General features: G+C 37.6%; 1 protein-coding gene across 3 annotated transcripts; it reads right to left on the minus strand.

Moving 5' to 3' along the window:
* Positions 1-8,195: 8,195 nt before the first annotated feature.
* Positions 8,196-52,782, minus strand: Eda2r (ectodysplasin A2 receptor). Of its 3 annotated transcripts, none has more exon segments than NM_001401114.1 (8): positions 8,196-13,298; positions 14,650-15,042; positions 18,049-18,213; positions 19,732-19,817; positions 20,267-20,445; positions 38,246-38,350; positions 46,815-46,910; positions 52,650-52,729. In NM_001401114.1, coding segments are annotated over 5 exon segments (903 nt in total). In that variant the 5' UTR covers positions 38,336-38,350; positions 46,815-46,910; positions 52,650-52,729; the 3' UTR covers positions 8,196-13,298; positions 14,650-14,659.
* Positions 52,783-72,089: the final 19,307 nt, after the last annotated feature.

The raw sequence follows: 72,089 nt of genomic DNA on the forward strand, positions 1-72,089 counted from the left end.
TTTTAAAATATGCCACACATTTGTATTGGTTACTTTTCTATTACTGTTGTAGAACACCTTGACCAAAAGTAACTTAGAGGACTTAGGGAAGACATTATTTTAGTTTATGGTTTCAGATGGATAAGAGTTAAGCATGGTGCAGACAATGGCAGCTGGTGGAAAGTTTGCACAGGAAGCTGAGAACTAATATCTTCAATTTCAAGCAGAAATTATGGATATATGAAGATTCAAAGGCTGCCTCCAGTGATAGACTTCCTGCATCACAGTCACACCTCCTAAACACCCCCAAACAGAGCTATCAGGGAGCCAAGTATTCAAATCACCAAGCCTATAGTGGGCATTTCTTATTCAAGCCATTACAGCATAATTCTAAAGTTTTCACATAGCCTGTTTTACTTCACCATTACCATAACCTGATAAAAGTGATATCATTATTGGTATTTTATGATTATAGATACTGATTCAAAACAAAAAAAATTGTAAAGGATCACAAACCAGTGAGAAAAAAAGGGTGTAATTAGATTCCAGCCACTCTTTTCAATATTAGATATTATAAAAAATAGAATTTATTTTTGAGGACTTTATATACAAGTACTATATTCACATCATTTCCATCTCATCCTTTCTCTCTCTAGTTCAACTCCTCCTATACTCCCCACACTCTCTCATGCTCATGACCTTTTCTTCTATAATTATTATAAAAACCTACTCCCTTTTTACCTTTGTAATTGTATTATTTTAAAATATTAAGTCATGGGGTATTATTATAGTAACAATAGAAGACCAATACTATGGTGTGTGTGTGTGTGTGTGTGTGTGTGTGTGTGTGTAACCTACAAGTCACTTTAGTGTTGATTGTATGTACTACTGACCTTTTGTCAACTAGACACACAAATGCATAACTATTAAGCCTCAACCCTGACTTCCTTGTTCATCCTCAAGATCTAAATAACTTTAAAAGTCCCACAGTCTTTACAAATTCTTACATATTACAATTTCAGTCTCTTTAAAATATCCAATCTATTTTAGAATTCAAAGACTTTTTTACAATTTAAAGTTTCTTAACTGTGGGCTCCACTAAAATATTTTCTTACTTCAAGAGAAAAAAGTATCAGGGCACAGTCACAATCAAAAGCAAAATCAAACTAACTGTCTAATGCCTGGAATCCACTCACAATCCTCTGGGCTGCTCCAAGGGCTTGGGTCACTTCTCCAGCTCTGCCCTTTGTAGCACACACCTTGTCTTCTAGGCTCCTCCAGCTGCCTGTCCTCCACTGCTACTGCTGTTCTTGGTGGCCGTCTCATGGTACTGGCATCTCCAAAACACTGCTGTTTTCTGTTGAAACTGGACTGCACTTTCACAAATAGCCTCTCATAGGTTCTTTTCAGGGTGCTAAGTTTCAACTTCTCTGCATGACACCTTCAGTCCTGGGCCTTCAATTGTCACTGAGGCTGCACCTTCAACAATGGCCTCTCCTGGCCTCTCACAGTGTCAAGCATCAGCAGCCACCCCTTCATGTTTTAAAACCGGAACCACTTGGGTGACTCTTACATGCTACTAAGTCTGGCTGCCAACATGAGGTACAACTGTAGCTGCCTCTGGAACATAGCCTCTCTGTGCTCTCAGGAAACACTTCACAAAAGATTTCACCTTAGTGATGCTGGTCTCTTCTTCATCACTGTTAATTTCTTAGCTCCAGCTAACCAGCATCAATCATCCCTGTAATGCAAAGGTTTTGCTTTAGTAGTTCTAGTATCTTGTTAATCACAGCCGATTTTTCAGCCTCAGCTAACTAACCAAAACCACAGAATCTTCACAATTAAAACAGCAACAGCCATTATCAGTTTTTAATCTTCCCTCTGAAATTTCACAAACTAGGCCTCCATTGTTTGCACTCTTCTCAGCATTATCTTCAAGCTCCTACAGAACATCCAGCAGAGTTCTTAACACTGAATGGTTCTTCTATCCCAAAGTTCCAAAGTCCTTCCACAGCCCTCCCTCAAACATGGTCAGGTTGTCACAAGAACACCCCATTATGTTGGTATCAATTTTTCTTAGTCAGGGTTTCTATTTTTGGACAAAACAATTTAATCAAGAAGCAAGTTGGGAGGAAAGGATTTAGTCAACTTACACTTCCACATTGCTGTTCATCACTAAAGGAAGTCAGGAATAGAACTCAAACAGGTCAGGAAGCAGGAGCTGATGCAGAGGCCATGGACGGATGTTTCTTACTGGCTTGCTTGGTTCCCCTTGATTGCTCAGCCTGCTTTCTTATAGAACCCATGACTACCAGCCCAGGGATGGCACTACCTACCATGAGCCCTCCCACCCTTGATCACTAAATGAGAAAATGCCGTACAGCTGCTTTTCATGGAGGCATTTCCTCAAGGAAGGCTCCTTTCTTTGTGATAACTCCAGCTTGTATCAAGTTGACACACAAGCCAGCCAGTATAATCATTATGAATGAAAAATTATATTTTTATCTCCATGATTTTAATCTTGAATATGTTGGATATCTACATTTCAAATATGCAGTATCTAGGTCTGGTTATTGGGGTTCTGAGTCCTCTTGGCCACAGGGCTCAGGCCCCTCGGGGAGGTAAGATGCGGGAAGATGACTGCACTTACCCTGTCACCTGGCTGGTGTCAGGCCATAGGGCAGCCATGGGACACCGCTCTGGTGGTGGGAAAGTGCAATCTGGGAGCAGGTCACAGCTGGAGCTGGCTCGGAGGTTCTCAGGCTGGCAAAGAGGCTGGGGTGTCAGTTTCTCAGTCTCTTGGGCATCCAGGCACTGCTGGGATGGCGCAGAATAACTGAGAATGGAGTGGGGGGGGCATGGGGCTGGATCTAGCCCAGGGCTGAGGGGGAAAAGGGGGGATTCTGGTTTGTCCCATGGGGAATAGATTTTTGGCTGCATGGTGGCAGTCTTGAGATTGGTGGTCCCTGCTGGGAGTGCAGGGAGGCCTTCTTAGGGAGATTAGATAGTGGCTCTGTAGGCAAAGGCTTTCTCTGTGGCTCCCCATAGCTGATCCTGATAAAAAGAGACAATCCATGGTTTTAAGGCATTTATTGTCATGGCAGAAAGTGGATGAATAAAACCGAACTCCACTTCTCAGGGTGGGGCTGAGATTGAACACCTTTTGCAGGGAGGAATGTCTGGGAAGAAAAGGTGATTGGCTAAGCCTCCAGGCCTTTAGTTACCTCATTATAATGGAGATCTGTCTTGTCACATCCTCTACCCGTGGAGGGGCAATGGATGTCGGTGGGTTAGTGACCTGCCTGGTTTCCTGGGAGTCAGGCGAAATGTCTATCGTCCCCTTTCAGGATTTCCAGGGTTCCATCATCCTCAACCGGGAACCAGGGTGCCTTTCACTGTCCCACATCTAGGAAATGTGAGACTTACATAAAACAGAAAGATGAGTCCAATAATATAAGTTAAGAACTCAATTTTGTTGGGCATCGTGGAACATGTTTATAATCCTAGTACTTTGTAAACTAGGACAAGAGGCTCAACAGTTCAAGACGATCCTTGTTTACATAGTGAGACCCTGTTGAGTTATGTGGGAGGCAACAATTAGATATTATAGTCCTAGAGGCACATCAGACCTGGGGCCACCACTGCAAGCTGACCTCAGCTTAGTCATTCGTTGTCATTATGGCAAATATTGATAGAGCATGTACAATATGCCTCTGTTATAATAAGTGCAAGGATGTGAGTCATCTTATGAACAGTTTTTATTTTTGTTTTACTAAGGTACAAACAGGAAAACTGATGTGAGTTTTAAACACAGGTTTATATATAGCAGCCAGAGACAGGACTGAAAATGAGTCCATTGATTTCTCATGTCTGTGTTCTATCTCCTGAATAACAGACAGTTGCCGTATTGGTAGATTCTGGAAGGGAACGCGGCAAAGACTGAAGAGTAGTCAGCAGTCTTTAAATATTGCTTTATGAACATGTTATATCATTATGTTCCTAACACTTCCATGCTGCGTAACATAAGGATAGCTGTTTAACTATTCTCCTTTATGACTAACCACTTAAAAATGAATGCAGTTCTCTCTGTCTTCTCATTTACTTCAATTAGAAATCAAACATGAAAGGTTATCTATGGAAAAATGAGATGATGCTAAAGGAAAGATACTAGACAAATGAGGTTAGTGTTAGGGTATTTAGGGTTTGTCTTGGAGTTTATTTGTGTCTAGAATGGCATCTGTCAAACTTGTTTGACATTAAGAAACATTTTGTTGCCAATGCAGAGACTCGGGGCTGGTAAAATTGCTGTGGATTATTGTCTATGAATGTTCATTCTTAAATGGTCCATCTATATCAAGGTTCCACAATGTTCAGAAAACATCCTAGAAGAAAAAGTAGAAAGAATTGAAGAGCTATATAGGATGGGAAGAGAGGGCGATGGCATGAAATGTTATCTTCTGGTTATGACATGGCTCTTTCACTCATGAGCTCACAGCAGCTGCAGTTATCTGCCCAAGAGTCAGATTAAGCCGATTAAGATTCCAGCATGGGTGGGAGAGAAGCTCACAAGACTCATTCCTAACTACAAAGCTCTCAGCAGTTGGTACTTGCTGGAAGAGTGGGCCCAGGTAAAGTAAATTGCCAATGTCTTAGGAGATGGCTCCATACCTATGCATAGATGGGCAACACTATGTGGATTTAGTAGGTTAAAAAACTTAAAAAATTAAAAGTAACAGAAAGAAAAGAGTGCAATGCTGGGAGGGAGATGTGTTTGATCCTAGGGAGTGTGTAATAGATGAGAACAAGATATATCTCTATATCTATCTATCTATCTATCTATCTATCTATCTATCTATCTATCTGTCTGTCTATCTATCTCTCTATCTCTCTATCTATCTATCTATCTATCTATCTATCTATCTATCTATCTATCTATCTGTAGGAGAAACACTATTTGAGATGCAAGAAAATCAGGAAAGCCTTTTTTAAATTGGTAACATTTAAGAAGAAACTTGGAACATAATAATAACAGCAGACTTCATTGTACATAGAGGGAATGGTAATTCTAAAGGCCCCAAGGTGAGAAGCATGCTTGAGATGATTCATAGATAGGCGAAAGTGGCCAGGATGGTTGTCACAGTAACTTAAGGTAGAAGAATTGCAAGTAAAAAAGGTTACAAGGAACCTGACACCACAGCAATTGAAGGACATGACTCACCCTGTTATTACTGCCAGCTGCTGCTGGTAGTGTCAAAATGTTTCCCTCAGTCTCTCATTATTCCCCTGAGGTGAGAGACCCCTCTGTGGTCTTTAGTAACCTGAAAATTTTAGTTCATTTTGAGATAACTATAGATACTAACCTTGTCAGAGAAAGGGTACTATATTAATGTTTCCCAGATAACTACCACTGATATCTTTGAATAGGGAAGATACTTTGTTACTTCAGCATGGTAGTAAATGTTCTGTTTTTTTTTTCCCACATAACTTTCACTGAATCTGACAGGGCAAGAAGTGAGAAGAATGCGCTTTAGCTACCCACCAAGATGAAATCCCAGCCTCCACTGATACCTTAGTGATATTCTTAATGCAATGTAATTAGTGACAAGTTTCCAGATTACATTTGGCCTTGTCTGGCAGCAGCCTGGTAGGAAGGAAAAGTGTATGTCATTTTAGGAGTAAGGATATAAGGTTAGACTCTCACATCACACTCTTACTGGCAAGGGTAGGTTACAATAAGAGCATTCTCAATTTGGCTTATGTCATAGAAAAATAGCTTATGATGATGCTATTTGCCCCTTTCTTTACATTTTCCCATGAACAAACAAACAAACAAACAAAAAAACAAACAAACAAACACCAGGCTTTCCTTGATAGCTTTTAGAGTCTGTCCTCATTGAAATTTGTATTGTTAACTTTTTTCCTACCCAATCTTTACCTTATAATCAGCATGGATGGATTAACTGGATAAAAACTATCTTTCCTAATGGCTGACATTGGAATATTTCTGTGGAATATGTTTAACCCTCGGGGGCATACAGGCTTGAGTTAGAGTCTCAGAACATCTCTTAAAGTATAATCATCAGAAATTCATCCCGTTGAAGGAATCAGAGAAAGAACTGGAAGAGCTTGAAGGGGCTCGAGACCCCAAAAGTACAACAATGTCAAGCAACCAGAGCTTCCAGGGACTAAGCCACTACCTAAAGACTATACATGGACTGACCCTGGACTCTGACCCCATAGCTAGCAATGAATATCCTAGTAAGAGCACCAGTGGAAGGGGAAGCCCTGGGTCCTGCTAAGACTGAACCCCCAGTGAACTAGACTATGGGGGGAGGGCGGCAATGGGGGGAGGGTTGGGAGGGGAACACCCATAAGGAAGGGGAGGGGGAGAGGGATGTTTGCCCGGAAACCGGGAAAGGGAATAACACTTGAAATGTATATAAGAAATACTCAAGTTAATAAAAAAAATAAATAAATAAAAGAAATTCATTCAGTATGTAAGAATTTAAGGTTCTTTTCTTTGTAAGATGAAGATTATCAAGGGCAAGTACTAGCTAGAACTCTCATGAGGTTTTTGTGTAATAAAATACATGGTATGGATGAATAAGACGGTGTCAACTCAGGTAAGAGAGCCTTACTGGTTGTTTGGATTTTTTTTTCCTTCTCTTTTTTTAAATCTCTGTGGAAAGCACCATGACTAAAAGGATCTTTTTAAGGAAAGGGTTTGTTTGACTCAATGTTCAGATCTATCATTGAGGAAAATCAAGGCAGGAGTAAGTAGAAACCTGGAGGTAGAAATTGAAGCAGAGAACATGGAGGATAGCTTTTTATTGATGAGTTCTCCATGCCTTACTCAGTTTGCCTTCTTCTACACCCTGGACCTCTTGCCCAGGAGCAGCACCACCCATGGTGAGCTAGGCCCTTTTACCTCAACCATTAATCAAGAAAATGTCCCACAGTGTTCTCAAAGTCCAATCTGAGGGAGAGGCTTTTTCTCAATTGTGGTTCCTCATAAACTGTCTAGACTGGGTCAAGTTGACAAAAAATCAATCAGTATGCCAATCGGCACATAGTAATGTTCCATCCTCCTCCACTGTCACTGTACTACTACTTACAAAGGAATGGAATCGGCTACCACTAGAAACCACAGGACAAAAGTCATGCAGTTGAACAAGTTCCCTAAATAGGAAGCCATTTTGTTCAGACAAACAGCATCTGAAATCCCAATACTCACATACACATGATTTCTCAGTCCCTAAAAGGCTAACTTTTAGGTATACAGAAACTTACCAGTCACACTGTGGACATAACTAAGGAGTGTTACTAGTCCAGAAAAATGCAAGTGTCCCTAGCCACTAATAAAATGATTAAGAACCTTCTAAAAACTCCGTTTGATGCCGTGATGACTTTATCGCTGATCCATCTGTTCAGAGATCTAGTTTCATCCGTGTCCTTCTAACGTAGTGTGGGAGTTCGTTGCCCTGTGAGTAGCACAAGCACACAGTGACCTCAACTCCAGAGCAGACAAGGCTACTGTTTACATATTAACCATTTCTGTGCCTCCATCACTATGCATAAACTTATTGATTTACTCTTCCTCACTATAACAGTATTCCTAACTTTAACCAAGTGAGAACTTAAGACCTGGTAAGTCTTGTCACACCCTGAAACAGAAGAATCTCATCACAGTACCATTTAACTACTTGTAATTGCCAACCAATCAATAGTTTGTCCATTGATCATGCTAATATGCCTTACTGTAGTCTATACTGGGAGTTCCTTTGCCTAACATCTCTTTTCATTGTTCAATCCTGAGATTGTAGTGACTTCCCCTGCTATTCCTCCTTTGCTCTGAGTGATCTGCTTAACTCATCTTCCTCTAAGTTCTTTCAACATACTCCCCCTTTGTCCTTCTCTCTGGCTATGTTGATAGTTCAAAAAGAATAGAACTGAACAAGTCCCTTTTTACCCTGAAGTCAGTAACTAATGTAGAAAAGATAGAAGATGAAGGGAGGTAAGGAAAGAGAGAGACAGGAAGAGGAGGAGGAGGAAGAGAGAGAGACGGGGGGGGGGGGGAGAGAGAGAGAGAGAGAGAGAGAGAGAGAGAGAGAGAGAGAGAATAGTTATACACTCATGCCAAGCAATGAAGGAATATGGAAAGTGTTTAATTTGACCAATCACAAAGTGAGCTCAGAGATCAGTGATCAAGAAATATATTTTAAAAACAGCTTTATTGAATATTTTTATATAATAAAATTCATTCATTTCCAGTATGCCTGTCAGCAGTTTTTAATAAATTTACTGAGAATTGCAACTATCATCATAACAGTTTTTCTTCTAAACAAGATCACATATGACTGCTAACATTAGTTGTTTCTCTTGTACTCAGTACCAAGAGACCACTAATTTACATTCTGTCACTATTTGCTTACATTCTGTAAACATTTACTATGACTGCAACTATACAAGATGTGCTTTCAGGTACCTGGATTCGACAACTTAGTATGATTTGAGCTTGAACTCTGACATATCAAGTATCATAACTTCAATTATTTTAATTGTTTAATATCTTATGTTTTATTACAACTGGTTTATTCATCAATCAGTTGATGACAATGGGTTGCAACTGTAAACAACTGATTATTATAAACACTGTTTTAAAGAGTATAAATGTTCATGTTTTTAATTATCTTCATCATATATTGATGAGTAGAATTATTGAACCATATGTCAACTGAAGCTTTAAATTTTATAAGAACTGCCAGACTGTTTCAAAAAGGTCATGCCATTTTACAATCCCACCGACACTGTATGAATTTTCTTTTTTTTTCACATCCTCGTCAGTATGTATGTCTATTACGATTAGCCAACATTTGAGATAGGAAGAAATTTAATTTGCCTGGTTTTAAATAAAATTATAGTAGTGAAGAACATTTCAAATCAAATGTTGTCCCTTGAATCTAATAACACCATAAACAAAAATACAGATCAAACAATGGCAAAGCAATGTTCTTAAGAGGCAATCCTACAGATTCTCTAGTTTGTATATGTATGTGTGTATGTGTGCAGGCATTCATGCATGTGTGCATCTATTCTTAAAATAGTATGGTCAAATGGAAATGTGCACATATAAATTACAAGAGATTGGTTCATACCTTTAAACATATGCACACAGTCTGAAGACTTTACAACCCTCCTTAAGAATTGTAAATTTAGGCCTGGGAGTGGAAGCACAACACCTTTAATCCCAGCACTTGGGAGTCAGAGTCAGACAGATCTCTGTGAGTTTGCAGCCAGCATGGTCTACAAATCGAGACCAGGACACCTAAGGCTATATCACACAGAGAAACCTTGTCTCAAAACAAAACAAAACAACAGAAAAAGAAAAGGATTATACATTCAGAATACAAAAATGTCTGGTGGGTCTGTAACCAGACAAGATACTAAATGTCATAAACAATTGAAAGCAGGAGAATGTAGACTATAACTCAGATCTCCTGGGTGACTAGTCGGAATTGCCATAGCCCTGGTGCTACACCCAATGATTAGAAACACATTTCTTTCTGTACTGACTAAGCAGACATACAAAACAACTGAATGAGTCACACCAGTTCTCTGAAAGCAGAGGAATAAACAAAGCATCTGGATGTACTTCTGTTTATTGATTAATATGAATTGTTTGCAGATTATCATAAACCAAACACAACTTGTCAGGATCCACTCATGCATATGGCTCAAAATTTAACAAAATCTCTATAAATAGCTCATTTTAAGGAAAACAATAATTAAAACCTGCCTCCATTAAACAAAAAACATCAAAGACCTTGGCAATAAATTGAATGAGGGGAATGAGGGTGACATCTCAGTGTGCCAGGACTATGTGTTGGTAAAAGTGGTGTAGTGTTGACATTTTTACTTAATCTAATATTAACGACCTTAGGGAAGAAAGTTGATCTCTCATACTACATACCACCTTTCAAAATTCCAGTGACATTTTTAAGTGGAGGAAAAAGTGAACCCTGAAGCCTGACTCACCTCCACTAAACACCTACCTCTCCCTTGTAAACAAAATATTTTCTGTTGCTAGTTCAAATATGTAAAACACAACTACTGTCCAGGCTCAGAGTTATGTTATATATATTTCTCAAGATATCTTCAAATAGAAGACACATAAAAGCATAGTACCCAAAGTGATTCCACTTTAAAAGGACACTACTTGAGCAAATATGCAAATGTAAAGTAAGCCAAGGCCACATACCAATTACAAAGAAAAAAGAAAACCAGTCTTCACTTTGATTATTCCCAAGATGCCATAGAAAGCAAAGCAAAGCAAAAGTTCACCTTCCTTGAATTACCAACTCAAACTGGTCAATTCAAGAAAACTGGAAGCAAAGCCATTCTCAGTATGAATGTAGAATGACCTTGCTATGTATAGGCACAGTGAAGCAGGGTGCCTAGGTCATTTAATCACTTTGTTTTTGCTGTCGTATCATCACAGTCCTTTTCACTGAGAAGCGGTGGTGTACTGGAGTTTGAAGCAGTGCCAGGCACACGGTGACCTTTCTGCAGCTGGAACCTACTTAAGCTGAATCCACCTCAGATTGGGTGCTAGTTCTTCTCCACCCAAGTATAGATATGACTAATTAAAGTTGGTGAGATAAGCATAAACTGTCCCAGAAAAAAGTACAGAGAGCCCAAAGACCAAGGTCTAAACCTTGGCTCACACATATTTGCTAATGCTTGCATGAGACCAGGTTGCCTGGTACAGACTTGTGATTCAATTGCTTCTAATCCCCTGCCAAGTACAATGGGACCTTTTAGCATTTTGTAATTTTGTGCTTTTAATACTTATCAGTGGTTTGACCTTAAGGCCCTTAATCAGTGTTTGTGGATGAGCCGTTATTAAAGATACACTTAACAGAATCTTGTGGAGAATACTCTCTGTTAAGGATAAGTCCCCGTGATGAAGTCCACATTTTACATAACCCACCAATCACTTATAGGATAGAAACTGGCTGAGAAGCTTCATAAAGACTTGGAGATAAAAAAGAATAATAGAATCTCTAAGGAGATTCCTGTTTTCTTTGCTCTTGAGATGTACAGGTAAGAGCTAAAGGCAAAATGAATTTTCAAAAAGAACCAAATGGACAATAAAGTATGCATCGAACCGACATGTCAAAGAAATACCCATACCTTGGGGGACCCTTCACATCCTCACTTAGCTAACTTGAAAAATGCTGTGGGTAACTTTGAAGGCGTGGTGCACGGTTGCTTGGGGAGCCCAGACATAGGAAAGGAAAAATTGGCTCAAAAATGTACTGTAGGGTCCTGAAAGATCAAACTTTTGTCTGGCTTTCTGCTGGGGGTAGAGAAAAAGAACGTCAAATATTAGATAAGGCCCGGGAGACCCATATTAAAATTGTTTATGTGTTACACTACAACTCAGAACCACTGCTCTTCGAACATCCATCAGACCTTCCAGCAAACTCACAGAGTGCTATGAGTCTAGGGAATCAAGAAACAAACAGAAAATTATTATAAGCAGTGTTTAAGAGCTAAAGGCAAGAAAACCTTTTAATATAAGATGACCTCGTGTGATATTTTCCAATGGAAAACTCCACGACAGCCTCAGTAGCACTTAGCCAATTATGGAATCTGGTACATTTCTTGGTGGTGGAAATGTTTTATTTTCTTCTTTACTTCCTTTCTTTTCCCCCCTCATCCACCCATCTCTTTATTTTGCAATGCTAGGATGGATATAATACCTTGATCATGCTAAATGCAAGTACTCCAACACTATCTAAATCCCTATCCCTTGTGTTTCTGAGAGTCTTACAATGCAAGGGCAGTTTGCTTCCAAATTCCATTACTTCTGCTTCTGCTACCTTGATATGAGAAGAATACATGCCCTGCGCTTCTACCTTTTAAGAGTCGGCAGTGTCAAATGAGGAAAAATGACTAAAACCATTCAAGCCTTTCTATGCACTCCTACTGCACTGAGCAACCCCTGCACTACCTATATCAAAGTTTGTGCACTGAGTCATGGAGAGGACATCTATAATGTGAATAATGCAAAGTGCAGCACGGACAGCTTTAGTGCATCTTTACATCTTTGACCCACAATAACTGTGTGTGTCTTCAATTTGTTTTTTAATAAGCTAAATCACACCAGCATTCAGGATAGTATATATAACTCCCAAGATCCAGTTGCTTTACTCATTTAAGGACTTTTTCCCATTGAAACCTGAACCACGATGAGGGACTAGGCATCAATCCTAGTGGCTCACTTTGAACATGCAGGCATAAGTAAAGCCAATACAGGATAGTCACATCTAAGTCCTTAGGATCACATCTGACATGTTCCACAAAAAGAAAAAAAAAGGAAGAAAAAGGTTTCAATTCATGCTGAGAAGCATGTAAAACTGGAGGTTTAGGCTTAAGAGAAATAGAAAGACTATTCTCTAAGCCAAGAAAGCACCAAATGGTCCCCGCAGTTCCACAGGGCACTACTCCTGCACCTGAGAAACTTCACAGTCAGCACCTGACTATGAAGGGGGAAAAGGTAAGAATATTGTAGTAATAAAAATGAAAAGAAGTTAAGGAAACAACAATCTAAAAAAAATCTAGGAGACACTAATTTGTATCCCCACTAGAGAGTATTGATAGCCTGTCTCTGAGAATGAAAGGTCTAAGAAATATACTGGCTGGACAGTGTCATAGCTGTAGAAGTCTAGGATATGATTTGTAAAACCCAGGCTTCAGGCCTGTCCTTGATATCTTCCTCATTATCCCCTCATTCTGTGTACATGTTTGTGTGTGTGTGTGTGTGTGTGTGTGTGTGTGTGTGTGTGTGTGTGTGTGTGTGTATAGGGGAGGGAGCGAGTCAAAACAGAAGGCTAAAGGGGGAAGTATTTCATTTTTCTCTTCAAGGTGGTAGGTAAATGCCAACATAGTTCTGTGTACTCCTTTTTGTAAATCAACTTGTTAAAAAATATAGGCAGGAAACATACAGGCAGGAGAACTCTACCTCACTCATTGTTATCCCCCTCATTTCTATAATTAATTAAAGAGAAAGAACAGACCCAGTAGTCCCATGGCTACGGAATCTGGATCCCCAGACTAGAATAAGAAAACAAAAAGTGTTCAAAGTCAGTCATTGGGGAATCAACCCTCTCGTAGTGTGGGGCTCTGTATACCCCATTTCGAGTGCTGGTTATTGCAGGACCTACATCCCAGGCTCCTGCTACTGTTGTTGAATAAAAGAGGAGCAGGAAAGCCCAGCAACAAGCACTGGCAAGCTTGTCAAGAGTGAAAGAGACCTAGAAAGAGAGCAGACAAGTTAGAATCCTACGATACAAACTCATCACCCTCCTCTTCCTTTTCTCTAAAGGTTAATGGATAGACCAGTAAAGATTAACATGTAATAGCAGAAATACCTCATCCAGCTACAGAGATGACAAATCTATAGTATTACAAACTAGTAAGTTTTTTAAAAAAAATTGGATTACGTTATAAGCACCATGATTAAAAACAAACAAACAAACAAACAAAAAACCACACAAAAAAGTGGTATTTTCCAGACAGATGTTGTCTTCAGTTTTCTCAGAAGGCAGAGGAATCAGAATAAAACCAGAACCCATAAATGAGTATGAGATACAATTATTCTTTTTACAGTTGTGAGCTCCTGTTCACTGCAACATATGAAAAAGAACTGCATAGTTTTTAAATGAAGAAATAGATTGAGAATCCTTAATCCAAAATTGAAAAATTCAAAGTCCCAAAAATTTTCAAAAATTTATAACTATTTCAGGCTCTATATGTGTTCTTCTTTCCTCAAAGATATTTCACCATATATGTGTGTGTGTGTATATATTTTTTTGTGTGTGTGTATGTATACATATACACATGCACACATATATGTTATGAGACATATATTGAGATATATACATATATATTCATATTCAGTGATGAAGTTGAACGAGTTCTATAATGGGACTGCTAATCCTGGGTTCTCGTTTATTTCTGAGATTGGGTTGTTCTGTGATTTTAAGCAAATCTCGTTTCATCTCTGTTGCTTGATTCCTGTTTCTTAAAATGAGGTTAACGTATTTCTTATTTGTCTACAACAGAGGGATGACATTATGAAGTTCAGAATCAAATGTAACCAATATAAAAGGGATTTCTAATTTGTGACTATGCACGGGTAAAGAAAAAAAAAGGGCCTAACATGCAGACACTATAAAGGGCACTTGCATATGCTTTCAATCAATCCTCAAGAAAACGTATGAGTGGAAGGCTCTGTGTCTGAAAGAAGTAAAATGATTTGCACAAGTTCAGAAAGCTATTCAGGAATTGATATTTCTCAGAATATGGAGCTGCGTACCTTTACAGCGTTGTTCTACTTGTACACACAAAAGGAGAAACCTGAATATGATTAGTTGATAGTGGGATCTGAAATTGGCCTCATGTCATCCTGCCTGGTTTGCAGACAATTGTCCTAGAAGTCCAATGTAAACTTAGCTCAAAATTTAGTGCCCCAACTGTTGCCTCTCCAACCTGGTTTCCTGATGTTCTTCCATCCAAACCTTATGGAACAATAGAACCCGGGTTGGAAATTTCCTGAGGGTGGCCCACACCTTCTGGACCTTTAGCCCTATCTTTTCAGCTCACCTTGGTAGAGTTAAAGGCTGGGAACTTCAAAAGGTACATAGAGGTCCAGCCTGTCTCCTGAGTGTTCAGCTGTGTTCTCTCTCAAGGTTTCAGCTCCAGGACAGGGGACAGAGCTGGAAAACTTTTGCAGGTCCAGCTCTGTACATTCAATGGGGGTATGGACCCACTGAGAATGGCTCTCTGAGGCGCAGGAAGCCATGGTGAAGGATTCCTGAGTGGGGAAGCCGCGAGTGGAGCTGCAGTCATCATCCAGGATGGAGTTAAGGGGCTTGATCTCAAAGATGCTCCCATTTGCTGGAAACTCAGGACTGGTCTCCTGGCCAGGTGGTGTGGTTAAAAGAGAATCCTCCTGCACTGCCTTTTCAGCCTCATATTGCAATGAACCTCCTGCAACTCAAAGCAGAAAGCCACTGAGTCATCCAAAGTCAGGGTCTCTTTTCAACAAGTTACCTTTTACTGAGCACAAAATAGGGAGCGGGTGAGAGGATGTAGGAGACAGAGTTTCTGTTCTCCTCCTGGAGAACCAGAGCACCTAAAAGTGAGCTAAAATGACACATTTCAAAAACGTATTTTCATTGGGGTATCACATTAAACTTTAAATGCTGGATTAGAGAAGACGAATGTGTTCAGATAGAGAGAAATGCTTGGAAAGGAGATTGTAACACGTCCCATTCTTCCATGATCTATGGATTTTATGAAATATAGTAAAGGGACCAGACAGAATTAAGGTAGTACATGTCAAAATAGGAACATTATCTTGAATTATGCACATGGGTTCATACACCTCTTAAAGCTAAATCATAATATTTTTATTCCATGCTTAATGATAAATATTTTAATTTACTTTCATTTTTTCTAGTTACTAGATGTATTCTTAGAAGATTTAGAAAGCAGAAATGATACTAGAGAGACGTGGCACAAAACAAAATCAATATACCATCCCTAGTTTTAGAATTAGAAGAGAGCTATGAGCCAAAGGAGATGATCGTCCTCTAGAGCAGTGGTTCTCAGCTTTCCTAATGCCATGACCCTTTAATACAGTTCCTCATGCTGTGGTGACCCCAACCATAACATTACTTTCATTGCTTTGTCATAGCTAATATTGCACTGCTGAATCATAATGTAAATACCCATGTTTTCTGATGGTCCTGCGTAATCCCTGTGAAAAGGTCATTTGACCCCCAAAGTGATCGCAACCTACAGGTTGAGAACCACTGCTCTAGAAGCTGTAAATGACCTTCAGCAAGAAAATAGACCTTTAATCTTATAAATACACGAGGAAACAGACTCACATATAGTGTATGGAAAGAAACACAGTCCTGCTAAGTTTTTGATTCAGGCAGTGTGAAGACCCAGGGAAGCCTGCTAAATTTCTGAGCTATGGTAACTGAGATAAGCCATTAAATATGTGACAATTTGCTAAATCAGTGATAAGTAACACCTACATAAGTCTGATTCAATATGAGGTTACAACCTGAGTGTGTATTCATGATTTCTCCACTGTGGATATGGTTCTGCTGTTTGTTCAAATTATTTGTGAGTTAATAACAAAGTTTCATCCAAAATTAGAAAGTTCTGGATTCTTTGAAAATGTGGAAGGTTTTGCAGTGCTAACAATAAGGAAGAATTGAGTAATGGAGTTTTGATTAGATAGGAGATGGTCTTTCTAGTATGCCACAATCTTATTCACTTTTTCTGTATCTACATGATTTAATTCACACCAACATGACCTTCAATTACACAGCCCTAGCAAGTGTGTGTAAGTCAATGAGTACTGATAAATGGTTTTCTCATATGAAAATCAATGGGAAACTACCTGTCCTCATGCTCCCGGAAGGGTACTACAATTGTATCTTTAGTCTAGAGAGAGCTTCTCATTTCTTCTTTCCCAAGGAAGGAATATGGAGACAGGCAGTTGCCAGATGTTTCATCACATTCACATTCTGGGACCCAAACATTTCATTACCCATGATCCAGGACCAGGCAAGAGTTCTTATTTCATACACCACCTTTGAAAGTCTGCATGGTTAATGAAACAGAGATACTGCAGTCCACCATTATCTTAAATGTCTGAGCTTTCAGTTTAGTCCTAAGGAAATTGAAGTAGAGTTGAAGAAGAGTCATTTAGAATCAGAAGGGGGAATACTACACCTCATGAAATTCTAGATTCATCTTTGCTTAAACAGAGTACACGCAAATAAGCTATTGATAGGCTCTAGAATGAAACTAAGCAAGCTCCTCCATCTAAGGATCTTTTCAGCATTGAGTAAAGCTAAAATAAACAGTGTTGCTTCAGTCCCAGTATCCATTAAATTAAGGAATCCTGAGAGTCCTTGTATCTAGTAAACTCTATCCTTTCCTTTACTAACATAGATCTACTTGTTAGTCTGAGTTAGGTTTTTTTTTCTTTGTTTTGGTGGTGTTTGTCTTTATTTTGCTTTGTTGTTGTTGCTCTACCTGCTTAGTTCACAGTTCTCTTAATTGCACGGACACTGCATTGGACACAGGTATTCTTGTCTGGAATTATAATGTCTTAGTCTTGATGATCTCACCTCTTTCATATTTGTCCCTTAGTGAACTGTACTTTCTGCCTTACATTATTGGTTGGTAGATGAAGTTGAAAACAAGTAAAAGTGTTGTCAAAACTTTAAACATGATCATATCTCTTTATTTTCTCTATATAGCCATTTCACATGACTTTGTCTGGATTTCCTTGGGCAGCAGCATTTTGGATAACAGAAAAGTATAAGAATTTTAAGTAAACACTATGCTTTCTGTTATCCTATTTTGGGAAATTACTATATTGACAGAATTTATTGTAAGCCTCATCAACTTTTATTCCTCATGTTTTAGGTATAGCTAAATCCTCTTCAACTCTGATGTTTCAGAATCTATTTGTATATACATATATACACATATATTTATATATATGTAATATGTGTAAATATATATAAAATAAACAATGTATTTAATCTCATCCATCATTTTGAAGATTAAAAATAAGTAAACCTAAGAATCTAGATAACTTGTGTAAGACGATGATTTAATAGTAATCTGGATGTTCAGTCTTAGTTTCCTTTACCAAGTGATTTCCCCTAAAGGGAAATGCTCCATGAACACTTAAAACCCAATAAACTTGTCCATTCTACTTCTAGGTAGACTCTAGCCCTTTTGGCTTCCTATATTTTTTATAGCATCCCCGATAGTTCCCATAGGACAACAGAGCATCGTGGCTGGGATTGTCCAGTGTGGCAGGGAAGGCACTTTATTATGCAATCTCAGAAAAATTTCCCTTTTACCAAAAACAAACAAACAAACAAACAAACAAACAAACAAACAAATAAATACACATTTTAAAAAGGTGTCTTACTTCTGATTCATGTCAATAGACATACTTACCACACTGACAATGTCTGTTGAATATTTGCTTGCAATAAAGGAAGAAGAGTCCAAGGAAGGCCAGGGCAAAGACCACTAGCAGACTTCCTACCAGTGCGACAAGTGTGGCTTCCTTAGGAGGAAGAGTGTGTGTGTCTACCTTCACTAAGCTCAGCTGGAAGGTACCTGTGGAACCACAACAACAAAATAATGGGTAAGGCCGGTCAAAGTAGACAATTAACTGTCATTCTGACAAGGGCCCTAAAGTTCTGTAGGCCACATCTTTTCCTTTAGGCCATCTGTATCAGGCCTCCTATCTTCATATTTGAGAATAGGTAAAATTATAATAAAATAAAGCAGAGGTCATATGCTGCAGGCATGGTATATGTTAGCATCACTAACCAAAAAATTCCATATTGTGCTTCACTCATGCTCTGTTTGGTAGTATAACCTAAAAACAAAGATTACTCGATTAAAATGCTCATCAGTGAACACTGGATCAGTAAATCGTGATTTTTCTAAGACGTCATAAAAGACCTTTCATTGATTAATATAAATAACCCAGTGGAGCAAAACAAAGTGAAGAAAGGATAGCTTATGACCTTTATAGAAAATGTTGTAAAACACAAAGTAATAACAAATATTGTCTAACAATATGAATAGATGTGAAGTAATACAAACATTTAAATAGTAGCGGAAAATAAGGCAGAGAAATATGCCAATGAATTCACCACACTCTGTATACAGGTTTACAGTAAAGCTAACGATATCCACAAAGTCCCAATGCACTTTGAGTAAAAGCAATGCCTGTCACTTTCACACTGAGTCAGTTAAGAGCTGATACATCTTAACCACTTCTCTCTGTGATAAGGAACTGGACACTAAGTGGCCTAGCAATCATAGGACCATGATGGGAGAAGGCCTTTTCCTTATGAAAAGGAGCATGGGATTTATTTTTTTTAACCATAGGATAGCCTAGCAAAAAGCTTCTTAAAATTTAAGAAAAGTGTTTATTTCTGTGGAGGAAAGGACAGAAGACTCAGAAAGGATCTAAAGGGAAGTTTATTATGCTTGTTGTTTAAAAAAATCTGAAGGAAATATACAAAATTGTGGGATTAATTATCCAGGAATCTCAGATAATATCAGATTTTACCTTTTATATTTATGTTCAATGTCTGTTTGATGTGTCATGACTGTTATGAAAACACCAATCATTTAAAGAGTATAGGAGAAGATAGACAACAATTTAGAGCATCCGGCAAATAAGTAAATGTCTCGTGACACAGGATAGATTCTAAGTTCTGTTTTCAGCTTCTAATGTGGTCTAGGATCTTAGAATTTCCATATGCTATGTATATTGACTCTGATAGCAATATTGACTCTAATAACAATCATGTGCAGAAATGTTATTTTTTTAAATACACTGTATCATTCATTAATCCCTAAAACCTTGCCAGGTAGCTCACAAAGTGTGAACACAAATGTTTCCTCATTAGATAGATTTCTTAAGACAAGGAAAAGGAGGTTTAATGATTCTGAATGCTGAGAAGTTGGGATTTTATCCTAGGCCACTACCTTTGTTTAATATGCGCCAAAGGAACAGGTGTCAAGGAGTATTTTCCTCCTACAAGAATCAAGAACTTTCTTGATTCCGTTGACAAACAGAAGTTTGTGAAAGAAAGGAGAGAAAAAATGGATACGCACACTGAACCTCAGAAGAAGGAGTCTGCTTTGTACACGGGATGCATTCTTGGTCCTGCAGGCCCCCAATGCGTGTCTTTCGGTAGAACCTGTGATCAGAGCAGAAAGGAATGGCAGAGTGCTGAGACAAGCAATTGACTTGTAACAGCCCTTCCTGAAATGCTAGAAAATGTCTATGAGTCTTTCCTTTATGGGAGTGCCTACCCTCGTGAGATCTCTGCCAAGTGTGATTCAGTCTCTATTTTTCCTGATTATTACATGATGCCAACTTCCTCATGATTGCACATGACATTTACTTTAAATTTTAGGCAGAATATCAGCATGATTAAAAAGCTTCTAGGTGCTCATCTGTATTTGAAAATTCCCACATACTTTGTATAGATAGATCTCGTTAGGAAGATATAGATTCCCTATTAATGAGGCCTAACTAGAGCAGAAAACTGGTCTTTAGAATCCTTTGACTAAGAGGTAGGATGATAAAGGGCATCAAAGAATGTTAAAAATTCCCAGAAGGACTTATACAATTTAGTAGGTTTACCTGGGCAGACAGTCTCCACAGATAGCATTAGAGGTATTTGTGCAGTTGGCCTTCTGGACCCGATTGATGACAGCACAAGTGATGCATGTCTGACATCTGTGATGTCCCCAAGTGCTTTTATACTTTCGAGGAGGGCAGGCTATGCAGTACGCATCTCCACCTTCTCCATAACCACAATCCTGAAATATAGAAGGTGTTCATAAGAGCTAGGGAGAGGATCTGTTGTAAGTCAAGTGAATACGATATAAGACACTATTTTTTGAACTACAAGTTTTATTAAATAAATTTATCATATGTAACCAGCACTGAAAACTGAAATTAACTAAATAGAATAGTGACATAAAATGAAGTAAACCTAAGTGCGTCAATAAAAATAAACAAGACTACACTATGGACAAAATTTCCAAATTTTAGTTTATTTCTTACTAATACTCTGTTTATTAGAGACTTAATGAGGGTTGGGGCCTAGATTAGCTACAATGGGGCATCCCATACATGAATGGTTTCATTTTGTGCTTGCATGATAGGAACATCAAGTAAAAGAGAACATTTTGTCCCCAAGAAATAATACACTTCACTTTCATCGTATAACAGAGGCCACACATGACAACTGATTACTATTAAGTATATAGCATACGAGAAAGCCCACTTTTATAGTATATCAAAGGGTGCATACTCGAAAATATCTGACATTAAAGAATAGTACCTATTGTTTGCACTGAAACTGTCACAGATAAAACACATGTTTGTATATGTTAGGTACTGATAGAAAATTACTTCTTATTCTAGGTCATTGTAAAAACATTTTAATATACGCTGGGAAATGGATATATCTGACTTTTGCTTTAGGTCTGGTATCAATGTATTGGTACTAGGGCTATTACTGTAAACACATTCTTTCTATGCATAAGAACTGAATACATGAAGAGATTGAAATAAATGTTCTGCAAAGGTAATTTTACCTCTTTTACTATGGAAACCAGTGTGGCGGTTCCTTAGGAAGGTGGGTATCGATCTACTTCAAGAACCAGCTATATCGCTTTTGGGGATATACCCAAAGCATGCTTTATCCTACCACAGAGACACCTGTTCAACAATGTGCACGGCTGCTCTATTAATAATAGCCAGAGTTTGGAAACAATTTACATGTCCTTCAACAGATGAATGGAGAAAGAAAATATGGTATGTTTTAACAAGGGAGCATTAATCACCTGTAAAAAAAATCTATGGGAAGGTAAGCAGATAGAACAACAACAAGAAAAAAGGCCATAGTAAACCCAGAAGGACAAATATGGTATACATTTGCTAATATGTGGATATTGTCTGCTAAGCCAATTTTGATTGTGCTGTAATTCCAAAAGGAGATGGATAGAAAGGAGAAATAGAATACATAGTTATGGATGGACTGGCTAGGGTATTAGAGATGGTCAAGCAGGGTAGGGCAGGGAAGAGAAAGACGGGGTAGTGGAAGTGGGGAAAAACAACTAAAATTATGGGTAACATTTGAGCATAGTTTGAACTATTTTGGAACATTTGATATAGTAGAAGTGTCTTAAAGTGTATTCATACATGAAGGCAATCTAAAGGAATTAGCCAAAATAATAGGGGCAAACAGATCCCCCAACTGGATATCTCTTGTTACCAAATTAAGCCTCCAGTAGTAGAACTGGGTTATATTTAATTGAGTTAAAAGGGGTCCCATGGAAACCCCCAAATAACCCAGGCTGTGGCCAAGACTATAGGTTGTTTTCCACAAACTGATGACAAGGCCCAATTCCTGAAGAGAATACCTACACAATTCACTAAACATGGAGAACTCTAGCAGGCCTATGGAGAGAGAGACTTCACCCATAAGTACTAGTGTCCTTGGTATCAGAAAGTACTGTATATACTACAAAAGGACGAGAAATAAGAACACCATCCCAGGTACAAACAAACTCTTTAATCTAAAATAGTATCCTAATGTGAGATATGCTAAGACAATGATGGCCCAAAGCTTGTGTGGGAGTAACCAATCTGATTTGATTTAAGATCCACTCCAGAAGATGGAAACCATACCCAATACTGCTTGGAGAACCAAGAGAGTGAGTCTAGATACCCCCGGGACCTTGGGAAAAACCAAATACTATTGTTATCATCATGCCTAGTGCATAGTAATTCTCTACTGTTGTGTATTCTGAAATAATAAGTAGGCCACCGGTATCAGAAGAACATGACATGAGTCCTTTTCAGCTCACTCACTAGAGAAACAGTGATGGAAATTAGCAACACGCAGTGACAATAATAATTATACTGATTGTTCAGAATTGTCCTTCATTGTACTAATTAATTTATATAATATTTATTAAGAAACTATTATATATTTTGATTCTGCCATAGGTATTATGACTAAATGAATAAAAGTATCAGAGTGAAAAAAATCCCTGCCTTCAGGGACTTTTATACATGTTTATTCACCATAAAAATTTCTAAGATGGCATTATCATCCGTATTTTAAAGGTAAGAAATTTTTGTGTCAAAAGAGTTGGCTAGCTTATGACGCTTCAACATGCACAGAGATACTGTGCTTCAGGAGACACCAGCAACAGAGATACTGATATGAGTATCCAGTCCAACTAGCCTCTTAATCTTGTGGAACTAAGAATGCTACTGCATAAGGCTGTATGGTTGAATGTATTACAGACAGGTAATCTCCACAACTCAGAGACTTCTTTACTTCACAAGAGATGGAGAAATTTCTCAGGAAACATCTTTCCAAATCTCACATAGTCTAGAAGAGTACTGTAAGACTCAGCGGTACTAAGAACCAATAGAGACCAAATAATGCAGGGATACAGAAAATTCGTCTTTTAAAGTGACATCCACAAAGAAGGCCAGAACCTGTATGTTAACACAGCCTGCTAAATGAAAGGCTTTAGTAAGACTCCAAGTCCCCTGAAAATAATTATCAGATTCAATGAAACAAACATCAGACACAATAAAACATACATGTTAACAAGAATAAAAAAAAATCGTATTCGTGAAAAAAAGACAATCAGCAGATACCACTAGCTAGATGAATCAATTATTAGAACTATTTAACAAGGATTTAAAGCACCCCAAAAATGCTTTGACAAGCAATTAGAAAATACATTTAAATATGAGAGAAATTAAAATATCACACCACATGAATGGATTTTTTGGGGGGAAATTTGGCTTTTAAAATAATGTCTCTATAGCATTATTTGGCCTGGAACTCATCATGGAGCACAAGCTGCCTTCAAGCTTGAAGTAATTTTGCTTCTGCCTTCAGAATGCTGGCATTAGAGCTGAAAGTAACCATATTTAGCTTAAAGAAATTGTTTTTAAGAGCCAAATAGAAGTTATAAAAATAACTAAATAAATGAACAAAATTCATGGGTTGTGCTGATTACTAGAAAATGAGAAAAATCACTGAACCTGAAGATGAAACAATAGAAGGAATACAGTTCAAATAGCAGGACAATTAGACTAAAATAGACAAAAACAAGAAAATGATTGGAGAATTTCGGGGCTAATATCAAGCAATAAAACTACCAAAAATCACAGGAAATCCAACAAATAAAGTGTGTGGCAGGAAATAGTCAAAGAAACAAAGGTTAAACTTTTTTTTTTAGATTTGGAAAAATAATCATCAAATATGATTACCAAATCAAACAAATACACATATGTGTAGAAAGAATCTCTTGCATACTGTACAGAGCTGTCAATAAAATGCTAGTTGGCTTATAGACTTAGGCAGGAAATAGAAGTTACAGCATCTGGTACAATGATTGAATTCTGGGATAGAAAGAAAGGGGAGAATGCACCTGGGATATGAAAGAGGAGACTCATGGAACCTGGAAAGAGGTTGCCAGCCACGTGGCAGAACTTATATTTGAATAAGTGATACATTAATTCATGAGCTAGTTGGGGAAACATGCATAGCTACATGGTCTAGGTATTTACAAATATATTTGAGTCTCAGAGTTGTTAATTTTGGGAACAGGGGCATGAATTGAAAAACACCCCACTATACACATGTATTTATATACTCCATACATGTTTACCCCATGACATACCCATACATATGGGTGTGTGTATGTATATGTGTATATATTTATATACACATATGTATATGTATAATAAAACTGGAGATTATATTATGTGTATATAATGAAACTTCTTGGAAAAGGTCAGTATTGAAAATATTCAGGAAAGTATGACACTAACTCCAAGACAACAATCAGTGAAATAACAGTGAGCTTTTGTCTGAAACTTTGAAAGTTTTTCTTAAGCCATATTTTTTAAATATTGAGAGTATATAACTGCCAAGTACAAATTCTAATATGCAGTGAAACTTAAGAAAAAAGGTAAAACGAAGATAATCTTCAGGCAAGAGAAAACTCCCCTGTTGCCGGTAGACACAATAAAATAGTAGCTACCAGAAAATTTCAATCAGAAAGGAATGATCAAAACTAGTAGCTTTTAAAGCTTCAGGAAATATGAAAAATATTGGAATCATAAAAATACAGTTATAATAACTGAGCTCTTCCTCCCACTCCCTTTCAATACTGTAAGTGCCAGCCAGGCAACTTAAGGCCTGGAAAGGAAACTAAAGATATACTAATTAGGAACAATAAATCAAACTATCTCTATTTGTGAATGACATGATATTATATGTTATAGATCACCAATATTCTCCAGAGGACTTGTAGAAACAAGCAAATATATAATCTACCAATACCAGCACTAAACAGAAAACATAGAAAGAGATCATGGGTAGCCTCTCATTCACAACAGTATCGAAGAAAGTTAAATGCCCAGGCATAAACCGAACCAAAGACATGAAGAACCTATATGATGAAAATTGTAAACCTCTAAAGAATGGGATAAAGATAGTGGAAACACAAATCATGCTTACTGATTAGTAGAATTAATATTGTGAAAATCAATGAGTATTCTAATTAGTATTGTGAAAATTGTGAGTATCCTATCAAATGCAATTTAGAGTTTAATGCAATCGCAATCAAGATTCTATCTTATTCTTTACAGAAAGAGAAAAGAAATGAACTATCCTAAAATTCATGAAACTCCAGGGGCAAGACCCATTCAGGTTTTAATACATATTACTAGGTCAAATAATGAAAACAATATGATAATGGGACAAAAATAAACACATTGACCAAAGAAACAAAACAGATGATTTAAACACAAGTATGTATAACCACATCCATGTAATATTCTACAAAGATGCCAAAATGTACACTGGTGAAAATACAGTATATTCAACAAATGGTGCCAGGAAAACAGGATGTTTACATGTAAGAGAAAGATAGCAGATCTGTATCTATTACCCTTGACAAAAATCTAAATCCAAATGGAGCAAAGACCTAAGTATGAAATATCAATGGTTAGAGCAAAATATACAAAGTACTGTATATAAAATAAATGTAGGAAATGGGCTTTCTAAATGGTATTGCATTTGCTCATGTATTGAGAGTAATAACTGATCATAGAATTAAAAAGCGAAACTCAAAAAACTAAAAGGCTTCTTTACAGCTAAAGAAACAATCCCATAAAGAATAAGATCTTTTGGGGCTGGAGAGATGGCTCAGCAGTTAGGAGCATTGACTGGTCTTCCACGGATCCTAAGTTCAATTCCCAGTAACCACATGGTGGCTGACAACCATCTACAATGGGATTTGATGCCCTCTTCTGGTGTGTCGGAAGAAAGCAACAGTATACTCACATATATAAAATAAATAAATGAACCTTGAAAAATAGAATAAGAACTTTTGCCAGCTACATATCTGAAAAGGATTAAGATCCAAAATATGTAAAGAGCTCAAAAATAAAGAGAAAAACAACCCACAAATATTAGTAAGAAATTAGGCTTAAGATCAGAACAAAGGGAAGCAGCAAGGTCCAAATGATGTGATCAGGGAAATTTGGAAAGAGAGGCTCAAATTATGGAAGGGAAATAGAGATAAAAATAGAATGGAAATGATAAAATAATAGCAAGCATGTCTAAAAAGGTCATACTATTAACTATTTACTTTAAAATTTATTATATATAAATTTATGTATAAATATTCATGTATCTTCAAATAAAATTTTCTTATCTGGATTGGCGATGCTTCCTCCAAGAACCAAAGAAAATCTAACAAAAATGCAAAGAGCAAGCATGGGAAATCCTATTTTCAATTTGTGCACATGGCTGTCCAAGGAACTTCAAAAACAAGTAGCCTATGGCTATCAACAGTGATTGCTCTCATAAGTAGAAGGTAAGTCTCTGTTTCTATACACATATGCACTTCAAGGAGAGGATTCAGAGGACTTGTTACTAGAACTCGCTTGAATACCTTCTCCATGAGGACTAATTTTAACAATACTAGAAGAGGCCATGGGACAATACAAGCTTCCAAAGGAAGGATACAACTAACACAGTCCTACCCAGTTCTGATATAGATGAACCAAAACAATGAATACCATCGCACAATAAGCTTTATAGGTACAGCCACAGCACACATACTTGGTGATAATCAACATCTTTCTAACTTCACTTAAGACCTGCTCAACAAGAGGGATACCATGTCTGTTACAGGAAACCTTTTCAACCACCTAGTCCTAGTACAGTCACAAAACTTGGATCTAAACTACTTATAACTACCACTTTACTAAACCACCAATATCCCTAATCACATTCTATATGATGCCTTTATAATCATAGCACAGTAATAGTGGCTGTCATTACCCCTTAGCTAAGATAATTATCTGTGCCACAGGAGACAATTACAGAAAATGAGGATTAATCAAAATTCATTGTTGTGATGCCGAGCTCCAGTGGATACATCTACAAAACCACTCCTATACCTAGAAGTCAATGAATATTGTGAAAAGAGTATAAGAATCTGAAAATGAGCAAGTTTGCTGTGAGATTGTGTATCATAGTAATGTTGGAAAGACACCCATAATCTTAACAGCATGAGTGCCTAAATGTGGGCTGAAAAAGAAGAACATGGATATGTTAAAGTTAATGGGGAAAGCCAGGAGACTTTAACCATACAAAAAGAGCTTCCCTCAACTAAAGAATGCACAGAGTGCCATCTTGTCAAAAACGATCTACAGATTCAATGCAATCCCCATTAACATTCCAACTCAATTCTTCATAGAGTTAGAAAGAACAATTTGCAAATTCATTTGGACTAACAAAAAAACCAAGATGGTGAAAACAATTCTGAACAATAAAATAACTTCTGGGGGAATCAACATCCCTGACCTCTAGCAGTATTACAGAGCAATCATGATAAAAACTGTATGGTATTGGTACAGGGACAGGCAGGTAGATCAATGGAATAGAATTGAAGACCCAGAAACAAACCCATGCACCTATGGTCACTTGATCCACGACAAAAGAGCTAAAATCATCCAGTGGAAAATAGACCACATTTTCAACAAATGGTACTTGTTCTACTAGAGTTCAGCATGTAGAAGAATGCAAATTGATCTATTCTTATCTCCTTGTACAAAGCTCAAGTACAAGTGGATCAAGAACCTCCACATAAAACCAGATACACTGAAACTAATAGAAGAGAAAGTGGGTAAGGACCCTAAACACATGGGCAGAGGAAAATTTCCTGAACCAAACACCAATGGCTTATGCTCTAAGATCAAGGATCCGCAAATGGGACCTAATAAAACTGGAAAGCTTCTGTAAGACAAAGGACACTGTCATCAGGACAAAATGGCAGCGAACAGACTGAGAAAAAAATCTTTGCCAATAAAGAACTCAAGAAGTTAGACATTAGAGAACCAAATAACCCTACTAAAAATGAGGTACAAAGCTAAACAAACAATTCACTACTGAGGAATATCTAATGGCTGAGAAGCACCATGAGAAGAAATGTTCAACACCCTTAGTCATCAGGGAATTGCAAATCAAAACAACCCTGAGATTCTACCTCACACCAGTCTGAATGACTAAGATCAAAAACTCAGGTGACAGCAGATGGTGGCAAAGAAGTGGAGAAAGAGGAACACTCCTCCATAGTTGGTGGGATTGCAGACTGGTACAACCATTCTGGAAATCAGTCTGGCAGTTCCTCAGAAAATTGGACATAGTAGTACCTGAGGACTCAGCTATACCACTCCTGGACATACACCCAAAAGATATTCCAACATATAAAAAGGGCACATGCTCCACTATGTTCACAGCAGCCTTATTTATAATAGCCAGAAATTGGAAACAACCCAGATATTCTTCAACAGAGGAATGGATACAGAAAATGTGGTACATTTAGACAATGAAGTATCATACATTCATTTTAATAGTTAAAAACCCTATAGCAATATTAAAAACAATAACCATAAAATTCTAAGGCAAATGGAGGGAACTAGAAAATACCATCCTAAGTGAGGTAATCCAGTCACAAATGAACACACATGGTATACACTCACTGATAAGTAGATATTAGCTCCAAAGCTCGGAATACCCAAGAAACAATGCACAGACCACATGAAGCTCAAGAAGAAGGAAGAAAAAGGTGTGGATGCTCCAGTCCTTCTTACAAGAGGGAACAAAATACTCAAGGGAGGAGATATGTGGAGCAGAGACTTAAGGAAAGGCCATGCATAGACTGTCTCACCTGGGGATCTATCCCATATACAGACACCAAACCCAGACACTATTGCTGATGCTAAGAAATGCTTGCTGACAAGAGCCTGATATAGCTGTCTCCTGAGAGGTTCTGCCAGAGCCCAACAAACACAAGAGTCAGATACTCTCAGCCAACCATTGAATTGAGCACATGGTTCCCAATGGAGGAGTTAGAGAAAGGAGTGAAGATGCTGAAGGGGTTTGCGGCCCATAGGAAGAGCAACAATATCAACTAGATCCCCAGAGTTCCCAGGGACTAAACCACCAAGCAAAGAGTACACATGGAGGGACCTATGGCTCCAGCCACATGTGTAGCAGAGGTTAGTCTTGTGGGACATCAAGCCTTTGGTCCTGGGAAGGCTGGATGTCCCAGTGTAGGAAAATGCCTGTACAGGTTTTGGGATAGGGTGGGTAGGTAGGACAGTACCCTCGTAGAAGCAGGGGGAGGGAGTATGGGATAGGGGGTTTCTAGAGGGGAAACCAGGAAAAGGGATAACATTTGAAATGTAACAAATAACTATCCAATAGAAAAAAAAAGAATGCTCAGAGTAGGAAAAAGAGTCTTACCTAGAGAACACACCAGTACCAAGGAGGAATACATGGTAATGATTGTAGGGAAGAAAGGAAATGAAGAAAACTCATGTAATCGTTTTAATTTTGAAAAGTATAAAACATCTTTTAAAAAAGTCTCTTTCACAAATTTTATAAGTCCAGTGTGGTGATTATAACAAAATATCACATCTGATATCTATGACAATTATATGCATACATGGGTATAATGGCACAAATAAAAATAGCCTCCATATGCTCATATATTTCAAAGTTTAGTCATTAGAGAGTGGCACTACTTGAAAAGGAATAGGAGGTGTTGGCTTCTTGCAATAGGCATGGTCTTGCTGGAGGAAGTGTGTCAATGAGGGAGTGAACATTGAGGTTTCAAAAGCCCAAGCCAGTCCCAGTGTCACTCTCTCTTCCTGGGGCCTGTGGATCTAGATACAGAACTTTCAAGCTACTTCTCTAGTACCATGCTATCTTCCTTCCATGCTGATAATAGACTAAACCTCTGAAACTGTAAGCAAGACCCAATTAAAATTTTTTTACAAGAGTTTCTGGGAACATGGTGTCTCTTCACAGCAATGGAACACTTACTAAGATAATGGAAAAGGAAAAGCAATTAAGTGGATGTTTCAATACTCATAATGGGGAAAAGTTGAAACTAGCAGATCCTGAAAAGTCACATGTATGTATTTTAGTATTTAGAACAGCTAAGTAAATAATACAAAGAAATACAATAATATTATCAAAAATACATCCAGATGAAGTTCTAAATTATAACTTTGTATAACCAACAGGAAGGCAAGAAAAGACAAAGGAATAGGAACGGAGAGCACAAAAATAAAATAGTAGCCTTCAGCCTTATAGTGTCAATCAATAGCAATCTTAATGTTAAATCATCCAAGCAAAGCAATTAAGGCAGAAATTAGCATTGTAGATAAAATCAGATACTATCAAATTACCCCCAGTAGCCATTTCTTTCACTGATGAATGAATCATTTCCTAAGAATTAAAAACATGCAAATTATCATTTAAAACTCTTGTTGAGAATCATCTTTCATAGTTAGGAGGCAAAAAGAGTTTTGTTTATAAAATGATTCAGGTTTCCAAATGCTTTTACTGCTAATCAGTTTTATAACCAGGAAACATTTATCTTAATTTTATCATGCTTTCATGATGATGACACAAAATTTTAATGCTGATCATGAAGTATAGTTATTTCCTTTTAAAAGTTGTTTATATAATGTACAAGAACAATTAACTAAAAGTCATAATCAAGAATGGTTTATGCTAAAAATATACAGTATTTAACTTTAAGAATTTGTTACTATATTATCAAATAAACATGATAAAAAGAAAATGTATTAAAAGTACATACAAAATAATGAAATAAAATAAAATTTAAAAACATTTTGATTTTAATATATTTATTATATAAAGGATTAAAAACACTTTATTTCATAACTTCTGTCTACTGAAGTAAAGTACTTGAAGTTGAATAAACATTGCACTAAGGAAGAGTTTACAAGTTAGTATGCTTCCCGGTCAAATATTTGGAAAGTAAAAATAAATTCTCAAAGCTTCATAAATTAATAATTAATATTATAGAAGAAAGCATAAAAGTAACAGATGATAGAAATATGCATTATTCATTTTTGGTTTTGAATTTTGGGACATGGGAATTTTATGCATTATTGAAAATACATGCAATTGTAATGGAAATTAGTAAAAAAATTCAAGAGTGGTACCTATTTATATAGTACAAAAATATTAAAATTGTATTTAGCTTACAAATTATACTTCTAGAAAAATATCCCAAGGAAGTACTGTTAATTTTCTCTAATAATTTGATTACAGTGATATTTATAATTCATGAGTGAAATATAAAATTGAATAAAGGTAACTGAACAGAAATGTTGTCTTGAATGTTGTTAGCTACTTAGCCAAACATCACTGGCCTCCCTTAATAATCAATTGCTCATTTCATTCTAAGTAGTATAATGACCAGGCTCAAAAATGGTTTAATTTGTTCAGCAAACCATGACAGAATCATTCTTGTTTGCCAAATATACATTTCATAGTCACTCTTCTAGGTATACAGAAATGTATTACCCAGTTTTGTATCAGAAGATGCAAAGAAAAGTCTTTTTGGAAACTTTAGGAAAATGTATTTTCCTAATATAAAGCTAGTTCTTTTGCCTTGTCTCCGCTTCATGACTGTTGTGGTACGCAGATGTGATGCTTTAGTTTTCTGTGGACATAGATCTGGTTTAATTATTCTACAAGTGGATATCAGAAACATTTCTTGGTGCGGTTATCTTTTCTTAAGGCATAGTTCGAAAGCAGCGTTATGAAAAATCGTATTTGGTTGTAGCTGTGTGGGCTTATGTCTAGGTCCTATATTCTGATAGGACCCATCCATGTGTCCTTTTTGCCAGTCCAGTGTTATTTTTATTACTATGGTTCTGGAGGACAACTTAAAATGATGTGTGGGTATATTTCATTTTTCTTTTTCCTGGAATTGATGACCCTATCCAGGGTCTTTTGTGTTACCAGATGAATTTATTTATTTTTTTCTACTTTTGTGAAGAGTGGCATTAATATTTTGAAAGGAATTATATTGACCATGTCGGCCTTTTTGGTACTATATCTGTTTTCAGAATATTATGTTCTCGTTTGTGAATATCAGCAGTCTTTCCATCTATCTTAGAAAGGTTTCTACTGCTGTGGTAAAATATTATGACCAAAAGCAACTTAGGAAAGAAAGGGTTTATTTCAAGCTTGCAGTGTTCACATCATAATCCATCATCCAAGGAAGTCGTGGCAGGAATTTGGAGACAGACACTAAAGCAGAAATCCGGCGTACTGGTTTTCTTATTGGGGCCTTTTTTTTTTAAATAGCACCCGAGATCATTCACCGAGGGGTAGCACCATGAAAGTGATCTGGGGCTTTGATATCAATCATTCATCAAGAAAATGCACCACTGTCTTGCCCAAAGACTAATTTTGGGGGTCATTTTCTCATTTCTAAAATGACTCTAACTCATATCAATGTGACATAAAATTGACCAGCATATCATCTTTTTTTCTTTTTTTTTTTGAGCTGGGGACCGAACCCAGGGCCTTGCGCTTGCTAGGCAAGCGCTCTACCACTGAGATAAATCCCCAACCCCACAGCATATCATCTTCTAGAGTTTTCCTCTTTCTCTATTGAGTGCAAGTGGAGGGAGGGTGTATTTTTATTCCTAATCCTAGTGGAAATGCCTGGGATTTTTTTTTTTTTCATTTAAGACGATGTTGGTTTTAGGTATGTTGTATGTAGCTTTTAATATAGTGAGGCATTTTCTTAGGAAAGGATGTTAGAGTTGTCAAAACCATTTACAACTCAATTGAAATAATTATATATTATATCTTTATGTCTACATATGACATAAATTATGTTTGTTGATTCAAATATGTTGGGACATTTCTACATCTCTGTAGTAAAAAAAATTTGTCCATGAATGTACTTTTTGCTGTGAATTGAATTAAGTTTATAAGTTCTCTTTGCATTCTATGGCAAATTGAATAAGAATGGCCTCCATCAGCTAACATACTTAAATACTTGATCCGCACCTTGGTGAAACTGTTTGGAAAGAATTAAAAGGTGTGCTTTTGTTATAGGAGGTATGTCATTGGGATGAACTTGGGGGCACCCAACCCCTTTTTCTCAGTATCCCCAGAGCTCTCTTCTTTTCTATTGGGATTTTAAGATGTGAGCTCTTAGCTGCTGCACTCACCGTGCTTTTGTCTCATCAACATGGGCGCTAAGCCTCTGAAATAATAAGCACAATTAAATGCTTTCTTCTATAAGTTGTCCCGGTTATGGTGTTTTATCATAGCAATAGAAAAGTAACTAAGACACGTGTGCTACTGAAAAATTCTATATCTATGTTCATCAGGCAAACTAATCTATAATTATCTGTTTGCATTTTTCTTTAGGTTCTTTACCTTTTTGCTTTATGAAATATTTTAATAAATCTTTTAGTTGTAAGATTATTGTTATTATTATTACTGTTATTGTTGTTATTATTATTATACCTCCAATCACATTGCTCAGTTGCTCAGTTTAGGACTGTTTAAGTTGTTTAACCCACCTTGGTTTAATTTTAATATTTCATGTGTTTAGTGATTTATTCATTTCTTTTAGATGTCGTGGTGGATGTTTTGAAAGCTTTTTTGAATGCAGTTGGGATTTTCTGAAAATTTGGCTTTTCATTTTTAATTTCGATAATTTGGGTTTTCTCTCTGTTTCTCTTGAATAGTTTTTGTAAAAGGACTTTTGATTTTATCTTTTTATAAAACTAACTCTTTGTTTCATTAATTACTTGTTTGGGGTTTTCCATTTTCTTACTTTTTCAAAGCCCTAAGGTGTATCAATAAGTGATTTATTTGTAATTTCTCATTGTGTGTGCACACATGTATGCAGAAACACATACAAATCATGCACCTTCCACAGTAGCTTCAACTAATTTTTTGAGGCAAAACCTCTCACTGAATCTGGAGCTCAAAGATTCAACTAGACAAACTGGCAACTAAATGACGCTTTGAGGTTCTCTTCAGGTGCATGCTGCCATGTGTGAATATTGCTTTTTTTTTTTTTGCATGGGTGCTAAGAGTCTAAACTTTGCTTCTCCTGCATTGAAGCAAATATTTTATCAATAGAGCCATGTCCTCAATATAACTATTCTGGATTTACTTGTCAGGGAAAATTTTTGGTGATTATACCAAAGCCAGTATTCTGTGGGAACTTATGAAGCTGGTTCCCCTCTACCAAGGCAACCATTTTCCTGATCACTGTCAGAAGAGACAAAAGGCTATCTGTGGTGCCTATTAACCTGCTAAATAGCATGAGGGCCTAGAGGCTCCTTCACTATCACAAGTACCTGTTACATTTCAGAGTCCATACTCGTATCCTAGCTCTATACATCCCGTTCTTTACCCTAATCCTCCTTCTGCTTTCTCAGTTTTCCTCATAATCCTCCCTCTCCCTCTCCCTCTCTCTCTCTCTCTCTCTCTCTCTCTCTCTCTCTCTCTCTCTCTCTCTCTCTCTCCTTCTCGCTCTCTCTCTCTTTTCCTTAGTCTTGTTCTCCCTTTACCCATACTTTCTTTGTCTCCTCTCTTGCTTCTCCAGCCACTTTTCTCATCACCAACTTCAGTCTGCTGGCTATGTTAAGTCCACCACTTTCTTTCCCTGCTTTGGATGGTTCCAGGTACCTCGAGCTGTACTCTCCGTTATATCTACAATAAAACCTTGCATTTAACCACATTTTTAAAGGTCATCCATCAGTTTATGCAATAGTAACTGATTTCCTAATTACTGCCTTTCATCAGCTCTTTAAATACAGCATTGCATACTCTTCAGACTTTTAAGGTATCTCTTCAAAAATCTGTTAGAATTCTAATAGATTTGCGGTTAATACAACTTGGTGTTTTTTCCTTAAGTGTTATCTCTATCTATCTATTATCTATCTATCTATCTATCTATCTATCTATCTATCTATCTATCTATCTATCCATCCATCCATCCATCCATCCATCCATCCATCCATCCATCTATCTATCTATCTATCTATCTATCTATCTATCTATCTATCTATCTATCTATCTATCTATCATGTTTGGTACTTAAGAAAGATCTATTTTCAGATCTTTCCCATCTTGACTGACATGCTTCCTGAGCCTGGATAGCCATTCTGTTAGTCTAGATTTTGAAAGTTTTTTTTTAAAATAAAGACAACTTCCTGAGTCCATTTAGCATTGTTTTTATGTTTATGATTTCAGGGTTGACCACTTGGTATTGGATAACCAATTAAGGGGCTCATCCTTCAGTAAGTCAAATTCTCTTTTTTTCAGCAATTTCTAAATTGATTGTAGTTCTTAATCTTAGAGTGGGGCCCTATGATATTTCTCCTTCCTGGCTTCATACATTATTTATATTGTCACTATTCAAGTTGTGTCTAGGCAGCCATATCACTGAGGTGTTGTGGTTGTAACTTCACTGTCTTTTCCAAAAGCCACAATCTCACAGCAGACTTCCTGGTCCTCTGGCACTTACAAATTTTCTGACACTCTCCCAATGGTCTATGGTGTTCTCTGAGTCTTAGGTACAGGAGTTGTGCTGTGGGACAAAATCAGTCTTTCAATGGTACCCATAGAATTCTATGTTTTAGTTAAATTAACTCGTTATTTTATCCTTGTTGATGTCTTTAGTGTTTCTGCTTCTGTCTCTAGAATTCTTTCTTCCACATGATCCATTGTATCATTCAGGCTTTCAATTGAGTTTCTGTGCTGACTTTTACATAACCAAAATTTTTCATTTAATTTTTTTCCATATTTCTATTTCTTCATTGAACCCCAGTTTTTATATGCTAAATTAACTTTCTTGTTACATTCACCTGTTTACTCTTCTTGAGTTCTTTCAGGATTTTATTTCTCTCCCCTTTCATTAAACAACTGCAGCTTTCTGAGACTTTATCTAATGCACTCTCACTGTGGACCAGTACTATAGTTTCCATGGACAGAACATCATTCTTCCTTGATTTGTCATCTTTCTTGTTCTATTCTATTGAGATTTTTGCATCTGGGTTATTTTATTAGTTGTGTTTATCAGATATTTTCTTGTTAAAATACTTTCAGTATTCATGTGATAGAATTTATATGTATAGTTTAGAATTTAAACCCCTAGTCATGTACTAAGAGAGCCTGGTACAACCAAATATTTGAATATCAGCTGTAGAATCAACCACAATTGCTGGATAGAAGGCCTATAAAAATGTCCTTCTAGCCAATTTACAGTGATCCTTTTTACTCTAATAACTATTGGAAGTTTAATAAACAAGAATAACATGATATATAGTGGAGCATCATCAAGATTACAAGCAAGCAGATTGTGATAAGCATAGGAATTAATGTTAGATCTATTGGAAGAAAATTGAGATGCGAAAAAATATTGGGAGGAAAGAGTTGGGAAAGTATTAGTGTCTAATAGTTTAACCGTTTTTAAAGTTCTGGAGGGCTAGAGTTCATAAAAGAAAGAAGAGGGACAGGGAAGACAAAATAAAAAAGGAAGTGGAAATTAGTAAGAAAGTACATGGGTTGAATGTAGGAAAAAGAATACAGAATATATAATAGTGTAATGGGTTAGAAAAAAAGCAAAACAGTCATGGAAACTAAGCAATATATGACCTAAAGCAAGACACTTTCAGAATATTTTTTCAAGAATTAAGATTGAAAAATGAAAAGAAAACATAAAAATTATCAAAAAACATTGACAGTAGCAAAAAGGACAAAGTATAATAAAAAAGAAAAGTCATGTCCGTTAATATTTCTTTCATCTTGGAGTGGGTTTTGAATTCTTTCTTCTCCCTTCAAAAGTTTCCTCTGGCAAATTGCACTAATGGGGGAGATGCAATTTGTTTCTTATTCCAGTAGAAAGCTGTAAAGCCTGATTTTGTGTATGTATTGTCCCATAGAGATTAGATCATAACACTTTGGATTGAGTACTTGGCACAGCTGCACTGAGACGAGCAGTGTAGTTCTCAATTCCCATCTTGATACTCTGTGTAGTTTGGCATCACTGTGCTGGAGAAGCCAGGGTGGGATCCCTTGCTGTGGGTTCCCATAGAGTATAGCCACAAACTTGGGATAAAGAGGGTGTGAATTGCACTATCATATTTCAGCCCCTGGACCCACCCAGGTTTTGTGGCAAGTCTTTCCTCAGGCTGTGCCACCTTGCTGGTGTATGAGGAAGGGAAAGAAGGTGTAGGCTTTGTCCTGCAAGTCTCACTTAACCTCAACCAGAGCCCTGCTGTGAGAACGAAGCTTTAGTTCCAAGGTTTCATCTCCAATTGCTATCCAGTCCTTGGTTATGAGCTAACTGTTACTGCAGTGCTGCTGAGTGTGTGTGCTGTAAAGTGCCTCCCCGTGGTTTCCAATTACCTCACCAGAGCCAATTTGTGCAGCTAGGCACCAGTTCACAGCCACTCTTGTCTGCATCCCCACAGAGATCTCACTTGGCTTAATAAGTCCATTTACAGCTACTGTCTCTTGCAAGAATAGAGATTATCCTGTACTATCCTGTTTTCTTTCACTGAGTTGCATCATAAGATCTCTAATCTGCCAACTTCCCTTAAATGCCTATTCTTCTTTTCTTGAGTAACTTCCAGGCAATTTTACAACACGGCTTCATTCTTACCATAGTGTAGAAGCATTCTTTTTTTCTTACATCCTTCCCATCATTTTTAATCAGATTAAACATACCTTGCTTTGCTTAACAGATTTCTTTAACATAAGAAGTCTAGAGATCTGCATTGAAATATCTCTTCATCAGGTGCCCTAGTATCTTGTTAAACTCTTCCCTGCCTCTGAGTCTACTTGCCTCAGTTCTTGGGAACAATGACTATTGTTTCATACTATTTGCATCTCATTATATCTGCTGAACTGAACTAGTCATAGCTGTGATTCACTGTATTGCTAATATTGCCCTTTCTCAGATCTTTTATCTTTTTAAACGTTCTTTATTCCTTTCACAACACACACACACACACACACACACACACACACACACACACACACAAGCACACAGATCGACAGACAGATGCACACACACACACAAACACACACACACACACACACACACACACACACACACACACACACACACAAATGCACACACACTTCCAGGTTCCTGAGATTTAAAAATATAAATACTGATCAAAAGCTTTTACCTTAGAGAGCTCCTGTCCAGGGCCACATTGTTGGCAGGTGACACAGCGCCCCCATTGGTCCCGGTACTCATTTTCTTGACAATCCATCATGAAAAAAAAAAAAAAACTGTGGGTACAAAAAATAAAAATAATTACTAGTGATCTTAAAGAAACATTTAAAGTAGTGACTTCCCTGACATGTGGCTTCTGTGTCTTCTTCTGAAAATGACCAAGGAGGCCAACCTAAAGTAGCTAAAACTTTAGAGTACTGACAATATGCCCAGAACTCTCTAAATGCTTTCTATAAGGCAAAGCATTCTTATCCAAAAAGATGTCACAAATTACTGTTCATTTCATTTTACAGGTAAGTGAACTAAGGCAAAGGGACAAACACATTTTCAGCTTGTGGTTATATCAGGAGCTTTACTGGCAAAAATTAACAAATAAATTAGATAAACCATTGGTTTCTTCCTACTGGCTACAAATATGTGAAAAGCTCTTTTTTTTTTTTTTTTTGGAGCTGGAGAGACCGAACCCAGGGTCTTGCACTTGCTAGGCAAGCTCTCTACCACTGAACTAAATCCCCAACCCGAAAAGCTCTTAAAAATCACCTTTACACTTAATGAATTTGTCAGTATTTTCAATATTTTCTGACTCAAGCAATATGAAAAATATAATCCTTGTTTGTGAATGAAAAATTTGAAACATGATTTTTCTTTGCCTAAGTAACTGATTACTTGAGCTGGGTCATTCCATTTCAACTTACAGTCTTGTATGGATTACTAATGGCTACAGTTACTTAAACTGAGGAAATTTTACAGTGTGGCCCTAACCTACACTAGATAGCTTAAGAGGACCATTTGTGCTGTGTTTCTTCAAGTCATCATGAAGATTTCGAAGAACTATACAAATTAAAAAGATAGCTATGGAACAAAGGCTCAAGGAATATATACATTATACCTGGTGGGACAATTTGTCATTCCTAATCTTATACAAGACTTTATTTCAGGTGGATTCTCCACCCAGTGAAAGTCCTTGATGTATATTTCTAATTATAAGAGAGGTATGTGACCCCAAATCATCTCTGCCAAGGTCACCAGTAGAAATCAGAAGATGTCCTGGCTGCATTTTTCTGAAGTATAACTTTTCTCATAACTGTCCCCTATTTCTTCACTCAATAGAAGGTGGCCTATGAAGTCCACATTTGAACAAAATGGACACACTTTCTCCTCTGTTGTCAAATTGTCACCCTCAGAAGACAAGCTTCCCCTCTTTGCTCTCCATCTTGTCATTGAGGGAAAAACATTAGTCGTCTCAACCTTCACTGATAAGGGAATCCAGTATTATGGCAGCAAACCCCACATAGATTATCTAAATAAAATATTTCCTGTATAGTTTTCTTTCCCAGAAAACAGGAAAACATCGATAGGTTCTACAAAGCAGAAGTCCTTTAGAGATAAATTCTTAACATAAGCACCTGGAATTTTGTGGAAGCTGCTGCCTGTGAAGCATGCGTGAGGCCATATTTTCAGTTTGGTTTCCAAACTCCAATTCACCCACCAGGCATTAAATTGCATGAAACTTAATGTCCTCTTTAATCTTGGTTTGAAATGGTTTTCTAGGTAGGTTTCCTACCAAATACACATACCAGGACACAGTAAATAACATGGAGTCTCTTTGTCTCTCCTTTTTTTTTTTTAAATCAAAACAGTTACCCAAAACATAAATTAAGTTGAATTTGAATTGGAGTTTAAGAAAACTTTTATTAACAAAAGAAAACATGTACTCTGGACTGTTTTGAAGAATCCTGGGTATACAGCTAAAAATGCCTAATAAGCAATAAATGTCATCACTCATATGAGGCCTTATACCCTGTGAATAGCAATACCCTACAGCAGATGTTAATTTCTGGTAAAAGTACAGAAAGAATACATCTCTGTTGCTGACTTTGTCTTTCTACAAAGTATTATAGAAGATGTACTTTTGGAAAAGTTAGCAATTCACAACCAAACATGTGGATTTTATAGTGAAGAATGGTTGATGCTCTACACCAAGTTAGTTCCAAATGGTAATCCAACAGCGCTTGCTGTTTGTTATATTCTGAGCATGCTTACTTTCCTTGCCTACATATATGTCTAGCTAGGAAACTTAAGATTGTTTTACTTTCCAATTTTGCCTTCCAGACAATGCATCATAATCCCATGTCAAGTATACTTGCGTCTGAATCACAACCCTGCCATTTACTAGCTTTCAGAAATGTTTTCCTTTTCATAGCATCGTTCCTTTCAGCCATACATTTGGTACTTTAACAACAGGTACTTTCCACAGTAGCTTAGAAAGAGATAGATATAGCAGTATAGGGTTAAAGTATCTACTACAAGAGCACGTGTTACTACATGGTACTTGGTAGATTTGTCCCCAATTTACAAGAGACTTTTCAGGAGTGTGAATAATTCAAGGGAATTCACATTTGTTATTCCTAGGATTTGCAGGAAAGGAAAGAGAAAAACACATAAAATACTTGAGTGGCCCACTGTATCAGGAGCCTGGACATCATGCCAAGAAACAGGTGTCTCCAGAGCTCACACCTCCTCAAAAACTGCTCCTCCCAATAACCTGAAGCTGAGAAACAGTTTTCCCTCAATGTGTGCAATGTCTAAATCATCTTGGCTCAACTGACCCTTGGTTTGGTATTTGTCGAACATGTCTTCTTGGGATATTTCTACATAGAATTAAGTAGACAAGGTTTAGAAATTTTGCAAGGAAAATTGTTTCTTAAATGGAAATGGAAAGAAAAAAATACAAATTAATTGGGGATGATATTAGAGACATTACTGAGCATCAGATCATTTCCCACAGATTAATCACTACCATCGTCACAACCTAACTCCGGCTGATCCACGACCTGGGACTATGTTCTTTTTATATCATTACATTAGTGGAAAGAGGGGAGATGAAAGAGCTTGTCAGGCATCTCTTATCTCCTCTCCTGGAGCACGACAGAGGCTAGGTGAGCTTCTTTCTGCTTCTGTCAAAGGTCACAATCCTTTCCACTGTACTGTACAGGCCACGCTCAAAAATCCTACCTTCGCCTTGAGCAGCAACAAAGGAAGAAAAGTGTAGGCAACGAAAACAGATTGACATTGAAAAGAGTCCAGACGCAGTGCACAAAGTCTGGGGTTTGTGACAGGAAACATTTTCCAGGTAAAGATGTAGAACCTTTATATTGCCTACTCCATTCCTTTCCCAGTAAATATGACCCCTTCCCATAGGTTATTGCCATTCTCGTTTCTGTCATGTTTTCCCTGTCATTTAATATCACAAATTTAACTCCAAATATAGGACATAACATTTTTGTGTCTATTTTATATAAGTTTTCTCATAAGAGATGTTAAAATGTATAATTTAAAATTGCTTTCATCAAACAATATGAATACACTTTTTTATCTTAGATTATAGTGGGAAGATAAGTTATACTTAAACTTAGTACTTAAAAATTCAAAACTTTTTTTTTGTCTCAAAGTGGGATTATGAGACAAAGAAAGAATCTCTTCTCAGATCTGAGTGATCCAGAGTCCCAAAGTACAATTGCACTTTGGTCAACATGGAGCAGGGAGCTAAGGAACTGAGACCCTGGTAGTTTGTTAACCAAGCACCTTTAGAGTATGAGAAGTTGCTGTCAGTTTTAGATATGCTTGCCTTCTGGAAAAAGAGTGCACACCCCAACACAGACCACAGACCAACAAGCATCCATAACTATTTTCAGAGTCAGAAGAAACTGAAGTTCTATTATTCTTGTTGTTGGTGCTGCTATTATTATTATTATTATTATTATTATTATTATTATTATTATCTGCTAAATCACGTGGGTAAAATATGAGTAAAAAATGGGAATCATAGTGCATTATGTCACTTCTTGAGTATAGTGGGGGCTACTGCTCTCAACAGATTCCTACCCTTTCAGAGAGCATCTCTCTTCTAGCCAGAGAATATGATTTGCAAGGGAGTCCCACACAATGCCATTAGGAAAACCTGGTACTCCAGGAATGCCCATGACTTTTAGTGAAAGTATTATGTCCTGCAGTGAGTAACCTTCTAGTCTCAGCTTCCAGTGGCATCTCCATCCTGTCCACCAACAGTGTCCCTGATACTACCTTCCACCACAGCCTCTTAACACCTGAAATGGTACCAGTGCCCAGCATGCCTTCTCCTGAGGCCCGGGCTACTTTCCTCTCTATGGGACAGATGCTATTTCTCAGAAATTCCTATAACTTTTAGATTATTGTGGTTGTTTTGGATGATTGTGGTTGGGCCCCAGTGGTGGCTGACTTTAAAATCTCAGACTCACTTGCGAACAAACCTTACTGCCAGGAAGTTCCTCTTTTGTCTGAGTACACAGAACTCCACAGAGTACATAGAACTTCAAGGGGCATCCAAGAGGAAATCCTCAGTTTGAAGGCCTTATTTCTGCCAGTCTGACAACTGTGGGAAAGTATATACCAAACATTCTCACTTTATCAGTCACCAAATATAGAGCCAAGTAAGAAGTCCTGCAAATGTAAAACAATGTACATGGTCCTTTCTCTGCCTTGATATGCTTGAATGTTTTCACGTGAATATACTCTAGATACTGACCTCATAAATTAGATGAATATAGCTGACAGTTAGTGAGATATAACCATCTAGCTAACACCAAAGGATTCATCAGTGGATTCCAGTTTGCCTAGAACCTCAGTCCAAACGTGGAGGTTTTTTACTCCTAGCCAGAATCTTTAGATAATTTTCTTCCTTTGGCTCTCTAACCCCTGACCTCACTGTCTCAGACCAGCTCATCTCTTTGATATGTAAAATTTAAGTGGAGGAACGAGTATCAGGATGTGATATTCAAGCCCAAATCAAACTATTGACCCCATTGGGGATATCTCAAAACCCACAAAACTAATCTCTGATGCTCTCATCTCTCAGAACCACCTACTCTACCTTTAGCCAGATGGATAAATGGAACTGAAAAATGGCCTGGAGAAAGGGCTTTTAAAGCCACATTTCATTTCATTATCTTCTGGAAAGTAACAATATGTGTATTTGACTAAAATGAATATTTCATATGTAACACAATAGATTCCCTCTGGCATGAATACCCACATACCCAGAGTTTCTATACCTTCCCACTAAACTTAAATGGAATTCTGTGTCATAGGAGATGGGATCTGGGATCTGAAATTCTGTACAGCCACTGACTCCCAAACTTGTGGGACAGATAATATTCATGGGTAAAATTTGACTAATGGTTAAAGGGTGAAGGAGAGAACTAAGAAGGGAAATTCTGCCCTTCTTCTCTCAGATTTTAATTAAACATTTCTGAAAGGAGTACAAGTGACCAATAAACACATGAACGTGTGTTCAGTAGGAATGCAAACTAAAACCACAATTAAATATTTCATTATTCCCTGTAACAATATATTTTTCTTAAATATGAATAAACAACTGTCATGGAAAATGTAAACAACTAGGATTTCATATAGTTTTGTTGAATGTCTAAAATACTGCAACATTTATCGAAAATGATTAAACATTTCTTCAAAAAGTAAAGCACTGTGTTATCATATGATATAGCAATTATTCCTAAATATAGATTCCTAAATATATATGCCAAGAGGTGAAAACACATGTTCACACAAAACCTTATACATAAATGTTTCTAGAAGCTTACTCATAATAACAGGAAGTTAAAAAAAATCAAATGTCCATCAACTCGTAAACAAAGATGACAAATAGAACTTAGTGTGTCTGTGAAATATAATATTTATCTAGAAAAAGGAATGAAATACATAATGTATGCTATAATGTATAATCAATCTTTATTATGACTAACAGAAGTCGCAAGACAGGAAAGGCCAATAATGTGATTTTATTTATATGAAATGTCCAAAATAGATAATCCACAGAGACAAAAGGCATATTTATTATTTGTCATAGGCTGGGAGGAAGAGACAATGACCAATCAGTGCACAATGAAAATGACCTGGAATTACATGGTAGAAGTTTGTGAACATATTAGATAGCATGACATTGTATACTTGAAATGGTAAACTTTATGTTATATGAATTGTTTCAGTTTTTTGGAGAACAATGATCTTCATTTTTTAATACTTGAAATATCCCACATTTTCCTAGTGAATATTGCCAAAGTTAGCCCCAAAATTAAAATAATATTTAAGGCTGCTGTAAATAGCCATGATCCAACTGATTGACTTCATTCTACCTTAAAGCCAAACTTCGTAATTGATGTGTATGAACACATGTGTGTACTTAATGTTATAGTGTTCCATTAATATTTTATTAAGTATATGCACATACACATATTTATACAATAAGGCTGGAACAATAACTACAAAAATGAAAAATGCTTCTTTACTTGTCCTATCTCTGTCATCTGCATAATATCTGAACCTGTTCCCATTGTCTTAATTCCCCAGAAAATAATGTAGAAGAAAGTCAATACAAGCAGACAGGAAGGAGAAAAGGAATGACGTAGGCATTAATAATAATCTCACCATTAGCTCACTGTTCCCTGAATAAATGATGTTGGCTAAGTTTCTGCTGGATGTAAGTCACTCACGCTGCTGGGTATGCAGCTGCTTCTGGCCACCCTTTGTGGCTGCTGCTCTTCTCAACTTGCAGAAATGCCTGTGGCATGAAGCATGGTCTCTCTATCTAGGATGGGTAGAACTTGCAGGATGACAAGTCTAAATTAAGAACTCAGGACTTTAGGCTATTTGCTTTGCCTGGGCAGTACAGAAGTCCTGAGATTAAAAAAGGGTGATGAAGATAGCAGCTGGCCCATGCCCTACCCATTCCTCTCCAGCATGCTCAATCACCATCCATGAGCACAGGGTTGTCACAATCAAAGCAGTTGCTCAGCTGGGCCTTGAGAATAAGTCTTTCCTTGAAAATCCAGCTTTCTAATCGGTATCATGCCCTTCTCAATTCCAGATGTTTAGCCTGCAGTTCAGATGTTGCTCCAAACACTTAGATACTGTCTCTCTGTTTTCTCTTTTTCTGGTCTGGTCCGATCCACTTCTAGCACAGCATTCTCTTGTCAATTTTCTATTTCCATATTTTCATACCATCTTTCTAGCTCACTCTTTGTAAAATTTTATTTATTTTACTTATAGTGAATATGGTCCAAAATATAGCTCTGCCAAAAGCATCAGTCATACTCACTGCTGACTCAGGCTACACAATCATCATGAAAAGGATGATTATGTTAAACACTTCAGACCAGTGGTCTTTATTCTTAGTTATATTTTGGAAGCTCCAAAATATATTGATACCTGGGTACCACGACTGAATTTCTGATATAATTAGTCAAAGTCTGACCTGGGCGTCTGGAATTTATACAGTTTACCCATTAATTCCCAAGTCCAGCTATTCTAAATAACAGTGTGGATGCAAGAGTTTCTTTAGCTTTCTGTGTTGCTTGAATATAAGTCACAGTCAGCAAAAGGGAATTCTTATTGTTCCATAGTCAGAGGTAATCTTCCCATATTTTCTTCTTTATAACAGAATGAGAGGTGAAAAAGCAGAAAATAGAAGAATGGATCCTTTAAAACATATTAGATTACATCCTTTTCAACTCTCATTGGCTTTCCCTTTTATTCACAAGATATCTGAAGTCCTTCTAATGGCTCATGGTATTTTATGTAATCTGGCTACCTAATCTTCCTCTGTTATCTCTAGCCACAGGCTCCACTGTTCTTCCTCTCACTCCATTCACTGCAGTTATAGTGTTCTCATTTCTATTCTTCAAATTAAGCAGGGATATTTTCGATAGAAGGCCACCATACCTTCTCAAGCCAGCAATCTTCTCCTGAACACATACAGTTGATTACTTCTCTATTTCTTCAGTTATTTATTATCATACCATCTTCTTATAGAGTTTTCTGGCCACTATTTTAAATTGGAATTTCCCTAATCATTCTATCCCTTCTCATTTCATTATTCTCCATAGTACTTGTGACCTTTCTTATATGTTATGGTTTTCTTATTAACATTTGTCCTATTTTTCTCCGATTAAAGTAGAATCACTATGAGATCATTATACCTATTATGTTTACTACACCATCTAAAATATTTGAAACAGTGCCTTGTTATACAGTAGGCACTAAATAAGTATTTATAGTTGCAGCAAATGGTAAAAAATCTTTAGAATAAGTGATAATATTGATATAGTAATAATGTTTTGATACAAGCATGGGAAAAAGGGCTAGGATATGTTGTTTTAATTTTGGTTTGTGTAAATGTATAATTTCATTTAGCAAAATAGCTCAGTGAGAAGGCAATGGATTTGTCATGAAAGGCTGATGAATGGGTTTGACCCTTGGAACACATATTTATAAAGTAAATTGTCTTTTTATGCTCAAATTTGTTAAAATATATGCCTAGAATAAAAATAATTGAGAGAACATGGTTGCCTATTATAGTTTTTCATTGGCTTCTTTTTATATTCTCTTAGTGGGTGTAGAATTTTCTCTATCAATGATATCAACTTCAGGAAATAAAACGGAGTTGTATTTAGTTAAAGACTCACTGGTTTACTTTGTCTTTTATTCCAGTGCACACAGCAAGAGGTGATGGTCCATCTGAGGTAGGCAGAAATATCTGTTCTTTTTCAAGGCAGTTGTCACTGTAGAGATAGAATTAATATTTGAATGGGGTCACATCTACTTATCCAAAGGCAAAAAGTAATAATATGGGTTAAATTTCGGATTGTGTGCCTGCACACACAGTTACCACATAAAAAGACACAAATTGCTCAAAAAGACAAATACAACTTAGAAAACTGTAAATTGACCAGAAGAAAAGGCCAAAATCTACAAAACCAGATAGATGTATGATTTATGCAAGCATTAATGAAATTAAGACCAGTCAACTCCAGGCTGACTTTAAGGGGAAAATACTCTTGATTTCTGCTGAAATAGTCATCCCAAGTAAAAGGGAAGGCAGAGAATACTTTGGATTATGTTCAAGGGAAAAATGAGACAATATGTGTGAAAGTGCTCTGGAAACTCCAGATTGTGCTTCCCATGTGAAGAACTGCTATGACTGTTGTTAGTGTCCCATCCCAAACAGAAGAGCAAAGGTCGTGGAGAAAAGCCACAGACCACGTCAATTTTGAGCCAATATTTAAAGCCTCTGATTAGCTCTATTGTTACAGAACCCTAAATGAGTCACTGGTTTGTGCATTGACTACCATAAGACAGCATGAAATTGTGCCATGAGCAATAATTAGTTATCTGCCCATAGAGTGCTCAAAGTAGAGATTCATTAGCTAATCAAGGAAACTGGTGGAGTGTCCAAGAAAACAATCAAAATTATGATATTATTTCTTTATGTAGGTGACTCAGGAAGTATCCTCTAATTTCTGATTTCCCTTACCATTGTTTGGTCTTGCATCATATTGTTTCTACTCTGTTCAGGTTACCAAGCACTCTAGAAGAACTGGACCACCTCGAATCTATCGGTCCTTTTACCTAACAACAATCAAACATGCCATCTCTCCATCACAGAGCCAGGGAATAAAATATCCTACAGAAACAGTGGGACAAGCCAGTAGGCACCTGTAACACAATGAATGGCAAAACTATAAAATAAGACTGAGAAAAATCAGCCCAGAGATTGAGACCTATTTGTAGAAAATAATGCTCCATTGCTAAAGTAGTTCCACCCCCTTTTAAAGCCATGCCCAAGAAACAGGGAAGCGTAATTTGAGGTGAACATAAATAAGAAAGATTGATATACACTTATAAAAATGTCACAGTGAAACCCATTGTTTTGTATGCTAACTAAATAAATACCTAGAAGAAAAGAAAATGTGAAAAATGTCCATGAAGAAGACAAAATATAGGGCTTGAAAGAGTTGGCATTAAAAAAATATCTGGTAAAAACAAACCCGTGATTTCATATAATTATGCTCTGTGAAATAATTTTCAGAAATAATTTCAGATTTTGAAAATCCCACACAAAAAGGTCATCTTTTTATTGTTTAGAGGAAATTACCATCTCTATTTGACCTCCTTAATAATAGGCAACTCGGTATTCACAATGTGTTTTCATTATGTTTCTTTTTCTCCTTTTTCCACAACTGGATAAAATATAAGTTAAAAATAATTGGTAAAGGCATGAAATTCTACAAGGGTATATCAAGATAATCTCAACCCCTAGCATTCAAGTCCGAAAACTGGAACTATGAGAACAAAAGCATTTCCTCAAAGTTATATAGTTTAGAGTGGAATCTAAGTTGCTCAGGGCTCAGTGCTTCGTCTCTTTCCCATACACACCAAAAAGCAGGCTATGTTACCGAGGAGCCAGCTTCTCTTTTCCTCTTACTCTCACAACAGAGTATTGGCTCAGTAATCCCTCAACCGGAAAAATTCCAAAGGATAGACTGGTTCAGGGAAAGGTAGTTCATGAAAGGGAAGTAGTACGGCCCACTCTTTCTGGCTTAGTCACAATAGTGACTAACAACCTCCTGGAAATAATGACATTTTACTGTTTGATTCCATCATATATTACATGGAAACCACTTCACTTTTTCAGCGTGGGTTGATGTCTCTTAGGGATACTTATAAAGAGTAGCATTAGATCCTCCAGGGTGGATGGCTAGTCACTAACTACTCAGTTGATAATTAATTTTCGAAGCTAGGCATTCTGTTAGGACTTAGTCAAAAGAGAAAAGGCCACAGTGGAATGAAGAAGGCTTATCATCTATAAGAGAACCAACCTAGAGAAACACTGAAAAATATAGTTAATTCTAATCTAAGGCAGACTAGAGCCATCCTTATATCTCTCATATTTATCTAATAATAATGGTCCTGCTAGTTTAAAGAATGATGAAAGTGGCCAGTACTCTTCCCATTAAGCACCTTAGGGGAGAGTATATGGGTGGAGCCCATCTTCTAAAGGAAGCGGAGAAAACTTGCTTCTGCTTCACAAGCTTCAGCTCTGAATAAGGTTTCACTGCAGGGAATAAATCAGGCAGCCAACTAAATAAAGGAAGGCTATATGGCCTGCCTGAGGTTTCTACACTGACTTACTATTTGTTTTTTTCTTGGGTCTAGGGCCTTTTTCTCCCTGGTTTCCCTTACTGAAAGATTTCAAATACAAAATAACTGGTACAGGGCAATTGAATGATTATCTTCCTCTCTAGTGTCAGAATTAACCTACCTAGCCATTATTTTATGTTCAAACAGCTGTAGAAAATGAAGAAAAAAGTGAATTAGAAAAAAAAATGTGGCTTGTAGTTATGTCTCAGACACATACAGACCAAACAATCTCGAGCAGGTTTCATTTTCTCTGAGTACTCTCTATGAAGAAATGATGAAATTAAAGAATTGAAGGAAATAATGCATTATAAAGAAACTTGTTACAACCCCCCCATCTTGTTTTTAGACAGTTATTGCTATCTCTCTGAAGTTGTTAGCACTCAACTTTTGTATAATTCAAAACTTCAGATTCACATTTATTTAATATCATGCCAGACGAGAAATGAAAGAAACCCAGCTGCTTTACCAGGGAACAGAATATGAGGAAAATTTAGTCAATTATCTTCAGATCTCTGAACTTTTAGAAAAGAGAAACAGGTTGGTGTAAGTATCCCCAGCGAACACTACTAGAACATCTGACTACAAGTCAGAGGCATAATAAATGCAGCCGAACAAAAGAAAGAACTTCCAACAGTTCAGGATTTCCCCCGCACACAGATGATGGGTTCTTTCAGAGAACAATGCAGGTTTTTCCTCTAGAAATGTTCAGTCAGAGATGAGATGAACTCTTAAAGGTGAACTCAATTGTTGTTAAAGGAAACATATGACTCACAGAAGCCTGCTATTCATCAAGTATTGGGCTATGTCTTTTGCAGAGATCATTTTTAATCCTTCCAATAAGTGGGAAGTATTTCCCATTTTCCAGGAAAACAGAAGTTTAGGGAAATTTTAATTTTTAAATCATGCTTACTTGTGAGATATATATATATATATATATGGTTGTATATATTCTTTGGTATATACGACCAGTGAGTACTAATGCATCAAGAAAATGTTGAGGACAGGATTCCAAACAGCAGGTAAATCGACCCAGGATTTAAAAGCATCTGTCTCTAATTCTACTCATAGAGATGGGATGAAAATATGTATTCTTTCAAACCCCGAGAGACCTAACCCTAAGAGAGACCTTCCATCCTTCCCTTTTTAAATCCCATGTAATTCATCAACTTCAAATTTCTGAACAGTCAAAGTTGGTATGACTTGATCAATAATACATTATATTGCCTCCTTTCTGTTCTCATAGCCACCACATGAGGTCTAGGGCTTTGTGTACTTTTCATTTGTCCACTTTTGTGTTTTCCTATTCAAGGCCAGCTTATTCACATTTACTCGAAGCATAGATCTGACTTTTTCTTCAATTCTGCAGCAACTGGGGTATAAAGTGAATAAATAAATAAATAGGGAAAAAAGAAACCACAGTGGCTCTACAATCATCTGTCCTAATAAACAGAACCTCAAGCATCCAGTCTTGTGTAGTTGCCCATCAATCTAACTTGTACTTTTCCCTAACGATACTAAAACACCCAACTCAACTATTGTTCCTTTCTGTGCTCTGAGTTCCTTGCTGCCAGACTGTTACTCATGTTTTCTCTACTTAAAATGCCTTCTCTCCTTTTTCCACCTGTTGAAATCCTATCTGTGCTACATAAATCTATCTTAAATAATAACGGCTAACATTTATTGAATACTTATTTTGCACTGTGCTAAGGGTGTGCATGTAGTTTACATGGATTATTTCATTTTATCCTCATAATAACTCGATGATGTTGGTACTATTATTAACTCAACTGTTGCCTGTAGTAAAATGAAGCTCAGAGAGGGAGAAATATTCCTTTACTCCAAGGTCACACAGTCAGTATGCGGTGGAATGAGATCAGAATACAAATACTTTTGCTGTCTAACAAGTAAAGGTGTTAGGATTGAACCACAGTCAGCTTGGCAGAATAAACACACACCTATACTTACAGCATTTAGGAGCTAGAAGCAGGGAGATTGGAAATTAAAATCCTTCTCAACTAATATAGAACATATCATTTGGTCCAGCCTTACCTACATTGGACTCTATCAGGTCCCAAAGAAACCTGAGACAAGTCTCCCTCAGTGCCTCTGGTGAAAAATCAAACACTCAAAAGCTATTAAAAACATACAAACAAGCAAACAAACAAAAAGAAACAGACCCCCCCCCTGTCTTTCTCTAGCTCTAGTTGAAATGATCCTTACTTGAAAATTTCAGAGCATTTTGCTTGCATGTTTAAAGCTCATCTTGTGCCATATTGGTTGTTTTCCTATCCTCAGGATGAGTCTGTTAAGGTCCCAGGGTTAACAGCCTCTATATCTTGGATGGCTTAGTACCTCAAACTTGGTGATAGAGGGCAAATATTCAGTATGTATCTTATGTTGGATGAAAGGTAGGGTGGGTCAAGTGGGACAGGAACGTTACCTGGATTGAGAGTTCCACAATTTACTACCTCTTATTGCCCTACACGAAGTTGGCTAGCGCTGCCAAAACCTGTCAAAATGAGATCTTACAGCCTGTTTTCCCAGCCTAGTCTCTGGCAGGTCCCTTTCTCCTTTCACCCTGCCAGTTCTTGCAGCTGTCTGGGCCTTGGCCAGTGTTTGGGGTGAGGCCGGATCAAAATATCACTGTCCTGGGCTCGGCTTCCAGCAGCAAGTGATCAAATGAAACTCAGTCGCACTGGTGACGAGGCTGGATTGAAAGCCCCCATACACAGTGCCAAATTGCTTTTTACACAGGCCCGGACTTGCCCAGGCACCACGTGGGTGGGCTAGTAGTTCAGCTTTCCACAGGATGCTCTGCGTGTCCAATCCGTTCCCTCCTCCTCTCCAAGAGCTAACTCCCAGGCTTCTTGTCTTCCTTATCTCTAGATCCCAGATGCACAGGGCTGTTGGACAAGTCCGGGCATATTCCCAGCGGCCATCTGGCCCCAGTTCGAACCTGCACAGACAGGAACTGACTTCTCAAAGCTGTAGGGATAACAGCCTAAGTTTCTGACATCTCGGAAAGTGCCGTCAGGGCACAAACAGATAGAATGACTGATAGTCACAGAATGCCTTCTTCCCCCGAGTCATGCTGACTTTGTAGCACTCTTACAAGGACATCTGATATAGTCCTCTGGTCCTCTATTTCCGTCCCTAGGTGCCACAGGTTCCAAGTGATTTACCACAGGAAGGATGTTCCCACACTTAACTCTGTCAAGATCAATGGATGGATATTACAATGGGATTCCCTGAACAAACGCATTCGAGTACAGAACAGACACCCTGCCCAGCAGCCTCCCCTCAGTCCCCAGATGGCATACCGTTCTCACAATAGGTGGAATCCGTTGCAACCAGTGTTCTGCTGGAGTCATTTCACTTCCACGTGTGGCAACAACAGATCAAATCCATCCTCTATTTCTTTCATGTTATGCCTATCCCCCTTCTCTCCCCTGTAGGGAATGCAGGGCAGCTATTGGATCATTTTATATGTATAGGAGTGGTTATGCAAATTAACTCCGCCCCTGAAAGGACTGTGAGAGTCTGGCTGGTAAACAATGGCCAAGTCACAAGTCTGGCAAGAGTTACTAAAGCTCCAGGAACTGAAGCTAGGCCTAGGGAGGGAAGGGCCCAGAGTTAGATCTAGCCTAATCTGTGGGGAGGAAGGGAGGAGGCAGCAAGGTAAATGCAGCTCAGTTTTTAAAGTTCTGTGCATCGTTTAGCTGGCGTGAGGTTACAGGGAAAATCAAATGTTGAAGAAGTAAGGATTCTCAGACACGAGGAAAAGCCACTTCCTGGCTCTGGCTTTGCATTTTTATATTAATAACTTCAGAAGATTAAGATTTTTAACAGAAAATATGAAGCTTAGGAAAGACCACTAAAAATGAAGAAAAACTGAATCCCCTACTTCACTTTGAATTTAAGCCATCCTTTCACCCCTGTTGGGTCTCTGGGTCTCTCACTGCACATACTGATATGGTACACACACACACACACACACACTCACACACACACACACACACAAGTATATATATAATAGTAAATTAATTATATATATAAATAAATTATATATATATTTTATTTCTAGCAGCTAGTGTATATATATATATAATATATATATATATATAATATATATATATATGCTTTTCCAACAATGACACTTTCTCAGAGTCTGATTTCACAGATTTCACAGACAGAAGTAGGGGATGTCCTGGAATACATTATAGATAGGAAGAAATGGAAGCTTGGTCAAGGTGTAGAGGAGAGAACCAAACAATGTGCCTTGAAAAAAACTAAGAAACCTCACCTGACCTGACCAGTGCATCAAAAGGGATTCAGAATCAAGTCTTAAAGTCTGAAATCCTTAGAGGAAAAGAGCAGAATTGGATTAGAATATTGACTAGAATTTAGTGATATACAAGTGTATTTTGAATATAAATACATACATGTATACTAATATATACATATAATATGTACATGTATACATATACACGTATATACATATATACATGTATACATACATGCATACATACACATATATACATATATACATGCATACATACATACATACGTACATACACACATATACTGTGGAGCCAACTGACGTCATTTCAGGATAAAATGAAGTTTTCTAACCTACATAGCTAATTTTGTCCTGAGTAGGGAGGAGGGATGACTAATAGAGGAAGAATCTGCCTCTTCTCCCAGAGAGGGCAACTTTTTCTAAAACAGGGCCTCTCTGATTTTCATCCATCCTGTACAAATGAGAATACCTGCGCTAGCTGAGTTTTCAGACTCCATTGTAGTAAAAAAAAAAAAAAAATGCCGGTTTGAGGATTAGGAGACTTGACCAAGCCAAATTCATATGTAAATTCACATAATGTCTCTCAGTCTTGCTTTCTGTATTTGAAAATTTCACAGGTCCTTAGCCTTGTTGCTTTTGAAGTTTTAAAGTGGTGCTTCTCACAGACCAGGGAATGCATACCGTCACATAGGGTTTCTGATAACGCACAGATTCAAACTTAGTATCACCAATGTAAGGCTGAGACTGGTTTTTCTAGTAGCATCCCATTTGGTATAGTTACATTTGAGTCTCAGACAATGCATTTAATAACAATGGTCTAGATGGTGGACAGAAGCAACACTAGCTGCTCATCTTTGTAATCCAGATTCTATTACAGCAATGAACAACTTGTGAAAAAGACAGGCTTGTTGGGGCTCACAGTATTGGAGGTTTCAGTCCATGGCTGTTTTCCCCTGTTGATTTTTGGTCTCTGGTAATTTAGTTTATCATGCCAGTGGCACAAAGCCATTTACATGATGGCCAGAATTCTAAAGAGAAACCTTTCAAATGATACAGGTCTCAGTATCTTCTTTAAAGATAAAGCCCCACTTACCAATATATCTCCCACTAGACCTGACTGCTTAAAAGCTTTAGCAGCACCATGGGCTATTGTCCAAGCTGTGGACAAATGGGCCCTTGGGAGATATTTCAGATTTAAATTAAAACAATCAGTTGTGTAGTTTGTGCTATTTTGTCACTAGCAATCGTCTTTCAGTCGCTTTTACAGTCAAAGTGAATCCTAGTCTCCATGATGATGTCTGGAAGAAACCTGAGAGAAAAGTTGAAAAAACAAACAAACAAACAAAACAACCAGTGAACTGAAGCTGCTGACCCCTGTGGTTGAATTAGGGAAAAGCTGGAGGAAGCTGAGGTCCTAGGAGGGCAACCCTGTGGGAGGATCAGCAGTCTCAAGTAACCTGGACCCCTAAGATCCCTTAGACACTGGATCACCAACCAGACAGCATACACCAGCTGAGATGAGGCCTCCAAAACATAGACAGCAGAGGACTCCTAGGTCTGGGTTCAGTTAGAGAAGATGCACCTAACCCTCAAGAGACTGGAGGCCCCAGAAAGTTTAGAGGTAAGGTGGGGTGGATACATCCTTGTAGAGACATGGGGGGTGTGGATGGAGGGGAGAAGGTATGGGATGTGGAACTCTGGTGGGGGGGGTGGACCAGGCAGGGAATAAAATCTGGAGTGTAAAAATTAATTAATTAATTAATTAATTAATTAATTAAAAAATCCCAAACCTTCAGAGTCCTTAAGTTATTGACATATTATTTGGAAAATGTGTCTAAGCAACTATTCCTCCTTCCATAATTTGTCTAATAATAAAATAATTGTTGATCTTCACTGAGAACTTGATAAGCATTCTTTAACACATTTTATCGATTAATATATTTATTCTAACAAGTAATGAGATCACAAATAACAGAGTAATCTCTGCCTTTAATTTTTAATAACCACATATATAATTCACTAGCACTTTCTGCCTTTAAAATTCATTCTAAATAAGTTCTTAACTCAGAACCTTTACTTCAACGGTAGCCATCTGTTCTCCTTCCTTTTGTAATTCCCCTACTCTAGTCATTTCTTAGCATAGCAGCCAGATTGGCCCCTTTAAAACGTTACTAAAGCCAACCATTCTTTGGTGGCTTTCTTCACAGTAAAAAGCCAAATGTATTTTTTTTTTGGTTCTTTTTTTTTTTTCCGGAGCTGGGGACCGAACGAAGGGCCTTGCGCTTCCTAGGCAAGCGCTCTACCACTGAGCTAAATCCCCAACCCTAAAAGCCAAATGTATTAATTGTGATTTATAATAGTTTATAATCTACTCTACTCCGGTTTGACTACCACCATCTGCCATATATCTTTGATCTAATTTACTATTCCATTTTATGAATATGCTCAACCATTTTAGTATCTTTGGTTTATTTCTCCTAATACTTGGTATTTTAAGCACTGGTCTTCTTTGGCTATGTGGTTTTTCAGTGAAAACATTTCTTCCACAGCCATCATCATATCCCCAGTCATTATTATGACTCCATCACTTCCTTTAGTTCGCCATTCAAATATTTTTAGATAGAATTACCAAAAATACCCTGATATAAGCTAATGGAGTTGCTCCTGCATTTTGGACTCCAATGAATCAGCTTTTCTTCAGCACTAGCTCCAAGTACCCTAGGTACAATGTGACATTGAGTCAAAGTAAAGCTCTCAACTATTTTTCTGTATATGGAATCTATTTGAGACCCATGGGCAATGGAAACTAATTTGGGTCACTTCAAATCTTTGGGCTTCCCAAATCCTGGAAGTTATTTCATGAGAACAAAAAGTATAATCCTAGTTTTACTGATTATGTGCTATTATTAGACCCTGCCTTATGTATCTAACTGGAGGATAGATAGGTCCAGCCTCCCAGATGCATGTATATGGCTGCAAATAATAGGCTCTTCTTGGACCACACACAGAGATTTAGGGCTCTTTTAATGCCAACTTTCAGATAATCCTCATGCCACTTAGGAGTATTAGCCCTACTGAATTTTCTAAGAAGCCAGGATAGCTTCTAATTCAAGGGTAAAATGTAGTTAGAGTGACTTATTATAATAGAAAAGTGGCTATTAAGTTACATGAAGGTTCTTTCAATCTGTAGAGACTGAAGAGTGCAAATGAAAGTCACAATTGTTGAATCATGGGAGAGTGGGAACTATAGAGTTGACCCTTTGGTTTCTAGTATGTCTAGCAGCATTCCTGACTTACACATTTTTTATGTCTATTAGCATGTGTAATATGTAATATGCAAATAACTTTGTCCATAGCTGTCTCACAGAAAGGCTTGGGTCTTCTAGATTAGAAGGCTAGGGTATAAAACAATAACTTTTATCAATGTGATTTTTCAAACTTCAGCTAAGTTCTAGCATAGTTAATTAGTATATTCTCTCATCCTGAATCACATTTCTTTCCATTTGCCAAAAATAACTATTTCAAGCTCACTCCTCTTAATCAGGACTCAAATGCTACTCTAAGACACTGAATAGACCACTTCATTTTCAAGAATAAAAGAGCAGTGACCTCTCCTTCCTCAAACTCATGCTGTTATCACATTTAAGGGTTTCTTTTTGCCTCAAAATGATCTATCAGCATTCATTCCTATTGTCTGTTATTTACTATTTCTCGTGTATCTTTGCAGTCATATTTCCCTCAAATGCTTCTGCTTTTTTGTCTTTCTAGTTTAAGCCAAGATGCTGCAAAGGTTTACCGTAGTAATTAGTTTTATGTAATCACATTTATTTCTTCACTTCTTTTTGTTTGTAGTTTTGGTTTGTTGAGACAGTGTCTTATTACATAGGCTAAACAAATCAGGAATGTATAACCCTCCAACCATAGAATCCATAAAGCTGGCTTTAAAGATATAAACAACTATATCTGGCTTGACCTCTTCATTTTTCTTTAACTCACTATATTCCATTCTCCTTAAGATAATTTTCTGTCAAACTTAGAGACTTTTTCTGACTTATTTGAGTTCCTTAGAATATCCAGAATTGTGGGGTGCCTTTCTTTCTTAACTCTCATAAAAATGGTGACTCCTGTTTTCATTCCTTCGACTATACTTTCCTCAGGATTTGTCTTCTCTATTTACCACTCAGATATTGGAATATCTGAGAGTTTATTCAATTGACCCTCTTCCTTGACTCTAACTTGTTTCTCTGGAATGTGGACCTGTGTATCAAGAACCTATTGTATCATTTCATTGTTTGATTTCCAGGTACAAAATAGCACCGGAGGCATATGTTTTGACAAATTGCCTAAAATCTCTTAGTATGTCTTTAATAAATGAATTAACATATGAATGGATGAGAAGTCCAAAGGTTCAAAACTATCAAGTTTAAGTTGATCTTTGAGACTGACTCCCTTGAGGCCTCGGTTACCAGCACACACGGTTTTCAATAATCCTCAATTTAAAAACAAAAGTAAACATCAGAAGTACATAATAAATAGTAGTGACAATTAAATTTTATCACTTCATCAATTCTCCATGTTAGCTCCTGTGTTAAATGTTCTACATGCAAGATTTTGCTTTGTGACTGAGAAAATTGAGGCACTGCCGTGCTAGGTAATTCTCCATAGTGCCACAGGTAGCAAGTCATCCAGAACACTTAAAAGAAAGTGAGCCTTGAATTTTTTACTGCTATATTTAAAGACAATCCATTTTTTTCCTTCCTAAAATGGACCATCTTATCTGATCTAGAAAACTTCTCTTTACCTCAAATCCTTCCTTAAATTTCCTACTCAGAACTGAATTTTCAGGTTAGAAAATAGACTTCACTCTTTTCTGTCAAGAACACCTGGAAATTTGTGTATTTCATACCTCCGCTTCCTTCACTTAAATCCATAATATTCATGACCTTCCCTCTAAGAAGCATGAAATAATGAGCTTGAAATGGTTATTTTTGGCAAATGGAAAGAAATATGATTCAGGATGAGAGAATATACTAATTAACTATGCTAGAACTTAGCTGAAGTTTGAAAAATCACATTGATAAAAGTTACTTTTTTATATCCTAGCCTTCTAATCTAGAAGACCCAAGCCTTTCTGTGAGACAGCTATGGACAAAGTTATTTACACATATTACACATGCTTCTTCCTGCACCTGTGAACGTACACCATTAATCATCCACACCTTCACTGGTATTGCTATTATTTTTCTTCTTTATTTTGTCCACACCCTCTACCCACAAACACATTTGAATCCTCCTCCCATTATAAAGTTAAGTTGAACCTAGATCTATGTTGTCTCCTCCTTAATAAACAAGTTGATTTCTCTTCTTAAAGTTCTAACCAGATGCTGGGTCAGATACTATAAAATTAAACAAAAGTCCATGGCTAGAGAAGCCATAGGCCCCAGTGGGAAAGACAGTGCTTTTGTTATGATAAAGAGGCATAATGTACTAAAGAATCAATTCTGAGTAACTATGTTTAGGCTTATAGATGAGTGCTGCTGTTCGTTTTCATCAAAGAAGCTTCATTTTGGAATGGAAAATGCAACTAAAGAGATGTGGAAGTAGAAGTCCTGCGAACAAGTAGTTATTAGATGCTTGACTATGAGTTGAACATCTATATTCTCCCTCCAAGGTTCAAGAAATAGCATGAAAGTGGGGGAAAGAATGTAAGAGCTAGAAACAGGGGAAAGAGCGTGGAGAACAGTGTCTTTGAAAGTTAATGTGGATGATGCACTCTTGAATTGAAAACAGCCACCATTACCTGCATAAAATCTGCACAAGATTGGACCTGTCAACACTTCATCATGAAGTAAGGAAGGGATCCTGGGTCTAAACTTTGCCTGAAAATTTATAGAGTATGAATAGAACAGGAACAGTTGATGGGGGAGACAGTTTCCTCAACAGTACAGCCACTTAAAAGGCGCTCATAGTCCTGCCAACAACCCCTCATCAATGCTCCTGTAAATATATAATTTCAGTGAAACTCCTTGAATCTCTTCTCCATCACCCCCGCTACCTCTCTCTGTCTCTGTCTTGTCTCTCTCTCTTTCTCTGTCTGTCTGTCTGTCTGTCTGTCTGTCTTTCTCTCTTTCTCACACACACACACACACACACACACACACACACCACCACCACCACCACCACCACCACCATCATGAATGTAGAAGGGAGCTAGTTAGGAAGATGGAGAGGAAAAAGAATGGAATAAATCAAGGGTCCTGCGAAGGTTGGACCCCCAGTGTAGGAGATTGTTGGGAGGGCGGTACTGGGGGATGGATGGGGAGGGGAACACCCATATAGAAGGGGAGGAGGAAGGTTTCCTGATGGACAGGAAGCCAGGAAATGGAATAACATTCTAAATGTAAATAAGAAATACCCAATTTAATAAAAATGGAAAAAAAGAAATGAATGTATGATCAAATTATATTGTGTACTGGTATGAACATGTAAAAATGAAGTCCATCACTATACATAGTTCATATATACTAGTAAAATTGTTTAAAAATTCTGACCAGAGAATTCTATACTTACTATTTCTATATCATCATGTATATCAATAGCCTAATACATGGTAACCAGGCTTCTTATACCATGTGCTCTCCTTTGGACTACAGAAAAATTGTTCCTACCCACTATTAGGGAACATTTTTGATAATTTTCTTCTTTATTCACAGCTTTTTCCAGTGTTGGTCAGTTTTCTTCTGGAAACATTCTTTCGTTGGAATAAAATTTCCATCTCCTGTTTTCCTTTTATTTCTCAAAATGGTTCCTCTCAGATAATGTCATAGAAGTTTCTCTTGTCCTTTCTCTACACATATTTGTTAAGATGAATTTTCTCAAAATATTTCATAGACATAAAATTAACAGGTAGACATGATCTGTCTACCTGTTAGTCAACCATTTGTTATATGTATTCTTTTCACTATTTTATAAAGTAGGGAACTCAAAATCAGAGAAGTAGACTGAAATGCCCAAGGATGTAAAGTTGCATAAACTCATTGCAGAAAGAAAACCAGAATCTGATTTCAAAGATGTCATATTCTATTATACTTCTCAAACAAATATAATTATAACTTAGCAATACACCTGTATTGTAGTTTTGACCCTAAAATGAAGTTTATAATCTCCCACTAGCTTACATGTGTGATTTTGAAACATCCACTTAAACTTTTATGAACTTCAACGGCCATGCCCATTAAAAAGGGAACCAAGCTGAGAATTTTAGAAAGATGAAAGGGGAACATTTATAGATCCTTTTGTGAGTTTTGAGCAAAGGAATTCAGTAACTGAAACTATTACTGTCACACTATAATGATAGACGTGAGTATAGGTACTAACCATTTCCTTCTTGCTATGGTCTAAATGCTTATATCTCCCCCAAATCTCATGTGTTAAATCCTAAATTCTAATAGCAGAGTATTTGTAGGTAGCCCTTTAGAAATGACAGAGACGGCCCAGGAGTGGCAGGACCCCTGCCACAGACACCGCCGGACCCTGAAGGAAACAGACCGGATAAACAGTTCTCTGCACCCAAATCCCGTGGGAGGGAGAGCTAAACCTTCAGAGAGGCAGACAGGCCTGGGAAACCAGAAGAGACTGCTCCCTGCACACACATCTCGGACGCCAGAGGAAAAAGCCAAAGACCATCTGGAACCCTGGTGCACTGAAGCTCCCAGAAGGGGCGGCACAGGTCTTCCTGGTTGCTGCCGCTGCAGAGAGCCCCTGGACAGCACCCCACGAGCAAACCTAAGCCTCGGGACCACAGGTAAGACCAAATTTTCTGCTGCAAGAAAGCTGCCTGGTGAACTCAAGACACAGGCCCACAGGAACAGCTGAAGACCTGTAGAGAGGAAAAACTACACGCCCGAAAGCAGAACACTCTGTCCCCATAACTGACTGAAAGAGAGGAAAACAGGTATACAGCACTCCTGACACACAGGCTTATAGGACAGTCTAGCCACTGTCAGAAATAGCAGAACAAAGTAACACTAGAGATAATCTGATGGCGAGAGGCAAGCGCAGGAACCCAAGCAACAGAAACCAAGACTACATGCCATCATCGGAGCCCAATTCTCCCACCAAAACAAACATGGAATATCCAAACACACCAGAAAAGCAAGATCTAGTTTCAAAATCATATTTGATCATGATGCTGGAGGACTTCAGGAAAGACCTGAACACACTTAGGGAAGCACAGGAAAACATTACTAAACAAGTAAAAGCCTACAGAGAGGAATCGCAAAAATCCCTGAAAGAAGTCCAGGAAAACACAATCAAACAGTTGAAGGAATTAAAAATGGAAATAGAAGCAATCAAGAAAGAACACATGGAAACAACCCTGGATATAGAAAACCAAAAGAAGAGACAAGGAGCTGTAGATACAAGCTTCACCAACAGAATACAAGAGATGGAAGAGAGAATCTCAGGAGCAGAAGATTCCATAGAAATCATTGACTCAACTGTCAAAGATAATGTAAAGCGGAAAAAGCTACTGGTCCAAAACATACAGGAAATCCAGGACTCAATGAGAAGATCAAACCTAAGGATAATAGGTATAGAAGAGAGTGAAGACTCCCAGCTCAAAGGACCAGTAAATATCTTCAACAAAATCATAGAAGAAAACTTCCCTAACCTAAAAAAAGAGATACCCATAGACATACAGGAAGCCTACAGAACTCCAAATAGATTGGACCAGAAAAGAAACACCTCCCATCACATAATTGTCAAAACACCAAACGCACAAAATAAAGAAAGAATATTAAAAGCAGTAAGGGAAAAAGGTCAAGTAACATATAAAGGGAGACCTATCAGAATCACACCAGACTTCTCGCCAGAAACTATGAAGGCCAGAAGATCCTGGACTGATGTTATACAGACCCTAAGAGAACACAAATGCCAGCCCAGATTACTGTATCCAGCAAAACTCTCAATTAACATTGATGGAGAAACCAAGATATTCCATGACAAAACCAAATTTACACAATATCTTTCTACAAATCCAGCACTACAAAGGATAATAAATGGTAAAGCCCAACATAAGGAGGCAAGCTATACCCTAGAAGAAGCAAGAAACTAATCGTCTTGGCAACAAAACAAAGAGAATGAAAGCACACAAACATAACCTCACATCAAATATGAATATAACGGGAAGCAATAATCACTATTCCTTAATATCTCTCAATATCAATGGCCTCAACTCCCCAATAAAAAGACATAGATTAACAAACTGGATACGCAACGAGGACCCTGCATTCTGCTGCCTACAGGAAACACACCTCAGAGACAAAGACAGACACTATCTCAGAGTGAAAGGCTGGAAAACAACTTTCCAAGCAAATGGTCAGAAGAAGCAAGCTGGAGTAGCCATTCTAATATCAAATAAAATCAATTTCCAACTAAAAGTCATCAAAAAAGATAAGGAAGGACACTTCATATTCATCAAAGGAAAAATCAACCAAGATGAACTCTCAATCCTAAATATCTATGCCCCAAATACAAGGGCACCTACATATGTAAAAGAAACCTTACTAAAGCTCAAAACACACATTGCACCTCACACAATAATAGTGGGAGATTTCAACACCCCACTCTCATCAATGGACAGATCATGGAAACAGAAATTAAACAGTGATGTAGACAGACTAAGAGAAGTCATGAGCCAAATGGACTTAACGGATATTTATAGAACATTCTATCCTAAAGCAAAAGGATATACCTTCTTCTCAGCTCCTCATGGTACTTTCTCCAAAATTGACCATATAATTGGTCAAAAAACGGGCCTCAACAGGTACAGAAAGATAGAAATAATCCCATGCGTGCTATCGGACCACCACGGCCTAAAACTGGTCTTCAATAACAATAAGGGAAGAATGCCCACATATACGTGGAAATTGAACAATGCTCTACTGAATGATAACCTGGTCAAGGAAGAAATAAAGAAAGAAATTAAAAACTTTTTAGAATTTAATGAAAATGAAGATACAACATACTCAAACTTATGGGACACAATGAAAGCTGTGCTAAGAGGAAAACTCATAGCGCTGAGTGCCTGCAGAAAGAAACAGGAAAGAGCATATGTCAGCAGCTTGACAGCACACCTAAAAGCTCTAGAACAAAAAGAAGCAAATACACCCAGGAGGAGTAGAAGGCAGGAAATAATCAAACTCAGAGCTGAAATCAACCAAGTAGAAACAAAAAGGACCATAGAAAGAATCAACAGAACCAAAAGTTGGTTCTTTGAGAAAATCAACAAGATAGATAAACCCTTAGCCAGACTAACGAGAGGACACAGAGAGTGTGTCCAAATTAACAAAATCAGAAATGAAAAGGGAGACATAACTACAGATTCGGAGGAAATTCAAAAAATCATCAGATCTTACTATAAAAACCTATATTCAACAAAATTTGAAAATCTTCAGGAAATGGACAATTTCCTAGACAGATACCAGGTATCGAAGTTAAATCAGGAACAGATAAACCAGTTAAACAACCCCATAACTCCTAAGGAAATAGAAGCAGTCATTAAAGGTCTCCCAACCAAAAAGAGCCCAGGTCCAGACGGGTTTAGTGCAGAATTCTATCAAACCTTCATAGAAGACCTCATACCAATATTATCCAAACTATTCCACAAAATTGAAACAGATGGATCACTCCCAAATTCCTTCTATGAAGCCACAATTACTCTTATACCTAAACCACACAAAGACCCAACAAAGAAAGAGAACTTCAGACCAATTTCCCTTATGAATATCGACGCAAAAATACTCAATAAAATTCTGGCAAACCGAATTCAAGAGCACATCAAAACAATCATCCACCATGATCAAGTAGGCTTCATCCCAGGCATGCAGGGATGGTTTAATATACGGAAAACCATCAACGTGATCCATTATATAAACAAACTGAAAGAACAGAACCACATGATCATTTCATTAGATGCTGAGAAAGCATTTGACAAAATTCAACACCCCTTCATGATAAAAGTCCTGGAAAGAATAGGAATTCAAGGCCCATACCTAAACATAGTAAAAGCCATATACAGCAAACCAGTTGCTAACATTAAACTAAATGGAGAGAAACTTGAAGCAATCCCACTAAAATCAGGGACTAGACAAGGCTGCCCACTCTCTCCCTACTTATTCAATATAGTTCTTGAAGTTCTAGCCAGAGCAATCAGACAACAAAAGGAGATCAAAGGGATACAGATCGGAAAAGAAGAGGTCAAAATATCACTATTTGCAGATGACATGATAGTATATTTAAGTGATCCCAAAAGTTCCACCAGAGAACTACTAAAGCTGATAAACAACTTCAGCAAAGTGGCTGGGTATAAAATTAACTCAAATAAATCAGTTGCCTTCCTCTATACAAAAGAGAAACAAGCCGAGAAAGAAATTAGGGAAACGACACCCTTCATAATAGACCCAAATAATATAAAGTACCTCGGTGTGACTTTAACCAAGCAAGTAAAAGATCTGTACAATAAGAACTTCAAGACACTGAGGAAAGAAATTGAAGAAGACCTCAGAAGATGGAAAGATCTCCCATGCTCATGGATTGGCAGGATTAATATGGTAAAAATGGCCATTTTACCAAAAGCAATCTACAGATTCAATGCAATCCCCATCAAAATACCTATCCAATTCTTCAAAGAGTTAGACAGAACAATTTGCAAATTCATCTGGAATAACAAAAAACCCAGGATAGCTAAAGCTATCCTCAACAATAAAAGGACTTCAGGGGGAATCACTATCCCTGAACTCAAGCAGTATTACAGAGCAATAGTGATAAAAACTGCATGGTATTGGTACAGAGACAGACAGATAGACCAATGGAATAGAATTGAAGACCCAGAAATGAACCCACACACCTATGGTCACTTGATTTTTGACAAAGGAGCCAAAACCATCCAATGGAAAAAAGATAGTATTTTCAGCAAATGGTGCTGGTTCAACTGGAGGGCAACATGTAGAAGAATGCAGATCGATCCATCCTTATCACCCTGTACAAAGCTTAAGTCCAAGTGGATCAAGGACCTCCACATCAAACCAGACACACTCAAACTAATAGAAGAAAAACTAGGGAAGCATCTGGAACACATGGGCACTGGAAAAAATTTCCTGAACAAAACACCAATGGCTTATGCTCTAAGATCAAGAATCGACAAATGGGATCTCATAAAACTGCAAAGCTTCTGTAAGGCAAAGGACACTGTGGTTAGGACAAAACGGCAACCAACAGATTGGGAAAAGATCTTTACCAATCCTACAACAGATAGAGGCCTTATTTCCAAAATATACAAAGAACTCAAGAAGTTAGACCGCAGGGAAACAAATAACCCTATTAAAAAATGGGGTTCAGAGCTAAACAAAGAATTCACAGCTGAGGAATGCCGAATGGCTGAGAAACACCTAAAGAAATGTTCAACATCTTTAGTCATAAGGGAAATGCAAATCAAAACAACCCTGAGATTTCACCTCACACCAGTGCGATTGGCTAAGATCAAAAACTCAGGTGACAGCAGATGCTGGCGAGGATGTGGAGAAAGAGGAACACTCCTCCATTGTTGGTGGGATTGCAGACTGGTAAAACCATTCTGGAAATCAGTCTGGAGGTTCCTCAGAAAATTGGACATTGAACTGCCTGATGATCCAGCTATACCTCTCTTGGGCATATACCCAAAAGATGCCTCAACATATAAAAGAGACACGTGCTCCACTATGTTCATCGCAGCCTTATTTATAATAGCCAGAAGCTGGAAAGAACCCAGATGCCCTTCAACAGAGGAATGGATACAGAAAATGTGGTACATCTACACAATGGAATATTACTCAGCTATCAAAAACAACGAGTTTATGAAATTCGTAGGCAAATGGTTGGAACTGGAAAATATCATCCTGAGTGAGCTAACCCAATCACAGAAAGACATACATGGTATGCACTCATTGATAAGTGGCTATTAGCCCAAATGCTTGAATTACCCTAGATCCCTAGAACAAACGAAACTCAAGACGGATGATCAAAATGTGAATGCTTCACTCCTTCTTTAAATGAGGAAAAAGAATACCCTTGGCAGGGAAGGGAGAGGCAAAGATTAAAACAGAGACTGAAGGAACACCCATTCAGAGCCTGCCCCACATGTGGCCCATACATATACAGCCACCCAATTAGGCAAGATGGATGAAGCAAAGAAGTGCAGACCGACAGGAGCCGGATGTAGATCGCTCCTGAGAGACACAGCCAGAATACAGCAAATATAGAGGCGAATGCCAGCAGCAAACCACTGAACTGAGAATAGGTCCCCTATTGAAGGAATCAGAGAAAGAACTGGAAGAGCTTGAAGGGGCTCGAGACCCCAAAAGTACAACAATGCCAAGCAACCAGAGCTTCCAGGGACTAAGCCACTACCTAAAGACTATACATGGACTGACCCTGGACTCTGACCCCATAGGTAGCAATGAATATCCTAGTAAGAGCACCAGTGGAAGGGGAAGCCCTGGGTCCTGCTAAAACTGAACCCACAGTGAACTAGTCTATGGGGGGAGGGCGGCAATGGGGGGAGGGTTGGGAGGGGAACACCCATAAGGAAGGGGAGGGGGGAGGGGGATGTTTGCCCGGAAACCGGGAAAGGGAATAACACTCGAAATGTATATAAGAAATACTCAAGTTAATAAAAAAAAATAAAAAAAAATAAAAAAAAAGATTTTTAGAAGTTACTTCTGAATAATTAGCATCATAACTGTGATATCTAGTATCAGTCCCAACTCTAAGGGATTCCTCTATTACTGCTGACCTTGTATTTAAAATAAGAACCCCTTTTTGCATCCTGAATTAGCACTTTCAAATGACTAAGATTCGATCCGTAGTTTTTGGTCCATTGAATCTGATATTTTTTTAGTAGCTGAAGTTAATCTTTGCAAATATTTAGTGTGGGCTTTTTTTGGGTGTTTTGGAAATTGAGTTGGACCTCTTTTGTGAGCATTGATTCCATTGCTCTGAAAATTTTAACCACTACATGACAGGGAGCCTAGGGCTATTCATCCAATTCAAGCTGGCCTTAAAACTCAGTATTCCTTTACCTAGCAACGCATCCTGGGAAATGTCATTGCCTCTCACCTGATTTTTTGTTTGTCTTGTTTGTAGTCATAGGTTTCCCCTTTCTACCACCTTTAACATGAAACGGAAGACCAGCTTCCAACAATACTGTTGCCCAACTTTTCCAGTCTCGAGGTCTACTTCTGTTCTCTACTGTTCATGAATTTACCATCTACTTCACATAGGAGTAATACATACTACATGAAGGGATGACTTATTTAAGCTTACTAAAATCTAGCATAATAAATTCCATTTAAATTTTCCATACCCTTGGTAGTACTAAGTGTAGGCTGGTGTGTCATCATTGGAGAAACTAAGATTAGTTTTCTAAAAATCTTGAGCCACTCACATTTAGTGTCCTTATGTGATAGTGTATTAGGCCCTTGTCTAAATTCTTTTGCTTATGTCTGAATATTTTTCTTCTTGTTTATAAGTCTCTGTAAATAAATAAATAAATAAATAAATTAATTAATTTCAGGGCTTTTATCTTATCAATTCACTTTTATATTGAGCTTGTGCAGTAAGCCATTATGTCTAAGAAGAATAAAGAAATAGCAAATATTAAAAAAAAAAAAAGAAATGACAGAGACTTCATGAAAGAATTAGTATTCATATGAAAAATCACATAGATGATAGATATTTCTTGCCCCTTCCATCATGTGAAAATGCAAGAAGACAGCACTAGAGGAAGTGGCCATGGACCAAACAGTGAATCAGCTGATATCTTAATCTTATCCTCCAAGCCTATAGAAATATGAGAAATGTATGGTGTTTATATCCTACCCAGGTCAAGAGACTTCGTTTTGACACATAGAGTACACCAAAGCATACCCTACCCAACTAGTTTTCTAACTCACTGTTAGGAAAATAAATGAAATAATTCTTGTAACTCAAAAACTATGTTGTGTGACTTACAATAATGTAGTGCTTGCAAGACACGAACCAGATACCAAGTAGCCCCATATAAACCAAGCCCAATGCAGCCTTTCATATGCTAATAAGACAACCTTTAGGAGGCATTGATATACTAGTGAACCAGTACTAAAGTGTGAGAACCCCATAGCACAAAGCTAACACCATCTGAATACTTCAAAGATGTGGACATTTGGAGGCAACTTTAGTTTCACATTGACCTGAGATGGCATCTCAAGCCTCTGCAAAGATACCCATCCACAAAAGAACTTGGAAAATGGCCTTTATGCAGCTCTAGCTTTGGTGAATGTTGGTTTCCAGGCACTGTAGCTGAGTTCACACACGTCCACCTATCAGTGCTAGCACTGATAGAAACTCTCAAGGTCCTTTTATGACCTCTACCAATGCCATCCACTGGGCCGGCCAGTAAAGTGGGCCAGACCTGCAAGAAACTTTCTAACAGGAAAGGATTCATCAGTGGAACCCTGCAGCAGCTTTTCTGTCTGACTAACTGTTCCTTGCTTAGTGAGATGTTAGTTTGCACATGATTAATATAGCCTGTATTATAGCATGGTATTGTAAAGAACGTTGGTGTGAATAATCTGGGCATAGTTCCTCATAGTCTTCCAACTGTGCTCTCTACATGCACAGTGAAAAGTTCACTTACTAATCTACTTCCTTTTCAATACTTCCTGGTTTTATTTGGTTTTTCATTACTCAAACACTGACTGAATTAATACAATTTTGACTCAGGCAAATATCCAAACCCATTATTTTTTTATATACTACACTAAAAGGTCCAAGCCCGGAAGCATATGTGCTGCACATATGCTTATTAATAGTTTTACTTTAAAGTAGCTTGGAGGCAAGTTTCCCTTCTCTGTCATTCAGGTTTAAAAAAATTATTATATATTTCTTTACTTACATTTCAAATGTTATTCCCCTTCCCAGTTTTCTGTCCATAATCCCTCATTCCCTTCCCTCCCCATACCCCATATGGGTATTCCCCTATATATTCCCCTTATTGCCCTCCACCATATTCCCCTGCACTGGCGGTCCAACCTTGGCAAGACCAAGGGCTTTCCCTTCCACTGGTGCCCCAACAAGGCTATTCTCAGCTACATATGCAGTTGGAGCCCTGGGTCAGTCCATGTATAGTCTTTGGGTAGTGGCTTAGTCCCTGGAACCTCTGGTTGGTTGGCATTGTTGTTTTTACGGGGTTGCAATCTACTTCAACTCTTTCAATACTTCCTCTAATTCCCCCTAAGGAGGTCATAAGGGGGTGATTTGCAGCTAGCATTGACCTCTGTATTGGACGTGCTTTGGATGTGTCTCTGAGGAGAGATCTATATCCAGTCCCTTTCCACATGCATTTTTTATCTTCATCAATCTTATCTAGTTTTGGTGGCTGTATATATATGGGCCACATGTGTGTCAGGCTCTGAATGACCATTTCTTGAGTCACTGCTCTAAACTTTGCTTCCATATCCCCTCCAATGAATATTTTTCCCCTTTTAAGGAGTGGGAACATATGCATTATGGTCATCCTTCTTGAGCTTCCTGTGGTCTGTGGATTGCATCTTGGGTAATTCAAGCTTTTTGGCCAATATCCACTTATCAATGAGTGCATACCAAGTATGATTTTCTGTGATAGAGTTACCTCACTCAGGATGATATTTTCTAGTTCATTCCATTTGCCTATGAATTCCATGAAGTCATTGTTTTTGATAGCTGAGTAGTATTCCATTGTGTAGATGAACCACATTTTCTGTATCCATTCCTCTGTTGAAGGGCATCTGGGTTCTTTCCAGCTTCTGGCTATTATAAATAAGGTTGCTATGAACATAGTGGAGCACGTGTCTTTGTTGTATGTTGGAACATCTTTTGGGTATATGCCCAATTGAGGTATAGCTGGGTCCTCAAGTAGTGGAATATCCAATTTGCTGAGGAACCTCCAGACTGATTTCCAGAGTGGTTGTACCAGTTTGCAATCCCACCGCCAATGGAGGAGTGTTCCTCTTTCTCCACATCCTTGCCAGCATCTGTTGTTGCCTTGCCGGAGTTTTTGATCTTAGCTATTCTCACTGGTGTGAGGTGGAATCTCTGGGTTGTTTTCATTTGCATTTCTCTGATGACTAAGGATGTTGATCATTTCTTTAGGTGCCTTTTGGCCATTCAATAATCCTCAGCTGAGAATGTTTTGTTCAGCTCTGTACCCCATTTTTCATAGGGTGATTTGGCTCTCTGGAGTATAACTTCTTGAGATCTTTTTATATTTTGGATATTAGCCCTGTATCAGATGTAGGATTGGGAAAGATGTTTTTCCAATTTGCTGGTTGCTGTTTTGTCCTAATGACAGTGTCTTTTGCTTTACAAAAGTTTTGCAGTTTTATGACGTCCCATTTGTCGATTCTTGATCTTAGAGCATAAGCCATTGGTGTTTTATTTAGGAAATTTTTCCCAGTGCCTATATGTTCGAGAATCTTCCCTAATTTTTCTTCCATTAGTTTGAGTGTATCTGGTTTGATGTGGAGGTCCTTGATCCACTTGGACTTAAGTTTTGTAAATGGTGATAAGAATGGATCAATTTGCATTACTCTACATGCTGACCTCTAGTTGTACCAGGACCATTTGTTGAAAATGCTATCTTTTTTCCATTGGATGGATTTAGCTCCTTTGTCAAAGATCAAGTGGCTATAGGTGTGTGGGTTCACTTCTGAGTCTTCATTTCTGTTCCACTGATCTACCTGCCTGTCCCTGTGCCAGTTTTTATGTCCCTGATACAGTTTTTATGACTATTCCTTTGCAATATTGCTTGAAGTCAGGGATGGTGATTCCCCCAGAAGTTCTTTTATTGTTGAGTATAGTTTTCACTATCTTGTGTTTTTTGTTATTCCAAATGAATTTGCAAATTGCTCTTTCTATCTCTATAAATAATTGAGTAGGAATTTTGATGGGGATTGCATTGAATCTGTAGATTGCTTTTGGTAAAATGGCCATCTTTACTATATTAATCCCGCCAATTCATGAGCATGGGAGATCTTTCCATCTTCTGAGACCTTCCTCAATTTCTTTCTTCAGAGCCTTGAAGTTCTTGTCATACATATCTTTTCCTTGCTTGGGTAGTTACACCAAGATATTTTATGTTATTTGGGACTATTGTGAAGGGTGTAATTTCCTTATTTTCACATTTTCTTATTTATCCTTTGAGTAGAGGAAGGCTACTGATTTGTTTGAGTTAATTTTATACCCCAACACTTTGCTGAAGTTGTTGATCAGGTTAAGTAATTCTCCAGTGTAACTTTTGGGGTCGCTTAAGTACACTATCATATCATCTGCAAATAGTGATATTTTGATTTCTTCCCTCCCAATTTGTATCCCTTTGACCTCCTTTCGCTGTCTGATTACTCTGGCT

The sequence above is a fragment of the Rattus norvegicus genome, chromosome X (genome assembly GCF_021556685.1).
Source record: "Rattus norvegicus strain SHRSP/BbbUtx chromosome X, alternate assembly SHRSP_T2T, whole genome shotgun sequence".
NCBI classification, from domain to species: Eukaryota; Metazoa; Chordata; class Mammalia; order Rodentia; family Muridae; genus Rattus; species Rattus norvegicus.

Coding starts and splice junctions, on each gene's coding strand:
- Eda2r (XM_087599320.1), bottom strand. CDS start 38,335: ATGATGGATTGTCAAGAAAATGAGTACCGGGACCAATGGGGGCGCTGT. Junction 18,214..19,731: donor TCCTTCTTCTGAGGTTCAGT/GTGCGTATCCAT, acceptor GTGGTTCCACAG/GTACCTTCCAGCTGAGCTTA. Junction 15,043..18,048: donor CAACAGACATTGTCAGTGTG/GTAAGTATGTCT, acceptor TTCTGCTTTGAG/TTGCAGGAGGTTCATTGCAA.